General features: G+C 45.5%; 2 protein-coding genes across 3 annotated transcripts; one reads left to right on the top strand and one right to left on the bottom strand.

Annotated features, from left to right (window-relative positions):
- Window positions 1–32,032: 32,032 nt before the first annotated feature.
- Window positions 32,033–38,188, top strand: CBX2 (chromobox 2). 2 transcript variants are annotated; one of them, XM_060252371.1, is made up of 5 exons: window positions 32,033–32,310; window positions 32,407–32,450; window positions 33,553–33,618; window positions 34,783–34,849; window positions 35,548–38,188. In XM_060252371.1, the coding sequence occupies exons 1-5, from the start codon at window positions 32,239–32,241 to the stop codon at window positions 36,901–36,903; spliced, it is 1,605 nt and encodes a 534-aa protein (XP_060108354.1). In that variant the 5' UTR covers window positions 32,033–32,238; the 3' UTR covers window positions 36,904–38,188. The 2 variants fall into 2 exon arrangements, with proteins under 2 accessions (XP_060108354.1, XP_060108353.1); XM_060252370.1 differs by having other exon boundaries at window positions 32,034–32,310; window positions 34,783–34,852.
- Window positions 38,189–54,892: 16,704 nt separating this feature from the next.
- Window positions 54,893–59,563, bottom strand: CBX8 (chromobox 8). The gene is made up of 5 exons (XM_060252448.1): window positions 59,389–59,563; window positions 58,795–58,838; window positions 58,498–58,563; window positions 58,309–58,375; window positions 54,893–58,127 (listed from the first exon to the last, which is right to left on the bottom strand). Exons 1-5 carry the CDS (start codon window positions 59,455–59,457, stop codon window positions 57,279–57,281), a joined length of 1,095 nt encoding a protein of 364 aa, XP_060108431.1. The 5' UTR covers window positions 59,458–59,563; the 3' UTR covers window positions 54,893–57,278.
- Window positions 59,564–71,058: the final 11,495 nt, after the last annotated feature.

Below are 71,058 nucleotides of genomic sequence, written 5' to 3'. Positions count from 1 at the left end.
TTCAAAATGACCCCTGGGGATATCCCATACCAATAGAATGCGAGGAGACCATTTCTGCTTATATGTAAGCCACTCTAACCTCCCATTGTTGACCTGTACAGGATCTGTCACAAGCAGAGCTTTTTTTGAGCTGGAACACAGTTCCAGCTGGCTTGGCCAGGGCTCCGGCTCAAAAAATGGTCTCTGGCAGATGGAAGGCAATAGGTAGCCACACACTCCCAGACCATGTGCTCCGTCCTCTCTGCTGCCTCCAGTGGGCTTGCAAAGAGAGGGAGAGATGTGGAGCCCTCCATAAGTGCCCCCTCCTGGGAGAAGCTGGGTCTTTGCAATGGCAGCCAAGAGTCATTTTGTTTTTATATTGCCTGTGCTGCAGACAACACTTCTCCTTTTGGGGGTTGTTGTTTTTTTTTGTAACACTTCCCTCAATGTTTTAAATGTGTAAGGTTTTTCTGCCACCCTGGGTGTCCTCCCAAGTTTGCAGAAATATTTCTTATCTTTTTACATTGTCAGGTTCTGTGAATTTATCAGTCTGCATCTAGGGTCATATTCAGAATCACATATACACTGCATAATCCAGCTTGCGTCCCAGGGAGAAAGGCAGACTATAAATAAAGTAAGAATAAAGTAATGATATTATGTGGGGACTGCATCTCCCAGTCTGCTGTGTGAAAACTCATTAAAATGAACTAACTTGGTAACATGAACTAAAACGAACACCAAATGTTAATACTTCTTAAAAACACATTATTTATAAATGACTGATTGGTTTGCTTACTTGAGAGAACTGGTTGTGGAGCAATATGCAGAGATGACAGGTCAGTGTTTGGGGAGGGGACAAAACAAGGTCTCTCATCGGGCTGTGTGAGAACACACATCCATGAAATGCAGCTGATGGCGCTGTACTGTGTCGATATGAAGAAAGTAATCTACTGAATGAGTGTCGTCACTTCTGGTGACATCAGGGGGTGTGGCCTAATATGTAAGTGAGTTCCTGGTGGGCTTTTTCTACAAAAAAGTCCCAGTCATAAGTCATTTCTACAACCACTGTGCAATATACTAAAGTCTTCGTTTTTAATTATTGTTGTATTCTGATTGAGTTCTGCAAATTCATCTGAAACTTCAGAATTCATTAGGAATGAGGTTGCCAGACTTTTTCTCTTTGCCATTAAATGAGATGGCAATATTGTAACTACTGAGACCATGGAAGAAAGTCCTTTTATTTTCTCAGTTCCCATTATAGCCATATTGTCATGCACTGGAATCTAGCTGAATTTTTACTGAACTCTGTGGGTTTGAGCCATGGAGGAAATAGCTACTTTGGAGGGTGGAGTCTATGGCATTATATCTTTAAGAACATAAGAGAAGCCATGTTAGATCAGGCCAATGGCCCATTCAGTCCAACACTCTGTGTCACACAGTGGCCAAAAAAAATATTTATATATATACACACACACACACATACACACACTGTGGCTAATAGCCACTGATGGACCTCTGCTCCATATTTTTATCTAACCCCCTCTTGAAGGTGGCTATGCTTGTGGCCGCCACCACCTCCTGTGGCAGTGAGTTCCACATGTTAATCACCCTTTGGGTGAAGAAGTACTTCCTTTTATCTGTTTTAACCTGTCTGCTCAGCAATTTAATCGAATGCCCACAAGTTCTTGTATTGTGAGAAAGGAAGAAAAGTACTTCTTTCTCTACTTTCTCCATCCCATGCATTATCTTGTAAACCTCTATTATGTCACCCCGCAGTCAACGTTTCTCCAAGCTAAAGAGCCCCAAGCGTTTCAACCTTTCATCATAGGGAAAGTGTTCCAGCCCTTTAATCATTCTAGTTGCCTTTTTCTGGACTTTCTCCAATGCTATAATATCCTTTTTGAGGTACAGCGACCAGAACTGCACACAGTACTCCAAATGAGACTGCACCATCGATTTATACAGGGGCATTATGATACTGGCTGATTTGTTTTCAGTTTCCTTCCTAATAATTCTGAGATCCCTTCCCTTCTCAGGTTCCAAATCTCCAGGAATTTCCCAGCCTATATATCTTTCCCACCCAACAGTCAACCTACGTTTACCTGCCTTTTTCTTAAGTTGTCCCTTCCCCCCCTCCCAGCCTCTACTGAGAAAACCATGGCCCTGTTGACTGGTGCCAGCCACTGGTCCAGCCTCCCATTTGGTAGAGAACCCTCAAGGACTTGTAGGGTAGCACCTCACTTTCCCTTGTATCCTCCCTCCTCACACTATTTATCTTACCCTCCCCTCAGCAACTCTCATATCTTCTCCCCTTTACCTGTCTCATTCTCTCCTCAGCCATTCACCACCCTACCTTTTATTAGCCTCACAACTTCAGCTTCATTTTTTATGTATTTCATTTATACTGCACCTTTCTCCACAGTGAGGACCAAAGCAACTTACATTATTGCCCTTTCCTCCTTTTTATCTGCATAACAGCCCTGTGAGGTAGATTAGGCTAAAAGTATGTGACTAGTCCAAAAATAACTTAGTGAGCTTCCACAGCTAGATTGGGATTCAAACCTGGGTCTCCCAGACCCTGCTCTGAAGGTCTAAATTCTACACAACACTAGCTTGCTTGAAGGTCTAAATGCTACACAACACTAGCACTAGGGTGGCAAGCAACGAGGCCTACTTGAATCATGCAAGTTAGGTGGTATCATGTTAACCAGAGGTTTCACAATGGGGCAAGACTGCCAATCTCCAACTGGGACCCGTAGATATCCCAGAATTACTGGGATAACAGAGTAACAGAGATAACAGAGAACTGTTCCCTTGGAAAAAATGCCTGCCTTGGAGGGTGGACTCTGTGGCATTATATCCAGCTGAAGCCTCTCCCCTTCCCAAACCCTGTCCTCCTTGGACTCCCACACAAAATCTCCAGAAATTCCCCAACCTGGAGCTGGGCCCAACCCTAGCCAGGCCCAAGGAATCCTTCTTCAAAGGCCAAAATAGGCCTGGAAAGGGCTCTGCCCCCTACCCCTGCCTTTTATTGACAGATTGTCTAGCAACAGCCACAGGCACTCCTTTTATGCTTTTTGTATTAAAACCCCCATTAAAAAAATATTTCATATTTTTCTGCAAACCTGGAGCCCTTTTCAGATTTGGCGAAAAATCTGTCTTGTCGACTTACAGCTCCAGTCACCAAATTTAGCTATCCAAATAGCTCACCAACTTAACTATTAGTATATAGATATTTGGAAGCACACACGCATTTTCACAATGGGGCAAGAACCACTCCCCAAAGTCATTTTAGACTGAGAAGATGGATTGGGTGAATTTTCAAATCACCATATTGTCATGGTCCCAGCCTTAATTGGGACCAGTGTTCCCTCTAAGCTGAGTTAGTGTGAGCTAGCTCACACATTTTTGTCTTAGCTCAGGAAAAATGGCCCCAGAGCACAATAATTAATGCAGTAGCTTACAACTTCAATACCAGTAGCTCACAAAGCAGAATTTTTGCAGCTTAGAGGGAACATTGATTGGGACCCCCGCATAATAGGTGGTAAGCAGTTTTTTAAAAATGCTGAGAATGTCATACATAGAAGTTCCAAAATATTGTGTTGTTAGGTCATAAGTGGTGGCAGCAGTAAAGAAGCAGACCCAGATGGTCTTAAAGGGTCAGCAAAGTGTCCTACCTGGCAGCACTAACTAAGCAGGACAGACAGTGACGGAGTGAGATGTTAATGGACTGATCAGGCATATTAACTGAAGCAGAGCTGGTGCTCTTCAACGCACCCCTCATAAATTGTACTGAAATGTGACTTGCCTTCTTTAATCTTTCTGCACACCATTTCAGCTACTTCGGCTGGGCGAATAGCTTCACTGTATTCAGAAGCATGTATAAGAGCACAGCTTACATCTTTTCTGAAAGCAAAAAGCACACCTCTTGTCATCTCTTAGGACTTCTGGCCACAAGTGTAACTCATTTTTTTCATCTGTGTTGAGTTTATATGCTACTGTTCTATACCTACTGCTCCAACTATTCCTGATAACCTGAATACCATCAAGACACTAAAGAAGTAGTCAAGAATTTAAAAATAGTTATGCATGGGAGATGTTCAGAAAAAAGACTGGTGATTACACTTCTTTACCATGCTTCCCGCTGAGCATTGTCTGCATGTTCTATGACATCCAAATGGAATTGCTGTCTCTTGCCAAGCCAGTGGAATACCCCTTCTTCTGACTCTGTTCCACATCTTCTATGCAAAGTTTTGAGGTGGAAACACCATCACTAAAAGCATGCACCTTTAACCTGCCATTCGGTTTCACAACATTACTTTGCCTCAAAGCAGATGGGTGATCCTCTCTCTTCCATAAAAAGAAAATATGGGGATGGCTTTGGCTATTGATTACAGCTTCTTTTACTCTTGCTTAGGTCCTTCTGGGACTTCTCCTAGGCTTATTTATTTCGTATCATTCAACAGGAGTCTATAGTTTTGATATTTTGCATTCTCCTTAATGTCACTTCCATAGCTATTGTATTCATCTAGTCTTCTTGGATTGTCTTACGGGCAACACATTGAACATGTGAAATAGGATGGCGCTTGCTGCAATGTTCTTATAGCCATCTGCTTGTAAATTTTAGGATACATGTGACAAGACTTAATTTCTCTCATTATCATATTAACATAGATGACATGTTCTCGTCAGTATGTCATGTGGAAATTCCTGGTGTGGACATTGTATACATGCTGGTTTACCTAATCAGTTGTTTAAACCAAAATGAAAAAAGGACAAAAACACATAAATACATTGCACAATCAAATAAGGCTGTTCCCAGCATTAATGGCCAGGCCATAATATTATGATGATGATTGCTGTGACTGGAGAACTAGGAATGGTACTAAGGAGTTTATAGGCACCACCTTGGATATTTTTAAGTAGCTAACTTTATTTTCAAAACCCACATCAAAATGATAATATCCAAGCCAATCGTAACACCTTGTATCAGAATCCAAATGGTTCTTGTGAATTCTTGTATTCCTCTGCCCCACTCTCTGTGTTATAAATGCCCACAACCCTCAGGAGTGTTTGGCTGGTGCTTCTTTCCACAAGAAATGTTTGGCAAGACAATTATTGTCTTCCCCTTCCCAGAATGATTGGTTCCCCATCTGTCTGTCCTGCCTTCCAGGCTAAGAGGAATCACACAGCACAGCAGGGAGAGGCCTGTGTTATACGGCATCCCAATTTGCTACGCATTTCCACACCATTTGCTTCCCTTTCTCTCTCCTATGCAGAAAAGACATTTGCTGCCCAGGGGGTCTTCACTGACCAAGGAGTTGGATGCTAAATCCAGAAAAGCTGCCTGTCAGGGGACCAGCTTGAGGGTTTCTCCAGGTGTTCCTATGGTTACCCAAAGGCCACAGGAACGAAGGGAGACTCTGGCCACCTGATTCATGGATATTCCAAAGCCATACATCCATAGTTTTTTTATAGCATTGTGAACTCTGATAGGCTATTGTACAGGGGGCTGAAGCCATCAACAGGGACATGACAGCCCTGTTTTCATACTTAGGAAACAGAGAATACTACAAACACATTAGGAATTGCACTACTCTCATTTAAAATATTTACTCATTATAACTGACTGGCAAAGGACACGAGTCAGTGTTCAATGGTATGATGCTGAACACACTTGATCAAGAGTCAGTCTCAGTGTCTGGAGGAGTTTCTCTCAATAACATAGGCATGAGATTCTAGCTTGTTTTGTTTAAACACAAAGAGAAGCCTTGTGGACTCCAATCTACACAATTTTATGCCACAATAATTTTGCAATCCTAAAAACACTTCCCTCGTGTAAGCCCCATTAAAGAGACTTGAGTAAGATTCTGAATAGACCTGTTAAGGATTGCACTATGAATCTCTTTAATCTTTAAAGGGCCACAAGACCCTCATTTGGATTTTGCTGACAGATGCGAATAGGGCTGCATTTTTTTCATGAGTTCCAATCTGGAGCATCCAAATTACTAAGGCAAATAGCCACAATTAAATGGAGAGGATTTTGTGGTTTTCACTATATACTTATTTAACAAAATAATAAATCTTGGCAGTTCTTTATTAATAGCTCTTTCTCCTCTCCTCTGCAGATATTGTCACTTTCCCTGCACCCTAGAAACAATCCGTTCTTGCTTCTACATCTCCTACTGTGCGTTTCATTATCGGCAAAGGCTAGAAAAGCTTAAGTAGTTTGAAAAGAAAAACTGGACCTGAACTTCCTGTTTGGCTGGAAGACAGTCTGCAGCTCCCTAACAGAGGGGGATTTTATTGTCACTGTTCAGGGTATTAAAGACCCCTGATAAGGTCTATGCTCATTAACCCTAGGCAAGGGTTAACCCAAGACGACTTATCTTCCTTTAATGCTGTTGATATCGAACTGGAGCAGTCAGGGAGCTGACTCCTTCATTTCTTGATGTCCGGCAATGGAATGTCAACCATCGTCTGCAGTGACTCTAAAGTGACTTCGGTCACTTAAGGCTGTCGGAATCCAAGCACGCTAGAAGGACTGATTTTAATTGCAAGAAAATAGCAGCCGGGGGAGTTGAGAACATCTAAAAGGTAGACTCATCATTCTTATCTTCACTCTGAGAGACTTTGAATATAGTTTAAACACTGAGTGGATTAATAACAGACGAAGGCAAAGCATAATTGAATGGAAAAAAAACTTTTACCTTGTTAAGCTGAGCTCTGTGGCTTTGGATGTGAACAACAGCAAAAAAAAAAAAAAAACCTTTCAAGATAAGAGTGAAAGTTGGCAATGGGAGGCTGGTGACGCAGAAGAAAGAAAAGAGAGTTGCCGTGTATATATGCCCATAAACTGCAGAACCTAGAATGAACTGAGCTGAGTGGGGGCACAGCAGGAAAAGAATTCAGCTTGGGAAAACTGAACGCCGTAAAAACAATTGCCTTCAAAGATATTTTGGAGAAAGGACATATTGTTGTGAATTTTTGTGGTTGCGGTTTCTTCATGCAGCTCAAAAAACTGCGAGATTAGACACGAGATCAGTCTAAGCTGTGACAGGAAGTGAAACTAAAAGGGGCTGGACAATAAATCAGAGCCTATAAGGACAACAAGAGCTGTGACATCCGACCTTTGAACTAGGAAGGAATTGAGTCCAAGACCCAGATCAAGAAAGACGAAGAGAGACCTCTCTAGGCTGGAACTGTACCATAGAGAAATAACGATTGCCATTTTAAAAGGGAGAAAAACTGTCAAAATTGTTAAAATTCAATATCTTTGCTCAGGAAGAAGGGAGAAAAACGAAACTAGTCTCATCTGAAAGAACTGGCTCTAAGCTATTGGATTGGATGCTAAATTTTATGTGGGGATTTTTTTAAGGTTTGGTGATTTTTTATATGTCAGTAGAAAGAACAACACGTGCAAGAGCCCAATCATTTGACAAGATGCAGGCTCAATTTGACGCTCTGGAGGCAAAAATGTTAAAAGCTATGGACAAATTGCATTTGGCAATAAAAAAAGATATTAAAAAAGAAGTTGGAGACCTTAAGAAGGAGATAGAGAATTTTAAGGAAGAGACTCAAAATAAAGTGAAAGAGGTAGAGATGAAAGTGGATACACAGGCCTCTGCCTTGCTAAAAATTCAAGAAAAGGTCATAATACACGACTGTAAGTTGCTGGAGTCACAAGTGCGTCTAAGAGGGGTACCTGAAAAAGAAGACACAGACTTAAAAGGCTATATGGTGGATATCATCACTGAGTACATAGAAGAAGACCCTGACAGATTTAAGAGTATGTTGGAGGGTGCCTACAGAGTCAACTCAGTTTATGCGAAAAATAAAGGTCTGCCAAGAGACATCGTCATAAGATTAAGATCAAAAGAAGTGGCAGAGAAAATTTTGAGGAAAGGGTACCAAAAAGCCTGGGCAATAGAAGGGAGCAGAGTTAAAATAATGAAAGAGCTACCAAGAGAAGTGATCAGCGATAGGAAAAAGTACAAGAAGCTAACCGATCAGTTGCGTGCAGAGGGCACAAGATATAGATGGATAATACCAGAGGGTCTTGGATTTGAACAAAATGGCAAAAGGATTACAATAAGAAGCGAACAAGAGATGCATAGCTTTTTTGAAGAAAATAAAGAACCAACATCATAATGGAGTACAAATTACTATCTTGGAATATAAATGGACTAAATTCACCACAGAAAAGAAGGAGAACATTTCATTGGATTAAAAAGCAAAAATGTAATATAATTTGTTTACAGGAAGTTCATATACAACGCAAGGACAGTAAATTTTTGTGGAATAGAAATTTGGGGTTGGAATTTTTTTCACTAGCAGAGCAAAAGAAAAGAGGGGTGGTTTTTTACATTAAAGAACAACTTGACCCAAAATTAATCTTTAAAGACAAAGAAGGAAGATACATTGCTGTTGAGGTGACGATAGAGGCGAAAAAAACGTTACTACTAGGACTTTATGCACCCAATGGAGCGAAAGACAAATTCTTTAAAGACATAAATAGACAAATGGACGAAGAGACTTATGACCAGGTATTGATGATGGGCGATTTTAATGGGACAATACAAAATAACCTTGACAGATCAAGTCCAAAGAAGAATGATAAAGAAGGGAAGCTGCCCAATTCTTTCTTTGAGTTGATTAAACAGGAAAATCTAGAAGACATTTGGAGAAAGTTCAACCCTGAGGTAAGAGACTATACATTTTTCTCAGCAAGGCATAATTCTTTTTCCAGAATTGACATGTTGTGGGGTTCCCAAGGCTTGGGCCTCATAACAAAAAAAATTGAGATTCTTCCAAAGGTTTGGGCGGACCATAATCCAATATGCTGGTCAACAAAATTGCAAAGAAAATCAAGAAGATGGAGAATTAATGAGGATTTACTACAAAATAAAGACACTGTATCATTCTTAGAAAAGGAGACTGCAGCATTCTTCCAAATAAATGAAACGGATGATATGGAATATCCAACAGTATGGGACACTTATAAAGCAGTAATGAGGGGTATATTAATTACATTGAATAATAAAGACAAAAGAGCAAGAGAAGAAAGGCTGTCAGCACTGCAAAATGAAATAGATAAAAAAGAAAAGGACTTAAAAAAAAGACCAGGGAAGAAAAAATTAATAAAAGAAATTACGATATTACAATCCCAAGTTAAACATTTGCTGAATAAAGAATTAGAATGGAATTTAAAAAATTTGAAACAGAAATCGTTTGAAAGTGCAAACAAACCTGGTAAATACCTGGCCTGGCAATTAAAAAAAAGGAAAGAAAATAAGACTATAAATAAAATCATGGCAAATGGGAAAACAGTAGTGGATCAAGAAGGAATTAAAAGAGAATTCTTTAAATACTATGCAAATTTATTCAAGGGTGTGAATGTAAGTAAAGAAAAAGTGGAAGAGTATCTACGAAACATTCAGGTGGCACCTTTGACGGAACATATGAAAAAGATATTAAATGACCCAATAGAGAAAATTGAAATAGAAGCAGCAATAAAAGCAATGCAAGAGGGTAAAGCTCCAGGGCCAGATGGATTCACATCAAAATTTTACAAATCTCTCAAGGATGAATTAACACCCAAACTGTTGAAGTTGTTAAACACGATAAGAGAAGAAGGGAAAATCCCAAAGACCTGGAGGGAAGCTGTAATCTCTCTGATTCCTAAGGAAGATAAAGATAGCACAAACGTAAAAAATTATAGACCAATCTCATTGTTGAATAATGACTATAAGATCTATACAAGAATTTTAGCAGAGCGACTGAAACAATACCTGACCAACTTTATAAACAAAGACCAAGCGGGATTTCTTCCTAAAAGACAAATAAGGGACAATGTAAGAGCTGTTATTAATGTTGTGGAATACTATGAAAAGCACCCGGAAAAAGAAGTGGCCTTATTTTTTGTTGACGCAGAGAAAGCCTTCGACAACTTAAATTGGGACTTTATGTTTGCGGTAATGGAAAAAATTAATTTAGGGGAACAATTTATAAAAATGACAAGAGCAATATATACAGATCAGCATGCAAAATTGTGTATAAATGCAGACCTTACCAAAGAATTGAAAGTGAGTAAAGGAACAAGGCAAGGATGCCCGCTATCACCATTGTTGTTTATAATGACTCTTGAAATTTTGTTACAACAAATTCAAAAAGATGAAAAAATAGAAGGTCTAAAAATTAGAAGATTCTCTTATAAATATAAAGCTTTTGCAGATGATATAGTGTTCATAATGGAGAATCCGGTTCAAGTGTCACCACTGCTGTTAGCTAAGATAAAAGAATACGGAGAACTAGCAGGATTATACATAAATAAGGAGAAATCGAAATTCCTCTGTAAAAACATGCAACCAAATAAAACAAACGAACTACAAAAGGTGACAGGTTGTGAAGTCACAACCAAAGTTAGGTACCTTGGAATAGAGATAACAATGAAGAACATTGATTTATACAAAAACAATTATGAAAAACTGTGGTGTAAGATGGACAAAGATTTGATGAAATGGAATAAACTCAACTTGTCCTTACTGGGCAGGATAGCTGCAATCAAAATGAATATTTTGCCAAGGATAATGTATTTGTTTCAAACCATCCCGATTGTAAAAGAAGCAAAACAATTCAACAAATGGCAAAGGAAAATCTCTGATTTCATTTGGGCCGGAAAGAAACCAAGGATAAAGATGAAGATCTTAACGGATGCCAAAGAGAGAGGAGGTTTTCAACTTCCCGATCTAAGACTATACCACGATGCAGTTTGTTTGACATGGATAAAAGATTGGATAATGCTGTTAGATAAAAAACCTTTGTGGTTAGAAGCTCACGGAAATAGATTCGGCTGGCATGCATACATGTACTATGGGAAGAATAAAATGGATGGTTTTTTCTCTCACCACTATGTCAGAAATACATTACTAAATACTTGGATAAAATACAAGAAATACGGGGACGAGAGAAAACCATTATGGATAGTGCCAGCAGAAGTAATAAAAATAACAGCTGATTCTGAAGAAAAAAGAGAAATGTCATATAACCAACTGCTTAAGATTCAAGGAGACAAAATTGAATTAAAAACCTCAGAAGAGCTAAATAACAATTATGATTGGTTTCAAATGCAACAAATTAAAAGTTTGATGGAAAATGACATAAAATCAGAGGGGATTAGACGAGAACAAACAGAACTGGAAAGAGTCCTGTTAGGTGACAATGAAAAATTGATATCAAAAGTATATAAGTTATTATTGAAATGGTCTACAGAAGAAGAAGTAGTAAAGTCTCAAATGGTCAAATGGGCAATTAATGTGAATAGAGAAATACAAATGGAAACATGGGAGCACCTCTGGAAGAACTCAATGAAGATATCAACTTGTCAAAGCATTAAGGAGAACTGTTTTAAAATGATGTATAGGTGGTATATGACTCCGAAAAAATTGGCTAAGATAAGTAAGAAAATGTCGGATAGATGTTGGAAATGTAAAAAACATGAAGGTTCTTTCTTCCATATGTGGTGGACATGTGAAAGAGCGAAAGAATTCTGGAAGATGATACAACAAGAAATCACCAAAATTTTGGGCTATGATTTTAAGAAAATTGCAGAGACGTTTTTACTTGGATTACAATTAGAAAAATACCCAAAAGAAGACAGGACTTTAATTTGGTACCTGTTATCAGCTGCTAGGACTTTGTACGCGCAGCTTTGGAAGCAAGAAAAAATACCAGAGAAATGGGAATGGACCATGAAAGTTTTATCGTGGTGTGAAATGGACAAATTAACCAGAACACTAAGAGACTATGATTTAGAGATATTCAAAAGGGAGTGGAGAAAATTTAAAGGATATATGGAGAAAACTTGGAAAGTAAAGAAATATTGGACATTTTTTTAGTTGTAAGAATATATATACGGAACTTTGAGCAATCAGAAGTGCCTTTAGTATGGATTTGAACTTATAACCTCGGGGAAGTCAACATTGGAGGGAGGGGGGATGGAAATGTCATATGGGTTAATGTGGAAAAAAAAAGAAAAAATTAAGAAATAGATAAGCTTTGTAACCATATGCTACCAATAAATTGTTTAAAACGAAAAGAAAAACTGGACCTTTCCTCTTATTCAGCATACCAGCTAGCCCATTGTGTGTGTTTAAAGTGCCACCAAGTTGCAGCTGAGTTGTGGTGACCCCGTAGGGTTTTCAAGACAAGTGATTAAGCAGAGGTGGTTTGCCACTTCCTTTCTGGGCAAAGTCTTCCTTGGTGGTCTCCCATCCAAGTACTGACCCAGATTAGGTTCCAGGATCAGGCTGTACTATACCATTCATTCCACATCCCTGCTAGCCCACTATCCAGCTGAAAATAAAGGACAATTAAGGAATTGCCCCCTGCTTTCATATCCCCCACTTTTCACCAGCTGGGTGGAGGTGTAAAAAGTATCCAGCTTCAAAGTCACTGAAAGGTCTTCCTTTCTATCATTCAACAGATTGCATCAACACTGATTTCTTCCAACCTACAAAGGCAATATAAAAAAGACTGAGGTCAGATGCCCTCCCCCTAAAATGACAGAAGTCGTAAGAGTCAGAATATTGGAATGGATAGAGAGTTGGACTTGGACAGTTTCAAATTCCTGCTCAGCCATACAGCTTGCTAGGTGTCCTTCTACACTCCCTTGGTTTACTTCATTTCACATCAGTGTTGTGCAAGGACAAAAGGAGAAAATCACGTGTATAGAAGAAGAAGAAGAAGAAGATATTGGATTTATATCCCGCCCTCCACTCCGAAGAGTCTCAGAGCGGCTCCCAATCTCCTTTACCTTCCTCCCCCACAACAGACACCCTGTGAGGTGGGTGGGGCTGGAGAGGGCTCTCACAGCAGCTGCCCTTTCAAGGACAACCTCTGCCAGAGCTATGGCTGACCCAAGGCCATGCTAGCAGGTGCAAGTGGAGGAGTGGGGAATCAAACCCGGTTTTCCCAGATAAGAGTCTGCACACTTAACCACTACACCAAACTGGCTCTAGCACCCCAAGTTACTTGAAGAACCAACACAATATAGATATCTGATCATGATTGCCTCCTATTGGAATAGTTCTACTTAAGGGCCCATTTTGACAATGCCTTGAGGTGCAGAGGAGATGCTGAAATATAATTTCTTCCAGTACCACTTAATAACACTGGAAGACCTAAACCCAATGGGACAAGCCTATACTGCAGCTGTTCTCACAGCAGCATTAATCTGGATTTTGCTGGAACAACTGACCCTGGCATTAACTACAGCAATACATCCTTTAACACTGTGGTCACTTTCCTGAAACCAAAACATTGAGTTACACAGTTCTGTGAGGTACTGATAACGCTGGTTCTAGGGATGCATTTTCAGTAGTGTCATTTTCTTACATATGAATGATATATGAGGCAGAAACTGGAAGAGATGGCAACTACCAACTGCCTCCTTCTGTTACACCCCTTTGCTGGAATGTTCAGGGAAACCTTCTGCTTTGTAGCTTCCTCCCAGGAGAACGGCAACCATCTTCTTCACCAGTCCCACAGCTCCTTCTAAGACACCATTTCTCAGCCTTTAAGTCCTTTATATATCTCCATCACAGTTGGGAGTTGGCCATCATGCCCACAGCGCTGCCACATCACCTTCAGCTTTGTCATATTTACTTCTAGAAGAAGAAGATGATGATGATATTGGATTTATATCCCGCCCTCCACTCCGAAGAGTCTCAGAGCGGCTCACAATCTCCTTTACCTTCCTCCCCCACAACAGACACCCTGTGAGGTGGGTGGGGCTGGAGAGGGCTCTCACAGCAGCTGCCCTTTCAAGGACAACCTCTGCCAGAGCTATGGCTGACCCAAGGCCATGCTAGCAGGTGCAAGTGGAGGAGTGGGGAATCAAACCCGGTTCTCCCAGATAAGAGTCCGCACACTTAACCACTACACCAAACCGGCTCTCTCTCTTCTAGTTGAGCCAATCATGCCACAGAACCACTGATCAACTGCCCCCACCCCATTTTCTTATGTTATTTTTAAACACACCTAAGACAAACAGCACTGGTATGCAACAGCTTTGCAGGAAGCATGACTTTATCTGACATAGCTTTAGATGTTACACTGCAGCACCTCCTCCTCCCACTGCAAGCTTTAAAGCTTCTTCTCCTTCCCCACCCACAAAAGGACAAGCTTGCGCATGTAGGCTTCCCAGGTATGGACTGTTACAGTTCTTCTGTATTCCTCTTTGGAAACATGGTAGAACAAGCCTTGATTAGGGATATGTTCTTCAGAACCCCAAGGTGAAGCTGTTACGGGAGAGGGGAATCCCCATTCACCTTTGGTCCACAGAATTCCTGCTCTTGGCAGGCCAAGAGTGACAAACTAGCTGCTTTTCTGCATCTTAACTTCTGACATCTTGCAAAAGATGCAAGTACTGCAATACAGCCAGTGTGGTGTAGTAAGTTAGAGTGTTGGATCAGGACCACCTGTCTGTACCGGTTTGGTGTAGTGGTTAAGTGCGCGGACTCTTATCTGGGAGAACCGGGTTTGATTCCCCACTCCTCCACTTGCACCTGCTGGCATGGCCTTGGGTCAGCCATAGCTCTGGCAGAGGTTGTCCTTGAAAGGGCAGCTGCTGTGAGAGCCCTCTCCAGCCCCACCCACCTCACAGGGTGTCTGTTGTTGGGGAGGAAGGGAAAGGAGATTGTGAGCCGCTCTGAGACTCTTCGGAGTGGAGGGCGGGATATAAATCCAATATCTCTCTTCTTACCCTCCTGGCTGCTTAAATCTGCTGGGGTGTGAGTTGGATTGGGTCCAGGAGACAATAAATGTCTTCCTGAGATGATGTGGTCATTCCCGCCTTGAAGCAGGTAGTGCTCTGTGCACTGTGAAAGAAATACACCCTGGACCAAGGAGAATTGAATAACTACCATCCAGTCACATATGTACCATTCTTGAGCAAGGTGACTGCAAAAAGTGGTGGCTAGCCAGCTTCAAAGATTCCTGAATGAAATGGATTGTTCAGATCTGTTCCATTCTGGTTTCAAGCCTGGTTATGGGACAGAAACAGCCTTGTGTCACCCTGGTAGATTACATGCACCAGAAGATGAACAGAGAGAACAAAGTCCTATTAAATTCTCCTGGACTTCTTGGTGACTTTTGATACCATTGATCATGGTGTCCTTCTAGATTGCCTTTTGGGACAAGGAGGCACTGTTCTACAGTGATTCCAGGCCTATCTGAAGGGTAGATTTCATAGAGTGGTGCTGGCAGACAGCTGCTCAGCCTCCTGGCCTTTGGCCTATGGGGTTCTCCAAGGTTCCACCTTGCTCTCAATGCTCTTCAACATCTATGTAAATACGCTGGAAGAGATCATCTGGAGATTTGGGCTGAGCTGCTACCAATATGCAGACGACACTCAGCTCTACCTTGTGGTACCAGCAGATCCCAGGAAGGCTATGGAAAACATGAACTAGTGCCTGAAAGCAGCTTTGGAATGGAGGAGTGCTACAAAGCTGAATCCCAATTAAACGGGTGAGCTCATGGGCGGGCGGAAGGTCTGACCTGGGAAATGAGTTAACCTCTGTTCAGGATTGGATTGCAATTCCCTCTAAAGGACCAGGTTTGTAGCTTGCACGTGCTCCTGGACTTGGGCCTCCTGTTGGATAAAGAGGTGGCAGTGGTGGCAGGGCTACAGTCCTTCCTGGTCAGAAAAGATCTTGCCACTGTGGCACATGTTCTGGTAACATCTAGATTAGATTACTGCAATGTGCTATACATGGAGCTACCCTTGAAGGCTGTCTGGAAGCTACAGTTGATACCGAATGCTGTGACTAGAAAGTTGACTGGACTGATTCATAGGGACCATATTACTTTCCACCTGCACTGCCAGTTTGTTTCCAAGCTAAATTCAGAGTGATAGCATCAACCTTAAAGCTCTGTATGGCCTGGGACCAACATACCTTAAGGACCACCTCCTCCTGCATAAATCTACCTACCCGCTCTCTCCAGTAACCCTCAAAGTCCCTACTTTGGTTGCCACCAGCATCTCAGACTAGACTGGCAGCAACCTAAAAAAGGGCTTTCTGTATCATGGCACCAAAATTTTGGAATGCACTCCCCAAAGCGATTCATTTCTCTCTTTCACCAGCAGGCGAAAACTTCATTACATCTGGCATACTCCTAATAACAGTTATTGGTCCTCCTTCCAACATTATGTATTTTAATAGAATTTTATCATTGTAATTTGAATTGTTTAAATTTTTAATGTTTGCTGCCCTGTAGACTCTGGTTGATTAAGAGCGCAATGTCACCCAAGAGTTGGAAACAACTGGTGCTTGCACAGGGGACAACCTTTACCTTTTTAGACTCTGATTGGGTGGAAAGGCAGCACAAAAATGTTCACAATAAATAAATCTCATAACAGATGCATAAGTATCTCTCAATCCCACACAAAACACCCTATGCCTGGCTACTTAAAAATATCACTTGCATCATGTTGCATAATGCAAACTGTGATGCATAATGCAAACTTCTCAAGACTTTCTGGAATAGTTGGGTAGGAGTGAAAATTTATGCACCTCCAGATGTCAGGATCTCATTTTAAAAATGCTAAAGGCTCTTTTGGTAGTTGCTAAACAAGAAGGTCATCTGGAATTCTCCCTGCAGTGCCCAGAGAATTCCAAATGAGCACTCTCATTCTTCCCCAGCTGTGGAGGCCCAGTAGCCAGAAGGTAAGCTAGGGGTTCAAGTCGAAGCATCAGGCTGCCTCTTCAAAAATCTCTAGCTAGCTCAGCAAAGCACAGCAGGCCAATCTATTCCCACATTTAAAGGGAGAAAGTTGAACAAGGCCAACCCGGTCAGAAGCAGGATCAGTCAACAGAGGGTCTCATTGTTCTAGTCACATGTCAGGACGATAGGACAAATTTGTATCCAGAAGCACTTACTCTGCTCAGACACAGAAATTTCATGCATTTTTAAATCTCCCACCCTTCCACAACAATCTGCTGTCACCTGTGCCATGCATCTGCCCTGCTTTTCAGCAGTACCCAATATCTGACCACCTATCTGGATTGCTAGGCCAGCTGTTGTGCCTAAGTCTTTTAAAACATCCTTATTACCCGATTTGCTATCCTTGAGCTTCATCCCTGCTATCATTGAGCATCCCATGACCCAAGCCTTGAATTCAGCAGCAGCTCACAGGAGCACAGCTGCTGAGCCTTTCTGGTGCCCCCTCCTCCTCCCCACCTACCTACCTTGTCCATTGAATAGTAGGTGCAGCTGCATAACAATCCTTGGATTAGGAGAGCGGCAGCCAACCAGCCACCAGGAGTGTTGCCGCGCCCCCAGCAGTCTTCATTAACCCCTGGAGAAGCCCCCACCACCCTTTTCCCACTTCTGATGTGATTTTGGGCGGCAGGTGGCTTGCTGGCCTTTTGGCTGTGGGGGAGGGGCGGCCAAGGAGAGCCCCTGGCAAGTGAGGCCTGCTTGGGCTGGATGGATCTCTAGCTAGCCCAAGCAGACCTTGCTCTCCTGCGGTTCTCCTTTCTTAGGTTGGGTTGCTTTTGGCTGGCGGGGGGCGGCGGCATATGCTAATAAGTTATGCCAATGAGCTCCACCACCTATTTATTTTACAAAACAACCCCTACCAGGACCCCTTTACTACTGAGCTGATGACATCTGAACTCATCAAAATCCTCCCTTATTCCAATGCTTGATTCAAAGTTGATAGCAATTAAAAACCATCACTTTTTGGTTTCCTAGAAACAATGCAGTCCATTGCAAATGTAACAGGTTGCATTTAATTTAATTCCAAAATAATAGTTTGCCAGGGGGTGGGAATGCTGGTGGTGGGAATAGCTCCATGGCGTAGTCTTTTTAACACCACAAGAAAAAATAGAGTTGGAAGCTATGACAAAAGCTGGCAACTCTCAAATATGCCTTACCAAAGAGAGCAAATTAATACTTATTTGGAAATAAGCTTACACAGGCAGGGTCAATCAAAGGCCCCCAGAAATGCCCCACACAGGCTACATTGCTGCTTGCAACTATATTTTCAGAAGGAATTGGCAATGGAGTTTTAAGTGTGCAGCCCTATGCACACTTGCAAGTAAGCCCCATAGTCCTCAGTGGGATTTAAGAACATGAGAATCAGGCCAATGACTCAACCACTGCAACACTGTCACACACTGGCCAAAACCCAAGTACCATTAGGAGGTCCACAACCAGGGCCAGAACTCCAGGGGCGTTTTCGCACTGACCTTAATCGGCAGCGGCGCCCCTCTTCACCGCGCAGGATCTGCGTGGATTTCGCACCAATTGCCGCGGAGCACCTGGAAGAGCCGCAAAGTCCCACGGCTTTTGCAGCGCAAATGGAAACCGCCAAAAACCAGTTTCCATTTGCGCCGCAAAAGCCGCGGGACTTTCCGGCTCTTCCGGGTGCTCCGCGGCAATTGGTGCGAAATCCGCGCAGATCCTGCGCGGTGAAGAGGGGCGTCGCTGCCAATTAAGGTCAGTGCGAAAACGCCCCAGAAGACTTTCTGCTGTGGCCTTCCAAGCAGCAATAATACAGATCATCATTGCCCCAGACAATGTTCCATCTGTACCTTGCGGTTAATATCCACTGTTGAACCTCTGCTCCAGATGTTTATCTAGTCCCTTCTTGGAGCTGTCTATGCTTGCAGCTGCTCCCACTTCCTGTAGCAGTGTTAATTACTCTTTGGGTGAATTATTACTTCCTTTTATCTGTTCTAGGCCATTTGCCCATTAATTTCATTGAGTGCCCACGAGCTTTTCTATTGTGAGAAAGGCGGGGGGAGGGGGAAGTACCCATGCATCCCATACATAATTTTGTAAACCTCTATTATGTTACCCCTCAGTCATCATTTTTCCAAGCTAAAGAACCCTAATGTCTTTCATAGGGATGAAGGAAAGTGTTCCATCCCCTTAATCATTTTAGTTGCTCTGTTCTGCAATTTTTTCCAGTGCTGTTTTTTTTGAAGTGCAGAGACCAAAAGTGTATGCAGTATTCCAAATGAGGCTGCATCATTTATTTATACAGAGGCATTATTATACTACTTGATTTGTTTTCAATTTCTTTCCTAATAATCCCCAGCATAGTGTTTGCCTTTTTTATTGCAGTCACACACTGTCAACATTTTTGGTGAGTTATCTACCAGGACTCCAAGATCTCTCTCCTGGTCAGTTATTGCCAGTTTATACACCATCAATATGTATTTATAGTTAGGATTTTTGGCTCCAATATATTATTATTATTATTATTAATTGTTTATTTATATTCCACCCGTTCCCCCATTGGGGGCTCAGAGCAGAGTACATCAAATAAAATAAAATCACAATAAAATCATAATAAAACTAATTACAACATTCAGCAAGTACAGCAAAATAATTCAGCAAGATGGTATAGCACATGTAGTACCACAATACAGTACCAATAGAGCAGCAAAGCAGTAGGGCAGTAGGAAAGGAAAGGTCCCCTGTGCAAACACCAGTCATGTCCGACTCTGGGGGGATGTTGCTTTCATAACGTTTTTGCGGCAGACTTTTTACGGGTTGGCAGTAGGGGGAGGCCAACTGATTGATGGATAGATGCCCGTTGCCTCATCCAAAGACCTGGTGGAACAGCTCCATTTTGCAGGCCCTACAAAAGGCCAATAGGTCAGGTAGGGCCCAGATCTCCAAAGGAAGCCGATTCCACCAGGTCAGGGCCAGGACCGAAAAAGTCCTGGCTCTGGTGGAGGCAAGACAGACATCTCTTGGGCTGGGAACTATCAGAAGAACTTGGGAGGCCGAACAAAGCAACCTCCAGGGCGTATATGGGAGGAGATGGTCCTGCAGGTATGTTGGTCCCCGGCCACGCAAGGCCTTGAAAGTTAAGACTAACACCTTGAAGTGGAACCGGTACTCTATAGGCAGCCAGTGCAGGTTGTGGAGCGCCAGCCGTATGCTCACCCGTATAGGTGATGCAATCAGCAAGTGAGCTGCCGCATTCTGCACCCGCTGCAGTTTCTGGATCAGTTTCAGGGGTAGGCCAGCATACAGCGAGTTACAGTAGTCCAAGCCTAGAAGTCACCATTGCATGGGTCACTGTAGTCAGGTCTTGGGGGGATAGGTATGATGCTAGCTGCCTGATCTGCCGTAGATGGAAAAAGGCAGACCCAGCAGCCGCTGTGATCTGGGCCTCCATGGAGAGGGAGGCATCCAGAATCACCCCCCAGACTCTTCACCTGTTGGGCCGGCACCAGAGCGGCGCCGCCCAAGGTGGGGAGCTGGGGGAATGGACACCCCCCCCCCCTCAACTCAGGTACAGGACCGCCGTCTTAGTTGGATTTAACTTCAGTTGACTAAACATTACTTTGCACTTGCCCACAATGAACCTTATTTGCTAAGTTGAGGTCCACTTGCCCAGCCTCAACAGATCTCTGGAGCGCCTCAGAATCCTCCCTGGTTTTCACCACCCTGAACAATTTAGTGTCATCTGCAAACTTAGCCACTTTACTCCTTACTCCCAGTCCCAAATCATTAATGAACAAGTTAAAAATCACCAGATCCCTACAGTGATTCCTGGATATAAATTCATTTACATCTGAACAAACACACCTAGAATTAGGGCAACAGAGGGCAATAAATCCTAGCACTGTCAGCTGCTTTAAGAAACACCCTTACCAACTATTTACACACCTATCCCTACCTTACACATACCTTCCCTTCCTCTATTTTATTTTGGTATAAAATGCTGTGATCCTGCCTTTCTCCAAACCCATGCTCTTTTCTGTACCACTGTGTTATCAGACATAAAAACTATACTTAGTACTTTTCGGGACTTATTAAGAGATTCTTTTTGCTTTAGGAACACATAAATTCTGGTTTAGGCCTTCAGCTATTTAGTACTATACTTTTTTAGATCATTATTGATTGGGAGAATAGAAATCAAGTTTAAAAGCCTCTGTTGTGGTGAGGAAGGGATGCTCAGACTTCATGTCGTTCACTGAGACTGACTCCTGATTAAGTATTTCTTTCTCTACCTTCCCTATCCCACGTATAATTTTGTAAACCTCTGGCATGTCACCTCTCAGTTGTCATTTCTCCAAGATAAAGAGCTTTAACCTCTTTTCTTCATAGAGAAAGTGTTCCATCCCTTTGATCATTTTAGTTGCCCTTTTTTTGCACCTTTCCCAATGCTATAATCAGGGCTGGCGTTTGGAAGTTGGCAAGGTAGGTCATTGCCTACAGCGCCATCTGGCCACGTGGTGGGCTCCTGTATGCCCCCAGCCCTGGCTGCATCCTGTCCACCGCCCGCCCACCAGCCCCACCACCCGCCAGCCCCGTTAGTCCTTCAGTTCTTTGCGTGCCCTCAGCACAGTTTCCCCAGGGTAGCCTTCAAAGCATAAAGCTGTCGGGTTGCAATGCACCTGGGAGTAAGCCACACTGACCACAATGGTGCCTCTCCAAGTAAACGTGGTTAGAATCAGGCTTTTAGGTGGAACGCCTCAAAAATCTGGAATCAAACTGTCAATATATGCCTCTCTTTTCATTTTTACCTTGCCCCAAAGGGACATGGATTCACCAATGATGGCCTTCCTACACATGATTTGTGACCCATGCCTGCCTTGCCAGGCAGAGATAAGCCAAAGCTGGACTACAGCTCCAAGAAGAAGAAGAATTGCAGATTTATATCCCGCCCTTCTCCCTGAATCAGAGACTCAGAGCGGCTTACAATCTCCTATGTCTTCTCCCCTCACAACAGACACCCTGTGAGGTGGGTGGGGCTGGAGAGGGCTCTCACAGCAGCTGCCCTTTTAAGGACAACCTCTGCCAGAGCTATGGCTGACCCAAGGCCATTCCAGCAGGTGCAAGTGGAGGAGCGGGGAATCAAACCCGGTTCTCCCAGATAAGAGTCCGCACACTTAACCACACCACCAAACTGGCTCATGAAGTTTGCTTACTAACAAGCAAAGCTGAAGTTTGTTTTTCAATGAAACATCTTTGTGCTGGGGGCAAATTACTGAGCCTTTGCCACCAGCAAGGCACCTCCTCTGTCCGACAAAGAGGCGAAGCCCTGACCCCAAAGGAGGAGTGTTTCGCTTGGTGTCCCCTTCCCCCACAAAATCTGACAAATGGTTGTGGCACGTGGTGAAGAAAGGGGGTGTTCAGCAGGGAGGGAAAGATGGCTTGGTGACTCACTGGTGCTCATATTAAAATAAATGTTAGTCTTTAAGGTGCCACTGGACTTTTGTTGTTCTTGGCTGGAGAAAACCACCTTCAACTCTCTTCAGAAGGAATGGCTGGCTTCAGCTGGAGAGGTCTTTGTGTTTAGTGTGTGAGGGAGGGAGGGAGTCCATGTGTGACCTCTTGCTGCCCCCTCCCTTCTATATCAAATGACAGTGGCAGAGGAAGTAGGCAAGTATCTTTCTTGTTTAAGAGAAAACAAACAAAAATGGAGCAGGAAGCCATAGTCAGAAAAGAAAGGGATTTCTTCTGCCATCCTGGAAAAGACCAAACTGTTTTTCCATGTCACCCAAAGAGGTTTGTGTAATCAATAAAACAGTTCAGAGTGTGTGTGTGTGTGTGTATGTAAAGGGCTATCAAGTCACAGCTGATTTATGGCAACCCCACAGGGTTTTCAAGGCAAGTGATTAAGCAGAGTTTGCCATTGCCTTCCTCTGTAGAGTATTCCTTGGTGGTCTCCCATTTAAGTACCGACCCTGTTTAGCTTCTGAAATCTAATGAGACCAGGCTATACCATACCATTCCACATTCCTAAAAATAAAACATATATTGTACATTTCAATAAGTAACCAAATATGTATTGAATCACTCAACAGCCTTTTAAAAATTTCTTGCTCTTTCTCTTAAATGATGACAGAGATGTCACAGCCTTTGCTTCCACAGGACTGGAGTCACCTTGGGGGAAAAAAGCCCTTGTTTGCCCTGATACAGTATTGATGTCTGTTGTCAGTGGAATAGAGAGCAATCCCTGCAGTAGAGTTGAATGCCCTTTTAGGCGCCCAACCTTGAGAACATCCTCTCCCAGGTATGGGAGTCTGCCTGGTTAAGTCCCTGTGTGAAGGCTGGGTGCGTGGAGGGGAGAAGACCAGGGAAAAGCCCTGTAGGCCAGGGTGAGAGCACTTTCCTGGGAGTAAGCTGTATTGAGTAGATCTAGGAGTCAGAGGAGAAATGCTTAGGATTGTTCTCTTTGCAAACTTCTTGCAGTCATGTTCCTATGCAAGTTTCTTGCATCCAGTTTTTATCAAAAGGGGCTTGCTTGCTCCCAGAAGATAGATCCAGGTGGGCAGCTGTATTGTGTTGGTCTCTGAAGCAACAGAACAAATGTTGGTGTCCAGTAGCATCTTTAAGACCAACAAAGTTTTATTCAGGATGTAAGCTTTCGTCTTTCATCCTTTTGTCTGATGAAGTATGCTTTTAGCACATGAAAGCTTACATCCTGATAATCAGGATGTTAGCTTTCATATGCTAAAAACAGGTTCACTGAGGTGCACTTCCTGGCTGTGCTAACCACCCTCTTCCCTTCCTTTCCCTCTAGTACCAGCTGGTATGGGGCTCTGGATTGGCGCAGGTTACATTTCTTCTGGGGTTTTTTTTAATTGGTTAGGGAGACACAAGTAGGTAGCCTCTCCTAGGGCGCCAAAAAGTCTGGCACCCACCCTGGCTATAATATATTTCTGAGGTGTGGTAACTAGAATTGTACACAGTATGCCAAAAGAGGCCACACCATAGTTTTATACAGGGGCATTGTGATACTGGCTGATTTGTTTTCAGTTCCTTTCCTAATAATCTCCAGCATAGCATTTGCCTTTTTTTTTTTTATTGCAGTCACACTGAGTTGACATTTTCAGGGAGCTATCCCCCAAGACTCCAATATCTCTCTCCTTGTCAGTTACAGCCAGTTTGGATCCCATTAACATGTGATTTTTGGCTCCAATGTGCATTACTTTGCACTTACCAATGCTGAATCTCTTTTGCCACATTGATGCCCACTTGTCCAGCTTCAACAGATCCCTCTGGAGTGCCTCACAGTCCACCCTAGTTTCACTGCCCTGAACAATTTTGTGTCATCTGCAAATTTAGCCACTTTATTGCTTATTCCCAACTCCAAATTATTAATGAATGTTAAAAAGCACCCGATCTTGTACCAAGCCCTACGGTCTCCCACTGCTTACCACCTTTCACTGTGAAAACTGCCCATTTATACTCACTCTCTGTTTCCTGTTAATTAACCAATTTTTAATGCACAAGAGGGCTTGTTCTCTTATTCCATGACTGCTGAGTTTACATAGGAGCCTCTGATGAGGAACTTTATCAAAAGCTTTCTGGAAATCGAGGTAAGCAGCATCTATCTATTGGGTTACTCTAGTCCACATGCTTTTTCATCCCCTCAAAGAATTCTGAAAGGTTAGTGAGACAAGATCTTCCCTTACAGAATCCATACTGATTCTTCCTCAGTAATTTTTGTTCATCAATGTGCTTATTAAATTTAACATAACGGATTCCACCAACTTATCCATAAAAGATAATAGACTGGCCTGGATATCCTCTGAAACTTAAGGAATTCAGTCCCAATGGCTGTTCTCAGCTCCTTCCAGCAGCTTCACAACAACTGATTAGCTTACCAGTCTTCACACTCTTCAGTACTCAAGCTCCAACTCTAGACTGAGCTCCGAGGCGTTTTTTCCTTCTGCCAGCCCCTTCAATTTGCTACATTCTCGTTTCCATAGCTGCAGCCCAGCCAATCATTGCAAGGCTGTTCCCAGCTTCCAGGCTAACTTGTCTGAGCCCGTTACACCAGTCTTCTGGGGGCGCTGAATTGGGCACCCCCATGTGACTCAGTGACGCTATCCGGGGGGGCGCGGGAGGGCGCCAGATGTTAGCCTTGCCAAGGTGCTAGACAGTCTAGGGCTGGCCATGCTTTCTGTTGTGTTATGCGGTAGTTACAGTGTAGGACTAGGATCTGAAAGAGCCAAGTTACGATTCCCACTTTTTTGTGTAAACTTGCTGGGTGACATTAGGCAAGTCATACATTCTCAACCTCACCTCACCTCACATCATTATTGTGAAGATACAATGGAGGAAAGGAGAATGGGTTTCCATTGAGGAGAAAGTCAGGATATGAATGGAAACAAAAAAACCACAATAATTAAGAATGTACAGGTCTTCCAGGTAGCTGGGTCATGCACTGGGAGTATGCTAGAAAAGAAAGGTTTAAGCAGTTTAAGAAATGTAATCATCTTAAGCCAGCTATTAGGAGCTTGGACATGGTCCTAGATACCTTGATGGAGGCACAGTTTACGAACGTAATTAGGCTGGCATTCTTTCATTTACACCAGGCTAGATTACTGGCTCCCTACCTGTCATGCCAAAAACCTAGCCACAGTGATCCATGCAATGATCACCTCTAGGATGGATGATCTTGACCTTTAAAGCCTTATATGGCCGAGGACCAGCCTACCTAAGGGACCGTCTCTCCCCATATGAACCCCAGAGGGCACTGAGGTCAGTTGGAAAAAATAAAATGACTATCCCTGGGCCGAGAGAGGTCAAGCTCCAAAACACCAGAGCATGGGCCTTCTCAGCTGCGGCCCCTGCACTGTGGAACCAGCTTCCGGAGGAAGTGCGGGCCCTGCGGAACCTGGACCAGTTCCGCAGGGCCTGCAAGACCGTCCTTTTTAAACAAGCGTACACTGATACCGACTGCTGAATTGCTGTGAATAAAGGAACTGCCATCTATATTACTATGGAACTATTTAAACTGGCAGAACCAGCGCCAGAATATCCTTATTGCTGCCAGATATATTTAATTTAACTTAAATTATGTATTTTAACTCTATTAACTGGTTTTTATATGTTTTATTTAATTGTTAAATTTAAAGTTTTATTATCAATGTAAATGCATAAAATGTTGTTAGCCGCCCTGAGCCGCCTAGGCGGGGAGGGCGGGATACAAATAAAATCTATTATTATTATTATTATTATTATTATTATTATTATTATTATTATTATTATTATTATTATTATGACTGCAATTTGCTGTATACAGGGCTATGCTTAGGGCTGATCTGGAAGGTGCAGTTGGTTCAGAATGCAGCGACCTGGATCCTCATTGGTACACCATTGAGAGCACATATTCACCCAGTTCCACCAGCTGCACTGGCTCCAAATTAAGTACTGGATTAGGTTTAAGGTTCTGGTGCTGGCATTCAAAGTCCTAAATAGTCTGGGATGAGCATATTTGCAGGACCTCTCCCGGTATGTCCCTCAAAGAGCATTACACTGAGCTGACAACCAGCTAGTGAACCCGAAAAACATCTGGCTAGCCTTGTACCTCTCACAACTGAAAAGCCTCAAATGACCCTCAAGACAATCACAAGCTAAATATATAAGCCTTAGGAAAACTTCCTTTCTCAGTTTCTCTCCTGAAATATGTTAACTTTGTTTTAACTTTCCTTCCCCTTGAGCTTACATATTCCCCTCCTCCTTTTCTTCCCTGGTCCCAGTCTGGTGGAATTCTCTGTCTAGTAAGACCCAAGCCCTGTGGGATCTGAAACAATTTTGCAGGGCCTGTATGACAAAGATGCTCCATCAGGCATTATAGCAAGGGATAGCGATGGACTGAAGAGCACCAACCTCTCTTCCCTATAGTTTCTGTTCCCTCTGATTTGCCCCTTCCTGATTGTTATCACTGGCAATGCATTGGGTTTATATTAAGTGCCAGTTCTGATAAAAAATGTTTACTTTAATATTGTAAAGTTAAGCTTTTAAGTATTCATTGTGATGTAACCTGCCCTGAGCCAGTTTGGTGTAGTGGTTAAGTGTGCGGACTCTTATCTGGGAGAACCGGGTTTGATTCCCCACTCCTCCACTTGCACCTGCTAGCATGGCCTTGGGTCAGCCATAGCTCTTGAAAGGGCAGCTGCTGTGAAAACCCTCTCCAGCCCCACCCACCTCACAGGGTGACTGTTGTGGGGGAGGAAGATAAAGGAGATTGTGAGCCGCTCTGAGACTCTTCGGAGCGGAGGGCGGGATATAAATCCAATATCTTCATCTTCTTCTTCTTCTTGCTGTGCAGGGAAGGGTGGGCTAGAAATAGAACATATAAATAAATGAAAAAATGTCCACGATAGCCATCACAAAGAATCTGGTCTGAGAAAGCCACCATATCTTGCTATCTTCCCATCCTCCAAACCTACATTAGAGCCAAAACATGCATGCACACACTTCGGAATGTAGGTCTGTGCTCATTAGCACTTGGTGCCAGTGGTCAGTATGGAATGCTGAATCCTCTATAAGCTTGCCTCCTTATGTTCCAACACTAACCCTATAGATGAATGCTAACAGAAGGCTCAAACAATGACTGTGTGCCAGATGCTCTTCTCCACATGTTCCCAGATCAGAGTCAGCAATTACGAGGTCAGTATTAGGAGGCAGAAAGAGCGATCTGAGAATCCCATGAGTCAGCAATTTTTTTTCCTCCTTCCTCAGCAGTACTACAATGTTAACCTGTTATCTTTTATTAACATGCTCATTTATTATAAGCTTAAAATTGTCTTCTTGAATCAGAACAAGATCAATGGAATGGTGGACTACAACAGGAAAGCCAGATAGCTCTGGGTTCACAACAGTAAATGGCTGCCCCTTGCACCTCTCACAACTGAAAAGCCTCAAATGACCCTCAAGACAATCAAAAGCTAAATATATAAGCCTTAGGAAAAATTCCTTTCTCAGTTTTTCTCCTGAAATATGTTAACTTTGTTTTAACTTTCCTTCCCTTGAGCTTACATTTTCCCCTCCTCCATTTAAGCCTCACAAGAAGCTAACCTGGTTGTTCATTTACACCTTAAAAACACAGACATTCAAAACAAATTATTAAACAAAATCACATAATTCAGTGTATAGAAATGAACAGATGTGCAAATATGTTTGAGTTCAGTAGCACCTTTAACATCAAGAAAGTGGTGTTTACAGCCCCTTCTCAGTGCCTTGCTGTCTTTTGATATTTTTCAGACATTGGAGTTTCTGGGGATATATATATATATATATATATATATATATATATATATATATATATATATATATATATATATATATATATATATATATGAATGACATGAGGCATGGGGTTTTTTTGCTATTAACTGTTGATCCTATTTTGCTGTTTTATCTTGTTGGTTTATGATGTACGCCACCCTGAGCCCATTTTGGGGGCAGGGTAAAATATAAATAGAATAAATGAAATGAAAGTCTGATTTCTGTGTATAAGTGAAAACTGAGTGAATTAACATGTGTGGTGAGATAAGAAGGCAATATCTCTGTTAAATCCTGGGAGGTTCATTGTTTTGAGAGTTGTTATAACTTGTAATTTAGCAATCTCCCATTCCCATCTGTTTGCAATAAAACAGCTACCTACTTTGAGGTCACCCACTGAGTGTCCTGGAAGGCTGAAGTGTTCACCTACAGGTTCTCAGTCTTGTGATTCTTGATGTCAGATTTGTGTCCATTGTGTCTGGGACCTGGAAGACTTTTTCTGCCATCTATGCCTGAAGGAGTACTTCCAACGTATGCAAGAACAATTCAGCCTTCCGAGACACTCAGTGGTGGACCTCAAAGTAGCTGCTTTATTGCAAAGGAACTTCAGAAACAGATGAGAATGGCAGATTACAGAACTGCAATCTATTACAACACTCAAAACAATGGAACCCCCAGGATTTAACAGCGATATTAGCTTCTTCTCTTACTATACATGCTAAGTCAGTTTGGTGAGGAGAGCCAGTTTGGTGAAGTGGTTAAGTGCGCGGACTCTTATCTGGGAGAACCGGGTTTGATTCCCCACTCCTCCACTTGCACCTGCTGGAATGGCCTTGGGTCAGCCATAGCTCTGGCAGAGGTTGTCCTTGAAAGGGCAGCTGCTGTGAGAGCCCTCTCCAGCTCCACCCACCTCACAGGGTGTCTGTTGTGGGGGAGGAAGGTAAAGGAGATTGTGAGCCGCTCTGAGACTCTTCGGAGTGGAGAGCGGGATATAAATCCAATATCTTCATCTTCTAAGTCACTCAGTTCTCACTGATATCCAGAAATCAGACTTCATTGTTCTAAATGGAGCCACTGGACTCAAATTTAGTTTTCACATCCGTTGGTAACAGCTTTATTATCTGTATACCAATTTACTGCAATTTACACATCTTACCTAATGTGTGATTCCAATCTTAGCTACAAAAAACCCCAGCAGGAACTCATTTGCATATTAGGCCACACTCCTAATATCACCATTGTTTCACACTGGTCTTCTTTGTAGAAAAGGCCAGCAGGATCTAATTTGCATATTAGGCCACACTCCCTGACACAAAGGCAGCTGGAACTGTGTTCCTGTGCATTCCTGCTCAAAAAAGTCCTGCTTAGCTGTATTTACTGCTCAGTTACTTAGACATTTAGACCCCAAATTAGCTCTTCCTGGCAACTTACCCCCCACCTATGTGTAATATTTGAGGAAATCTGTTTCAGTGAATCTTAGGGTGTGAACATCAAGTTCTTGCTTGCACCCATAATGGAACTTTTTTGACTTGCAGGTACCACTGGACTCAACCATCATTCCCATATGTGCTTGTTAACGCTTGTATTTGCATGCTAATTTACTGCCATTCACAGATCTTTCTCACATTCAATTACAGCTATAATTACCCAGCGCTTATGCATCTTGACTCTAAATTCTGCTTCACTTGTATCTGACAAAGTGTGCTTACACATGAAAGCTTATACCTTGAATCAAACTTTGTTGGTCTTAAAAGTGCCACTGGACTCAAACTTGTTCTGTTGCTTCAGTCCAGCACAGCGACCCGTCTGGACCTAAATGAAACCGTGTGCATGCATGCAAAAGCTTATACCCAGAATAAAAACTTGGTTGGTCTTAAAAGTGCCACTGGATTCAAACTTTGTTCTGCTGCTTCATACAAACACGGGTACCCCACCTGAATCCATTACAAATTTTTTAAAAGCCTCTGATCTTCATGTCCCCCCCCATCTCACTTTCCCCCAAAATATAAATTGGAGCCAAGCAAGAATACTGAGTCCAACAGAGGCCTCACAGTCTGATTGTTGCTGCACTGAAAGTGGATGCAACCAGCAAGGGTTAAGGATACACATTCTTTTCCAACAGACACCAAACATTTATATGTGCTGGATATTTAAAAAAAAAAAGTTATTAATCTAGAGAATCTTAAAATACAAACAAAAACTTCTGCAGAGCACAATTACCTTTTACAATATCAAGCGTCCTTCAGCCCTCTAGGCTGGCTGGCTGGAGAAAATGGCCACCTTACCCAGATCTCAGGTGAGAGGTCTGTCTTCCGATTGATGCAGCTGCAAGAGACCTCCTCTTCCTATTGCCAGGAATGCTATCAAATCTCTTTCCCCACCCCCTTGACCCAGCTTTTCCTGTCTCCAGAGGTCTGTCTTCCTAAAGACTCTAGCATTTGATAGCTCCATCACAGATATGGTTCCTGCTTGGAGAAGAGAGAGAGAAGGAGGATGTTTATCTATCCACCTATCTATCCATTGTCTGTCCTGCTAGCTCAATTAGCATTTGTAAGAAGGTGAGTTCGGAAGATCATTACACCACTGACTTCCTTCTTTCCAGCCCAGAAGAAAAAAAAAACACAAAAGGAGGAGTTTTCCTGCCTCACAACATCCCAGGAGAAAAATGCATTTCTTCACAAGATCCATTACCTCATTCATCTGAAAATCATTCTCTCTCCTTCTCCCTCCACAATCAATCCAATTTTGTCTATCTGATATATGGAAAGGTATATCAAAGCAAACTAAGTTGCTCATTTCTAAAATGATAGCAGTGGGCCATTTAGTTATTGCATCATGCTGCAATAACTCGCCTCTTCAAACCCCACCTTCTCCAGGCTCCACCAGCAAAAATCTCCATGTATTTCCCAACCCAGAGCTGGCAATCCTAACCATACTGGAGAGGTCTAGAGGTCCAACAACATTAAAGTGGCAAGGGAAAATATATGAAATTTAGTTAATGGATAAAATAGTCCAAAATCCATTTTTTGTTGTGCTGGTCTACCCTTTAGGTAAGAAGTCATTTGAGGAAGTGTTGAATCCTGTTGTAGATGATCTGAGTGAAAATAAATTTTTGCCTAGAAACAATGAATATAGATAGTGGCTTATGTTGTAAGGTGTGATTCTCCTTCTCATTAGGTTCATTTATACTGTTGATATTTTATAAGATGTGCTCATTTTGAGTCATGATGTACCCTGATAAGTTAGGTCAAGTTTTTCTTTTTTACATAAGATGTTACTGTTTGTAGATTTTCTTTTTAGTTTTTGGATGTTTTTTCTTTCTCTTTTGTATCTGTAATTGAAAATTTATCCCTTAATAAAAATTATAAATATTTTTAAAATATTTATTATCTCTCCTTCTTAAAAATCTAAAATGGACTGGAAAACATTTCCATACATTTAAAGGAGTTTGTCACGATTGCCCGAGCCCCCAAGTCCTGCACTGGTAGCCTGCGGGGAGGCTCAGACCCCCCACCCCGTAGTTTACGCCTATGCTTACAGGCACCTCCCCCCGGAATGTTTCCAAGCTTCACGCACCAAATTTAAGTGGAATACTTTTCGTTTAGGTCTACGACGCTCATCCCATGTTTGAAAGGAAAACATTACCTTTAAACCCGCAGACCACAAATGAATTTCAACTTTTGCCCAACTTCGCATGAAATCAATAATATCGGTACTTATTCAGGAATGAGTTTCCATTAGAGATTGTTTGGGATCTACAGAGAAGGAATATCATAGCGTTTTCTTAAGGATTAAACCCCAGAACTCAATAACCTTCCTAACCCAACTTCCTCGAACAGAGCGAGGTCTACTAACATACACAATAGCAGCTGCTCTCTCTCTCTCTCTCTCCCCCGCCCACCCCCAGTCCGCTCCCAGTCTCCGCCTTCTCATTTCTCATTGGCTCCGTGGGAATTTGGGGAGCCCCTGAGCTGGGCGTGGGAAGGCGGAGTCTGCTGCGCGCGCGTTGCATTGTGTGCGCCAGAAGCAAAGCAAAGGGTTGGCGAAGCGCGCGCTTGCTCCTGGCTGAAGGCACACGGTAGCGGGCTAGGAGCAGCGCGCGCTCCCGGAGCCTCCCGCCTGGTGTAGGCACAACGCTGGCTCCGCTACAGGCAAGTCAGAGGCGGCGGCGGAGGAGGAAAAGGCGGAGGGAACCTAGCCGGCGCCATGGAGGAGCTGAGCAGCGTGGGAGAGCAGGTCTTCGCCGCCGAGTGCATCCTCAGCAAGCGACTTCGCAAGGTGGGCAGGCAGCCGGCCCGGACTAGCCTGCCCTTGGCTGGGCAGCCTACTCGCCTCTCGCTAACGCGCCTCTTTCTTTTTTTTTTTCCCCTGCAGGGCAAGCTGGAATATTTGGTGAAGTGGAGAGGCTGGTCTTCCAAGTGAGTCCGGACAATGAACCCAGCAGCTGAGCGCCCGCCAGCCGTTAGGCTGAAGAAGCAAAGCAGCGGCGGCGGCAGGGGGGGCCCATGGGCGTGGCTTTGGGACTTGGGGATGCTGGGCCCAGGCAAGCGTAGAGTTTGGGAAAACAAGACGGAGAGGGCGGCTGGGAAAAGGCGCTTGGGGCTGGAGGCTTTGTCGAAATGGTCTCTCACTTGGGGGATGCTGCAAGTTACTTTCGAGCTTGTGTTGATGGTTTTCGTTAGGGAAGGAGGCCACCGCTTCCATCCGCATGACTTTCTTTTGTTTAGCAGTAGTTTGTTGTTGTGTTCCTCCCCTCCCCTCTCCCAGCTCGCTCTTCCCTTTGTAGTTTGCCTCTTTTTCTCATGTGTTGCATGTTTGCGTTTCTCCTGCTAAGCAGAAAGCCATGTCCTGGCTGCTTTTATGCTCTTTATAGTGGGAGTAGTAGCTAAGAGTGTGTGCTGAAGCTTCAGCGCAGAAGTGCAAACCGCTGCCCTTGTTGTCTGTGGAGTCCCTTCTGAAACCTGAGATCAGTTGATGTGGGATGGGGAGGTTGTAAGCCTAAAAAGGGAGCCTTCTCTGTTTACTCCTTTTGCCAGCTGCTCTTGCAAACCAATGGCCTGTGCTTTTCTTCATTGAGTTCTCACCTTAGGCCCCCAAACACACATTTTGTGAGGTACCAGTAATCGAGCCAAAGCTTTGTGTCTATCAAGTAAATAGTCTTATGGCTTCCCCAGTCCATTAAGCACATTTAACCTGCCCTGTCACAGGCCATTAAATTCTCTATTTAAAGGTCTAGAGTTCTAAAATTCCATTTTCCTAATCTCTTTTAATTTGCTCTAAGAATGAATCTAGTAGTCTTCTACTATAACTGCTCTGTACAACCTGTGGCAGTAGTGTTCAAGATCTATCAAGAAAATGAAACTACCGCTAGCCATTGAAACACAGTTGAAAAAAAGAGGTATTCAAGGCCTCAACATGAGGCATTTACAGTAGTAGCTATGTAGTTCTTACTGCAGTTTAACTTACCAACTACTTAACGAAATTACACTTGCAGTTAGTTACCTGTTACTTTTTTTGCAGGCACAACAGCTGGGAACCTGAAGAGAACATTCTTGATCCCAGACTTCTGCTGGCCTTTCAGAAGAAGTGAGTAAGCTTAAGTAAGCTATAATTGCTGATGGGAAATTCCTTTAGGTTGGCCAGCTGGAAGTATGGAGACAAAATGTCTTATTGTATATTCCTTGTCTCTTCTCCCCCCCCCCCCCAGACCTTTCCTTAGTTCTTAATCTTGCTGGGTTTTAATGGCATGTAGTAGGTATGATAGAGCATGATAGTTGTTTACACCTGATTCTTTCTCAGTTTTCCCAATTTGGTACTGTACATTTTAGCTACAATTAATTTATCTTGGCCAGTTTCTGCCTTGCATTAGTTGTATTCTCAGGAGTAAGTGAGCAAGAAGCGATACGTAAAAATCCCTTCAAATATTGCTAATGCATAGTCAACTCCTGTCTCTCCCAGCTTGGTGTTCATGGTCCCTGCATGGCCCCTTCATCTCTGCATAGTACCTTTTTGTAGTGGGCTGCCACCCGTGGTGACTCTTATTTTTGCTCCTGGTTTCTCATAGCCATCAGATTTCTTTCCCACATTGAGAGGAAGAAGATAGTGAAGGCTGCCGTAGCATCTATAAATACTACTACCGCCATCCCATCTGTGTGTAGTTACCAGATTTAAAGGTTCAGCTTTCTGCCTGTCTTCTGTTGAGGGCCTGATCCTGCTTTTTGTGCTTTGGCCAGGCATCTTCCCATAGCCCTTGCATCCCTGTGAAATGTTTAGGTGATTGCATTCAAGAATACTATATGCAGCTCTAGCTCAGAATACAGAAAGTAAAGTGATTAAAATTATTACAGAATTTAATCATCCTTGTGAAAGCTATGTTTTTTAGTGTCTTAATTCTTAGAAGAAAGATAATGGTGGCATAATAGAGATGTACAAGTCGCGCTTGGTATGACGAGAGTGAATGGCAAGACATTATTCTTCCTCAGAATTGTTCTTGAAATTGATAACTATCTGGTGTCTGAAGATAGAATCCTGAGCTTAAGTTGTCTAGTTCTCCAAGCCCAGTGCATTTCCTGGATGTTGATAGAGATGAACTTAGGTATAAGAATTTACAGATGTTGGAAACAATAACAAAGGACACAGTAAAAACAAAGGTAGAAGACTAATCAGATGCTTTGTTTAGAGTGGAAATACGGCATCTGTTGATGAGGGACAAAGATGATTGACTCTTGTGTTGTTGACTTGTGTTTTCAGAGAACATGAAAAAGAGGTCCAAAATCGGAAGAAAGGCAAAAGACCAAGAGGCAGGCCCAGGAAAAATGTTGTGAGTAAAGGGACTGCTAAGAGGCAGAGGGATGTGGAAGTATAATGCAGGCTTGGGGAGCAGGGAGAAGTGTTTGTTTGTACATAAACTTCCTGCACCGTAAACTCCCTCTTGAAGCAAACAGGTAGGTTAGAGAAAAGAATAGTGTAGTGTCCACCTGCATGTGTTGCAGGCGATTAATTTGGGCATACTTGGCTAATATTTGTGCTGCAGTAAAGTTTTTTCTTCACAGGCAAGCAAGTAAGTAATCATAACTGCAACTGGAAACTTCATTATTAAAGAACATGGAAGTGGTTTATGACATTTGAAGAATAAGTGGTTGTCCAGATAGAACATACTCCTGTTACAAAATTAGTATAATGTAGCCTTTCATTAACTCTTTAATAGCAGAAAGCTAGTGGCGTACTATAAAGCAGTTCTGTTAACTGAGCTGTTTTAGTTTACTTTGGATTACATCACTAACAGTATAATCCTAAAGTTATATCCTTCTAAGTTCTTTATTGATTTATTTACTTCATAGTCCACCTTTCTTGCAGAAACTCATGAAGGATTACAGAAATTTATTTAATTGGACTTAGAGGTGGGTAATTCTGCTTAGGACTGCATTGTAACTGTTTTCCAAAATCCTTCACTACTACTGAAGAATCAGATCCTGTTAGAGTTGCCTCACTTTTCATTTAACTTTGCTTTCAAAGGAACCTGAGGTGCCACCAAAGAGCAAATCCAGCAGCTCCTCTTCATCAACCACCTCTTCATCTTCCTCTTCTGATGAAGAGGATGAAAGTGACATTGATACCAAGAGAGGTCAACGGAGTAGAGAGAGTCACCCAGTGCCACAAAAGAAAGCTCAGATTCTGGTTGCCAAGCCTGACAACAAGGATGCTCTTAGGAAGAAGCGAGGGCGGAAACCAATACCTCCAGAGCAGAAGGCTGCAAAGAGGACCATCAACCTAACGAAAGTCCTGAAAACTGATCGGAAAGAGATGGGGGGAGGAGGTCCCAAGCTGATGAGCAAGATACAACCACAGCATAGTGCTCAGAGTTCTGGCATTGCCATGCTTAAATCCCACATGAAGGAAGCTCAGGGTGCATTTGGTGGGTTTTGTTCTGGAGCATCTTCTGCTGACAGCCTTTCTAATATTGTGAAAGCTAACTCACCTGGAAGCCCAAACTGTAGTATCAGTTGGCAGAGCTCCATTGTACATTATATGAGCAGGATGTCACAGAACCAGAGTTCAACAGATGCTTCAGCTGTGGGAAGACTGATGCTCAAGTCAGCTGTGTCCTGCAAGAGTGGCTCAGGACTGGATTTAAAACTGAAAAACCAGAAAAGTGCTGGAGATCTGGAGTTAACTGGTCAAGGGTCTAAAGTGACCAAAAGACCTAGTGGCAATGCATTTGGGGAACAGAAAACAGGGTTTGGTGCTGGTGCTCAGAATTTGCACAATGGTAGCAAGATTCCTGCCAGCTCTCCCAGCAGCCAGCTAGCTTCCAATCAGGAGCTCAGTCTCCAAGCTTTAAATCTACAGAGTGTGAAAAACGGACCAAATTCCACTGGCGGGAGCATCCTTCCTCGGCATGCTTGTGGGTCAGTGGCCAAAAGTGCTGGCAGCACCACAGCTATGAGCACTGCAGCGTCCAAAGGCAGTGGGCCAACCATTGGACTGAACACTGCAAATTCAGATGCAGATGCTCACAAAAGTGAGAAGCCAGCACAAAGAACAGCTGCCAGTGAGAAAGATTTGACTACAAAAAGCACTGCCACAGGTGCACAGGAGGGCTGTACCGCAGCAGAAAACCACAAAACATCAACCCCATCAGAAATGAGCACTGGAGAAGAGGAAACTACCTCTGATTCAGACAGAGATTCTGCTTCTTTCCCTGGAGCAGGCCAGAATATGTCTGTCTCCATCCAGACTAGCCAGGATTGGAAGCCCACTCGCAGTCTCATTGAACATGTCTTTGTCACAGATGTGACAGCTAATTTGATCACAGTGACAGTTAAGGAATCCCCAACCAGTGTTGGCTTTTTTAATCTTCGTCATTACTGAAACATGTAGGGGTCCGGTTTTTCTCCTTCCACCTTTTTCACTGACTGACTGTTGCGTTGGATGCCAGAAGGGGAGACTTAACTTGGCTATGCTTACCCTTAATAAGCTGTGTTCTAGTAAGTGGTGAACCTGCATTGAGACAATGTACATTTGTTGATTCTGAGAGCTTGTGGGTTCTGCTAATTTGTGGAAACTCCTTGAAGACTAGAGAGTTCTTCTTGGGAGACAACTAGTTATGCAGCTGCCAAAAGAAAAAAAAGCAGGGCTGAGGATTCTTTTTCACAAGGACGGGCTTTAGTTGAAATCAGCCAATATAGAGGAGGCTTACTAGCCCAGGTATTACTGTACTTGGATTTCTTAGCTTTATGGTTTGAAATGGCAAAAAAACTCCATCTACCTGGTAAGTTTGTAGAGAAGGATTCTAAAGACAAACTTCTACTATTGCAGTGTTTTATTCACAAAAACTAATTCTTCCATTAAATAATATCTGAACCTGTTGAGCTTGGGACAGTGAAACTCAGTCTAAACTTGAACAAGAATCTGAACATTTAGGCGACTACAAAAGGACTGTGTGAAATGGGAATATTGTTTACATTTCCTCAAGTCTGCTTTGCTTTGGAAGCTAAAAGGAAAGAGGACATTGCCCTCAGCTTTGGGGGGCTGGGCCTAGAAACTTTAGGTGCTATTGGCTATAAAGTGAAACTGTCTATTTGCAGTTTCCAATGTCTCAGATTGATCATTTGCCGCTTTTAGCATCAGTGCTATCTGTTAACCCTTGTACTGGAGCATGCAAGAAATTGTTTGAAAAAACAAAGTCTTGGAATGCTCCCAGAACAAAGTCCACCCATGACACAGCAACCTTTTTCACCTACCAGGTGCCAGCATACACTCTCTGCCTTCCTCCCCATTATCACCGTTGTGAATACACATGTTATAGTTATAGATCTGTAACTAAGAGATGTCAAATGGAAAGTACTTCTGCTTAAAATTGTATACAATCACTTATAACAATGCTGCATACAGGGGTTTTCCATGCACTGGGAAACTATGACCCATGGTGCCTTCCCAGGATGCATTTAAGTAAACAAAAACCTTACACACATGCTAACACTTTATATGTAGGCTGCATGCTATATCTTACACTGAAATGGTATCCCTGTTGAAATTTTGCATGTGAAGCTGCCCTGAGGTTTTAATACAGAGGAGGCTATACAAACATGCCCTCTTTCTGTTTAGTGTGGAGCTGCTATAGCTGCCTGATTTGTAATAAAAGATAGTAACCTAATCTTGGGAGCAGAGGTGGGTCTGATATGAATCCAACTTAGGAGGTGCAAGTTAGTAAACAGAATGCTGTTGTTGTATGCTGACCAAACTAAGTTGAAGACTGTCATCATTTAGAGAACGGAATCTCTATCATACTGACTTCATCACACACATTCCAACATAACCACAAAACATTCCACACCGATATTCTGATAGGAAACTTATTTTTCTTCTCTACTGAAGTGTGCAACTGTAATAGATATTTCCAGATGGGCGGTAGTGTTGGTCTGAAGCAGTAGAACAAAGCAGGTGTCCAACTGTACCTTTAAGACCAACAAGGTTTTATTCAGAACGTAAGCTTTCGTGTGCTAGAAGCGCATTTCATCAGACAATATGATGGAATGGCAAGCAGTCCTAAATATAGAGAAAATGGGCAGTGAGTTAGTATGCGAAATCATGCAAATGTTTTTTAGCAGATTAAAAGAATCTCAAGTTGGGGTCTGGTAATTGTCAGTTTGTGTTGGCTGGGCTGAAACAACAACGAAGGCAATATAAGTCAGAATAGCAGATTGAGGTCTATGTCATTAGGTATCCTGGGTACTCACTGCCCACTTTATAGTTAGGACTGCTTGCCATTCCATCATATGGTCTGATGAAGTGTGCTTCTAACACATGAAAGCTTATGTTCTGAATAAAACTTTGTTGGTCTTAAAGGTGCAGCTGGACTCCTGCTTTGTAATAGGTATTGTTACACTAAACTCAAGACCAAGGCATACATCAGTTTTACCTTGGTGGCAGTGCATAAAGTTAGAAACCTAGGTTGTGACTCGGTTTGAGTTTATATTTTTCTCATTCACACGTCTCACTGGGGCCAACTATTATATTCCAGGTTTGGGCTAGCATTGAGCAGAAAGTCTAGCTCTGTCAGTCTTGACTGTTTTATATGACTCCAGATGGATCCTTTCTTGCTAACTTACCAGGACTCCGGTATGCTTCTTGCATGGGTTTCCAAACTGCAGTGTTCTCACAGGGCAGCTCTGTGCAGCCTCATAAACATCTTGAAACATCCATTGGTGGGCTCTGAAAGTAGTATATCGGTTACACTGACAACTTCCTCTAAAGTAGAGTGTCAGTCAAAAAAGTAGTGGAGGACTGGAGTGATGCAGGTTCTGGCATCAGGAGTCCAGAGTTCTGCGATAATGCTGTTGAATAGATTTCCTTGAGCTCTTGCAGATGGCTTGTTTATTTATATTGGTACATGGCGCTGTATTACACGCTGCAGCATTGCTTGGGAACAGACCTGAATGAGTGGGGAACATATGGCCAAGTTTCAGTATAGTTGCATGGCTTTTGCAGTCAAGGATGTGTTGTCCTGGAGTAACTTCCACAAACAAGATTGCCAAGAGATATTGTGTTTGGTCTGTCTGTCCTGAACACATTTAGTGCATGTCATGCTACCCAAAGAGTGCAGCTTGCTGATTCTGGGTCCATTCTCTTTGAATCCTGTTAGAAATCCAGCTGAGCTTGTTGGTTTCTTGCTGTCATTGTCAATTCATGTGTCCTTTGGAGTTCATGGGGATAAACAAAGATGAGAAAAGGGGAGGCTGGAGCATAAGGATAAGATATTGCTGTCTTTGTCCATGTGTCCTTTGGAGTTCATGTGGCAGTAATAAACAAAGATGAGAAAAACCAAGACTGCAATACAAAGACAAGACATTGCTTCCATATGTGTTAGTCGAGTATCTTTGCTACTTAAATTTTCACCTCAGCCTGTGATCCTGAGTTTGCTTACTTAGAAGTAAACTTCATTGAAACTAATGGGATTTGCTTCTAAGTAGTTATGTTTACAGTTGAGGTACAGGTTTCTGATGATGCACTGAGCATCTACGAGCAGCTTAGATAAAAACTCTGGTGATGCTTTCTCATGGCCCCTTTGCTCTGTAGGATTGTGGAGTAAGGTGGTGGAAGTGGATGATAGTTTTGGTTGATGCATTGGCCCCTGTTTGTAAGAGTCGAAAAGACAGATTCAGCATTGTTAAGAGAACAGGTTACAACACCACACCCAAGCGCTGCTTAGCACATTGCTGATGACATGCCTCCGTCTGGCAGCATAACAATAGCATAAAGGAATCTTGGCCAGCCTCAACAAACAGCTCTTTTGCTAGTGTGTTAGAAGGACAAGTCACTTGTTCCTATGTGCTCTCCAGATGTAACAGTTATGTCCGCTTATTAAAGGCATCCTTGTAAATAAGACTCAAATGGAGCAGAACATTTAATTTTGAATGCAGGTATACTTTACAAGGATCTGTGTTCCCTCCCATTCATTGTTCTTCAATCAGGTGTCCATATTCTGTGTCTAACCTCCCCTTTAGTTCTGGCTACACTCTTGCCCCGTGGGGTAGAATGTCTGTTTCAGAGGACATGAATTTCTGTTGCAAAGTTTACATTGGGTGAACTGTTATTCTGCCTGAGGTTCAAATCCTCTGAGGTTATGTAGTCTAGATTTTTTCCTTCTTCTAAGCAAAGGATCAATCCTTTTCTCTCTCTGAGTACTAAAAAGAAAATGTTTTGTTGATACTTCTTTCTACCTGTTTAACTCGGGCAATTAATTCTACATTTGGGATACTGGATAAAGCTCTCTGGCTCAGTTCAGGCTTGGGAGTTCCAAGAGGCAGTAAAAATTGGCTCTTTTTTTGTGGGGGGGATGTAAATTTGGCAAGTCTTACTTTTGTGGTAAACTGAGGAACTTGGATGACTGCTATCTCATTGTCATTGCTGTCCATCCGATATTTATTGTGTATTTGGCCTTTATTAATCTCAATCCCTTTTAACTCTTCAGTGTGCCTTTTGGATGGGACAGTGTGTTTGCTAGCAGCAGTTGTGTTTTGAGTATTAAGGTTGTAAAGAGACAGGATTCTGAAGCAGAGTAAGAGGAGAGGCTTCATAATATGCTAGTGCTTATGCTAAATTGGCCTGCTTGGCTAATAGAGCTGACAGCTGTCTATTAGAGACATGCAACTCTCCTGCTTTGTTGAAGCCAGCATCTTTTCACAAGGAAAAGTCTTGTGCTGATGGACTGGCTTCTAATGAATTAAAGGGATTTGCTGATGGTTAAGAGGTGAGAGGTTTGTTCATACAACTGAGAATGCAAGAGTGAGTACTAGCTTTTTTTACACAGAAACCCCACAGTCATGAATAAAATATCTTGGGCCCTAACCTTTTTTGTGTGCGTACCTTGTTAAAATGAGCTTTGCGGTGTTTCACTAATATATGTAATTTTTGCTCTGGTATATTCTTTCTGACCAGGCCTCTGTGTAGCTGTTGAATTTCTAAATACATTATTTTTCCACCTTTAATTTTAATGTGTAGCAGCTTCCCATTATTCAGGGATGCTCCTACCCTTTTCAGACTTCTGCACAAGTTGTTTGGGATTCTCAGCTATGCTCTTTAGTGAGCATTATTAGCTATAGACTTCTTGATATTTCCCTGTTCCCTTGGAAAACTGAAGTCTGATGCTCTTTCCCCTAGAAGTTCTAATACTGTGCCTTTCTACTTAACCAGCTATTTCAATTCCAAAGTCTATAATCTTGAAAATACCTTACTAACCAGTAAGGTGAACCACTTTCTGACAACTGAAGACATTGGTGCTTCGTGCTTGGTGTAGAAAACTGAGTGGAAGATTAAAAGTAGGGGGTAGGAAATGAAGCCTAACCATGTATGTGAATTCACAATTGAAATTTAAAAATCTGTTCAGGCCAGATGGTTCAAATGGATGCTAACCATATTTACCAATTAATAAAATTAGTATTCAGAGTTTACCTTTATATATTTTTCTTCTGTTTGCTGCTATGTGTCTGAGTATTCTAGTTATATAGCAAACAGCTGGCTACAGTTCTGTTGATACTCTGCTCAGTTATTGAAGGGTTTTTTTGGAGGGGGGGAGTGTTTTGTAACTAAATAGTGCTGCAGTATTTGCATATCAAATGGGGTTTTTTTTGGTCATGGAATAATTTAGTGGCTCTTTTACGTTGACTGGAAGAAATGCTAAATACAGTCCACTTCCTTAGAATTAAATACGTACAGTATCAAAAAACACAAACCAGATTTTACTTTATCTTGTGTTTTGTTCTGATACACTAATAATATTCCATGTACTCAGTTTTCAGCAAGAGAAATGGCTTTCGCAAGAAGGAAACTTGTGCAAATTGATTCAGTGCTTCTTGTAATATATGTCAATCACTGTGTGTTTAATTTTTTAAAAGCCAAATAGTTCCTGTATGACATTTTCTAATTGCTTTAACTAGAGCTGTTTCTTTGCTTTTATGCTAAGAGAACAAAAGTTGGAGATGTTATTACCCTGGGAAAGCTTAGGTTCTTTGTTAGAGTGGGACAGCCTTTCCAACCAGAATATTAAATAAGACTGAAAGCAATGTCTGCCCATTGATCTCGCTGTGGGTTCACTGCTGCGTTTGGGGTTTGTTTGTTTGACCCTGGCTGGCTGGCTGGCTTGCTTCAGTTGTATGATGTCTATCTTCTATTGCTTCTGGGCCATTAACACTAACTTAAACTTAAGCTTTCTAGGCTGTTTAATTTATTTTGCAGGTTTGAAAGAAAAAAAATCTCCTAGAAGATGGTATGCTGGACAACTTTTGTATAACTTTCTATTCATGATTTTAGTATTCAATAAATATTTTTTTAAATTTTCATTTCACTGTGTGGCCTGTTCTACTGTACTCCAGTTCTTAACACTGTCAGTTTCATCCTACAGCATTAGAACAGTGGTCATAAGAGCAGAGCACAACAGCCAACCCAATAGCCTGTTTCAGAAAGCATTTAATATCTCACACATCTGTTAGAAGTACCTGGGGGGGGGTGGGAAATGTGGGAGTCCTTCGATCTACCAGGGAAATCCTGAGCATAAAGATCATCCATGTGGACATTGTCTTGTTCATGATGGCTCACAACTGTTGATGGGTTTTATCCATTAATTTATTTAATACTATTTTCTGTTGTCACAATATTTTTTGCAGTTCATTCTACCAGTTAACTTGCACAAGTAATAGAACTGGGGTGATCTTCGTACACTGGCTGCTTAATTCCCAGTTTCATGTGTCTGTTGAACAGAGGTGAGGGGTACTAAGCAGTTGTGTTTGAGACTGAAAAATCATCAGGGCATTACTTGGATGGGTAATAGCTTAATAAATACTGGCAGGCTCTAACAGTAAGAAAGCCTTATTGGAGTTAATATCTCGAAGAAGAAGGGAGGGGCTGCTGCATTGGTTTAAATAAATTGCTACAACTTGGGTCAAAAAGTAAGCTAATTGAGGTTATCTAGAAGGCCTTCCCACTGATTAAAAAAACACCCTGATTTTAATCTTGAAACGATGATTATTTATTACTTACAAAATTTGTATGCCATCTTTTTGCCCATAAGAACATAAGAGAAGCCATGTTAGATCAGGCCAATGGCCCATCCAGTCCAACACTCCGTCACACAGTGGGCAAAAAAACCAGGTGCCCATTAGTGGGGCCAAGATACTAGAAGCCCTCCCACTGTTCCCTGCCCTCCAAGCACCAAGAATATAGAACATCATTGCCACCAGACAGAGAGCAGATGTCAAAAAAACGAGGCTGTGTGCAGAAGATTGCACTCGAAGCCAAAAGGCACAATCCACAAACTGCTGCATATACTTAAACAATAAATTAAAGGACAACTTGATATTTATTGCACATGCTGACTCACTAAGATGCCTTCAAACAAGTACACAGTATTACATGTGGAACATCAGTTCCATTCGTTGTTTTCTTGAATGAAGATGTCCAATTCCAAAGGCTCAATAGTTTCAAAAAGTCCAAATAAAGTCAAAAGGAAGTTTGAAACGAGTCCAAAAAAATCCCAAGATCCCACTGGGACATACCAGTGCAACAGTACACCGGTTAGTATCTGTTTCTCTGTTCGCTTCGTCAGGCGCATGCGTGCTCCAGGGACTTCTAAACTACAAATTCCTAATGATACAATCACAAATACTCCAGAGTCAAGCACAAATGGCTGGTGTTCCAAAACGCCAAGCTAAAGAGTTCCAAGCGTTTTAACCTTTCTTCATAGGGAAAGCGTTCCAATCCTTTAATAATACTAGTTGCCCAATGAGGACTTTTGTTGACTGATAGTTTAAAAAATCATAAAACGATTTGTAAGAACAAAACTAAAATATAAATCACATAAAGGTAAAGGTAGTCCCCTGTGTAAGCACAGTCATTACTGACCCATGGGGTGACATCACATCACAATGTTTTCTTGGCAGACTTTTTATGGGGTGGTTTGCCATTGCCTTGCCCAGTAACCTATGCTTTACCCCCAGAAAGCTGGGTACTCATTATGCCGACCTCAGAAGGATGGCAGAGTGAGTCAACCTTAAGCTGGTTACCTGTACCCGGCTTCCACTGGGACCGAACTCAGGTCATGAGCAGAGCTTGGATTGCTGTACTGCAGCTTACCACTCTGTGCCATGGGCACCTTACATACACATACAACAGTAATTAAAACATGGCAGGAATGAAGAATCACCAATGGAATGCCAGATGAAAGAAAAAAATCACCCATTGGCAGAAGACAATGACAGTAGGGAACCTACAGTAGGTTACCTGCCCAATATCAGAAGGTAGAGGCACCTAAAGCAGAAAGATGTCCTTAGAGGTTGAGTAGGTTCGTACAGGAGAAGGTGATCGTTAGGTATGCCGGTCCCAAGCTGTGTGAGGATTCATTTTTGCTGTCTAGCGTGTAATTTGTGCATTTAGAGTAAGCAGTGGAGGGGCTGGGGGCGGGGGAGAGAATCAATAACAAGGTGGGATGGGAATTCTGATCTGGCTTGAGAAAGGAAGTACAGCAAGCAAGTTAAAAAGCTTTCTATTTAAAAATTCTTCTCACGATCGCATGTGTACTCCTTTTTGTAAAACTTAAATGGCCATGTACTCATCAAGGTCACTAAGCCTATGTGGTGTAGCAGACAAAGTATTGGTCTAGGTCTGAGGAGACTTGAGTTCAAATCCCAGTTTGCCATGAAACCCATTTAGTGGTACTGGGCCAGTCACACCTCACAAGATTGTAATTGTGAGGATAAAATGGGGGAGGGAAGAGCCATGTATGCCACCCTGAGCTTCTTGGGGAAACATTAGGAATGTACTAAAATAATATTCTTCAAATTGTAAAGCTTATATCATGTTGTAGGCAGCAAAATTGTGTCTATATTACCAGAGCCGGCAGATGCCTTGCAGGACTGTGCTCCATGTAGTGACAACTGCTGGCTCAGGAAAGGGTTTTTGTTGTTGTTTTGTGACAAAAGTGCAGTTTGAGTGCTGGGAAATATTTCCACTTGAAAGAAAGCTGTAAGGATCCAGGGCAACAAATGAGTAGCAAACTGTGCAATTACTATGCTAAACAATCATGAACTTGGTTCAGAGGCAGAATGATTTTACCATGCAGAGACTTTTCCAAGAGGATATATACATTGATTCTTGAAAACCGCTATAGACTAGTCCAGGTTAGAGCACCTTGCTCTCTAGTACAGTAAGCATTGATACAGGTAAGACTAGCATTGTTGCAGTACAGCATGCAGCTGAGCACTCCCCCCCCCTTCCCATTAAACTCTGGTAAGCACAGGGTGTGGTTGCTTCTCTTCCAAAGCAACCATATACATTATATCCCAGCAAAAACATAAGGGGCAGGGGCACATGATGGCTAAGGGGATCTGCTGCAGACACACACAAAATATCAAAGATTTCAGGTTTTCACGGCTGGTAACATCATTAGGGTTTGTAGAATCTTTCGGGCTCAAGTGCCGTGTTCTACTGGAGAAAGTTCTTCGAGAACGAAACGTCTGGAAGAAAAACTTTCTCCAGTAGAACACGGCACTTGAGCCCGAAAGATTCTACAAACCCTAACACCCAAAATACTGAAGAAGTCGTCAGTTTTCCCTGGAGAAGTCTGACTGCCTGGCTCTGCTATGGTTACTATATGGCCGAATAATAAAATGAGACCTATGGAATGATTAACAACACTTTGGCCAGTAAGGACCACAGGTTTTTCATCAGATCTGGAGCAGCAGAATTCTCTCCATAAGTAATGGATGCCCTTCTGTCGGCACATGCACATTTCCAAGTTTGGGAAAATACTCTTAAATACTATGTCTGAATTAAATTCTGTACATTTGAGAACAATATTATTGCCGCACTTTCATAGATTTACTGCTTCAATTAACAATAATAAATGGAGGGGAGGGTTTACTGCAGGGCAAGTCTCCTTTCACTTGGCAAGAGAAAAAGCATCATGCTGTGCAGAAGTGGAATAGACCTGAAGGGAAAGGGTATAGTGAAGGCCTGTCCCTAAAGCATTCAAGTTGTGTGAATTGACAAAGCTGAATTTTCTAAATTTTCAAAAGACTTTTAAGCTATAGATATTTATAGAATTGGAAGCGGAGAAATGGGAACAAGGGAACTTAATCTAGTCTTTGGTTAATTGGAATTGTTTAGGTCATAGTAGTTTCCACTCAATGTTGTGGTCAAGAAGTGCTGCTGGACACAGCAGCCATCTTAGAAACCAAGGTAGCTGCAGTGGTTTGGAGTGCCTCTGCTCAGCTTCAGCTGGTGCACCAGCCCATTCCTGTCTCAGCCTAATGTAGCCACGGTGATTCTTTCCTTAGTTATATCTAGGCTGCTCTATTGCAAGGCAGTCTACTTAGGGCTACACTTGAAAAGTGTTCAGAAGCTGCAGCTAGGCAGAATGTTCCCACTAGACTGCTATTCAGGGCCATCTGCTGGGAGCATATGACCCCAATACTACAGCAATTATACTACTTATCAATCCACTCCTAAACCCAATTCAAGCTGTTGATTTTATTTTTTAAGGCTCTGCTTGGTTTAGGGCTGAGGTATCTGAAGAACCATATGGTCCTGCATAGGAATTAAGATCATAAAGAAAGGCCCTCCTGAGGCTATCCCACCAATCAAAGAACCTTGCCTTGTGAGCACCCAAGAGAAGGTCTTTTTGGTGGCAGCCCCACAATTATAGGACAATCTCTTCAGGGAGGTGCACCTGCCCTTGTCACTGTTGATCTTCAGGAGGCAACTGGAAAGAAACAGGGTTTTTTTAAAAATTTGTTAGATTTTTTAGTAGGCTTAGTTGCCACTCACCCAAATGGTATTGTGGTAACTTACAACATTAAAACCAATGAGATAAAAAAAAACATAAAAGCAAATATAAAATATCAATATTGAAATATTATTAAAATATGCGGCTATCACCATACCACTAATAAAAACTGTTCAAACATATGGTTGTCTTCCAAAGTCCAGCCTAAACAATTCAGCCTTGCATGCCTTGTGGAAATGAAACAAGACTGGCAGAGCACAGATATCATCCAATAGTATCCAGGGGTGGCCAATGGTAGCTCTCCAGATGTTTTTGCCTACAACTCCCATCAGCCCCAGCCAGCATGGCCAATGGCTGGGGCTGATGGGAGTTGTAGGCAAACAAAAACAACCATCAGGAGAGCTACCGTTGGGCACCCCTGGATATTCCACAGGGTAGGGGTCACAACTGAGAAGGTCCTTTCCAGGGCTCACTTTGTAGCTGGAGCTCCTTTGCATATTAGGCCACACACCCCTGATGTAGCCAATCCTCCAAGAGCTTACAGTAGGCCCTGTACGAAGAGTCCTGTAAGTCTTGGAGGACTGGCTACATCAGGGGTGTGTGGCCTAATATGTAAAGGAGCTCCTGCTGCAAAGTGAGCCCTGGTCCTTCCCCTGATGACAGCTAATGGATCAATCCCGGGGACAGGCACCTGCAAGTAGCCCCTGGATGATGTCCGAAGGGGGCACCAGGAGTTGTAACAGGAGAGGTGGTCCTGTGGATATGAGGCTCCCAGACTGTTAAGGGTTTAAAGGTTAACACCAATACTTAAATTGGATTTGGAGACTAATTGGTAGTTAGTGCAACTGCCACAGAAGTGGGATAATATGAGCTGGCCATGATGTTATCCAATTATTTAGGACTGCATTTGACTGATTTAGTTCTTATTTATTGGCAGTCCTAATTGGGGTTTTAAAATGGTGACCTTTAATGTGTTTTTATAAATGGGTTTATGGATAACATAAGCTGCCTTGAGTTCCGCAAGGGAGAAAGGCAGCTAATAAATGCTTTGAATAAATGAATTTAAAAAGCAGATGGAGAAGCAATTTTGCTCTTTCATCTAATCTTCAGCGATTTCAGTGCAGCTCCCCCACTTTTATTGGGGAGGCTACTGTCCTGGCACCGCAGGCTTTTGCTTAGCCCCCTGGGGAGACTGCAAGCCAGCAGAAAACGTTTGACTAAAGCGCCCCTGGTGGCCAAAGTGAGCCCTGCTGTTGAATCCCAACATCTTGAAAAAGTCGATGCATGCAGTCATTCTACCTCTGGCCCATATTCATGCCAAGGGTGTGCCTGAATCCCGCGAGGAACCGGGTAGTCTTGTCAACAGGTATAAACTTTCTTTGTCCGAAGACTCTTTTCAGCTGGACCATAGACTGGAAACCATTAGCCAGTTACTATGAGGCAACACAGTTGGGGGGGGGGGGTGTTTTTGTTTCCTTAGGTGAAAAGAAGATGATATTGGATTTCTATCCCGCCCTCCACTCCGAAGAGTCTCAGAGCGGCTCACAATCTCCTTTACCTCCCTCCCCCACAACAGACACCCTGCGAGGTGGGTGGGGCTGAGAGAGCTCTCCCATAAGCTGTCCTTTCAAGGACAACCTCTGCCAGAGCTATGGCTGACCCAAGGCCATTCCAGCAGGTGCAAGTGGAGGAGTGGGGAATCAAACCCGGTTCTCCCAGATAAGAGTCCGCACACTTCACCACTACACCAAACTGGTTCTCGGGAACCAAAAGAAAATACACCTAGTGAAAAGGTGTATTTTAGAACTACCTCCATCGTCTTCTCTGGGTAGGGTACATTAAGAAGTCAATGTTCGAGGAGCCGCGGTTATCGCCCTTCTTTGGAAGCCAAAGGGATAGCTGGAGACAACAACTGCAGAATCCCTGTCTACGGAGAAAACGAAAAGAAGCTTGGACTTGAAGCCTTTTTTTCTTTCTCACTTAGGCAAGAAATGCTTAGCAAGGGATGTCTGCATCTGCCTCATAAGGAAGGGAGGGGTGGAGAGAGTAAGGCGACTTCCTTCTTTGCCAGATCTGCCTCGTGGCATGTCGTGGTCTCAGGACAATGAGCTTGACTCTTAAGTGTCCCCAGGAGCATGGATCTGCCAAAAAACGCGTCCCAAGTGAAATGCTGGCTAAAAGCCAATGGATGTCAATGAGCCCAGGGTTCGAGTGAGGCTCTCTGAACATCCTGAACCGCAAGCAAGGCCACATCGAGAAAAGCTGCTTGGGGTTTCTGATGTTCTGTGCAAAGTTGCAGAAGTGCCCAGCTAGACAGCTAAGCTTTTGGGAGGGGGCCTGGCTCAGTGGAACGAGCTGTGTTTTCATGTAGAAGGCCCCAGGTTCATTCGCTGGCATCTCCAGCTAAAAGTAGGTGGTTAGAAAGACCTCCGCCTGAGACTCTGGAGAGCCACCACCTGTTTGAGCAGGCCATACTGGCCTTGATGGACCAAGGTCTGATTTAATCTAAGGCAGCTTTGCGCGTTCACGTGGATGAGGGACTTCAAGTTAGATCTAAAGGGCACAGCACCGTGCCTTATAAAAGAAGACTGGGGGAATAAAAGTGCCCATCATTTATTTTGGCGCAAGCCTCATGGAGCCGATTGTACATCTCCAAGTCCAAGGGAAAGGTAAATGATCTGAATTTTTTTTTTGGGGGGGGGGTGGGTGGGCGGGCCGGCTACCATAGATGGATTTGGCCTTACAGATGACCGTTTGCATTTTTTAGACCGGAGTCAATTTAGCTGCAGTCATCAAAAGTTTTTTTTTTTTAAGGAATCACTGCGCCTGTAGATAAGCTCAGATCTGAACTCTCACTCTGAAAAACACCTGCTGTGCTTGGCAAGAATTTCCAACCCGGACTGGCCGCCTAATCCGAAGTAGTCTGCCCACGCGAAATACGGAGTAAGGCGCCTCAGTGGAGTCTTAACTGAAACGCAAATCTGCCACAGGAAGTTTCGCCACTTGGTTAAATGCGGACAAACTTTCCCCTGCTTAATTACATGAGCTCAAGCCCTCCTGGCACAGTCGCTTCCGACGTTTCCCTGGTTTCATCCCGGGAGGGGGGCACATTTACTCGGGAAAAACGCGTGGAGAGGAACGTGGGTATGTTCACCTCCAACTGCTTTCTTTGTCCCGTCTGGGGAAAGGGCTGCGTTTCCTCAAGGTTTTATTCCACCCACTCGTTCTGCCTCCTGCCATCTCTCCCCAAAGTTTTGAACAAGGACAAAACCTCCTTTCTCTCTCCTATGTCCCGACGTTACTTGCCCTCTTGGTAAATGTCACAGCAGACATTGGCTGGAAGAGCGGATTTGGTCCAGGCAACCCAGAAGAACCCTAACCCACTGATATATCCGAAACCTCTTGGGTTTTCTTTTAAATATACGGAGATGTTTAAATCCTCAACCTATCATTCGATGGTTTTGATGGATTGGGATTGGTTTTTGAGTTTTCACCCAGCAGTGATGGGAAACCGGGATGAGAGGCTTGTGCAGTAATAGCTCTGTTTGGGAGATTATACAAATTTAAGGCGCTGAATATTTAGACTGGTCATGATTCCTATTCTCTCTCCCTCCCTCGGTCCCCCACCCATTCCTCTTGTGCCCGAACTGAAGAGGAGACAGCTACAATTCTGGACAAGCAAAAAAAGTGGTTTGCCCTGCCGCTTCGTTCCATCCTTTCTGGAGCCTTGAACTGGGGAACTGGGGAGAACAAGGAAAAGCTGAACTTCAGCTCCTCCCCCTGCAGCATTTATTTATTTACAACGCACTTTTCCAAATGTTCAAGGCGTTTTACAAGAGTTCGAAATGCAGTACATAAAGCTAATTTCAGCCACTGCAACTAAACTCACCGGGACAGTCCATTGAAAAAAAAAATCTCACCACACCAGCATAGCAAGCTCTTCGACCGGAAACCCACGGACGTAAATAAGGGCTGCGTTCCCTCCCCCTCTAGATTCCGGGGGAGTATTTTTCCAGAGTCTCCAAGCCACAGCTGCAGCTCCCAACCCTGCTTTTGGTAGCGGTGGGTCTACCTCCCCCATTGAAGGAATAGGGAGCCAGGCTGGACTGCAGACTGTAACAGACGCCGTTCTGAGAGGCTTCTTGCAGGTGAGGAAGTAAGCGGGGACAGACCGTCATATTACACAACTCGATGGGGTCCCCCGGTTAAGGCTCGTCGTCAAGCTTTGAGAGAGGCAAGACTATCAATGGAAGCCTAAATCAGAGCTTCTAAACTCATTGATTCCAGGGAAATCCTAACCCCCTTGTATGTAGGTCGCTGGTGGTGCAATCTTGGAGAGAGTGACGCCATTCATGGTCTAAGAAGAATCTAACTCTGTTTAGGATTGCGCTGCAAGTGTAGAGTAGCGGCATCAGCTTATGCCTCCGGGCACAAGAGAACCGTCTCCGTTCCTGGCTGTTCATAGCCCAAGACGACCCAGTGGAAATGGTCTAAAGCAGTTAGTTGCTCCTCCCCCCCCCCCGCCCCGTCCCATTCATTCTCCAAAAGAGAAGCGCGAGAAGGCTTTCAAGGCAACCTTGATGCCCTCTAAGAATTAGATGCTGCCCGGAGGCTACAACCCATCTGACCAAAGCGGGCGATGGGGAGGGAAAGGAGTCGGCAGGAATTCTGCTCTTCGGAGTTTGATGGAAGGAAGCCAGAGACGGCCTGACACACATCCTCCTGCCCGACCAACTTCTGCAGATCTTACGAGGCATGTGATCGATTCCGAAAGGAGAGCAGAACTCTCCGCTTTTTCTGGAGCGACGCTTAAACCTCGGGACTTGTTTTCAGTGTTGCGCCTCCGTTTTGAACGACCCGTAAATGAACAAACAGGGAGCGTCTTGAGAAGAGAGATGCGCGCAACGGAGGAGTCCAGGCTGCTGGCCCAACCCCACCGTTGAAAAGGGACCCCTTGAGAGCCCAGGACACGGTTTTTTAGGCTGGCCTTTGGTTCTGCCGCCTCCGCCCCACCCACCGCCCACCTCTTAGAAAGCAGCCGTCTGGCTTCCTGCTTGAGAAAGGGAAAGAACATTTTTAAGATCCGAATCTCAGCCCTAACCCCAGGAGCAAGATCTCTGACTCTGGACGCTTCCCATAAGCCTTCGCGACTGGTCTTGCCAAGGGCCTGGGTGGCTGTGAGACTTTCACCGCGGGAGGCGCGACATGGTGCGTGCTGGTTTCTCACGTGTGCTGGATGTTTCCACCCAAGACCACGCAGCCCGACCAGTGTTTCTGGCCCGGCTAATCGCTGGCCTGATGACACCCAACAGAAGGGAAACACGCCATAACAACCAGGCGCAGTGTCTAGAGAAGGGAGAAGTCTCCAGCCAAAACATCTTTCTTCCGAGACAAAACGGTCTCCTTTTTCACCTCCTTCGCAGGCAACATCAAAACAAAAAACACAAACAAAACCCTGCAGAGATTAGCCGTGTTGGGCTGCAGTAGAAACTCTAGATTCCAGTAGACCGACAAGATTTCCGGAGTATGAGCTTGTTGCTCTCTAAAGGTCCTACTGGACTCGTACCTAACATCAAGGGAAAAAGTCAGAGATGTGGCCTGCCAAGTGACCGAAAAGAACTGGGAAGTGCTTCTGGATTGGGAAAGAGTGCTTGGGGGGGGGGGGGGGGGAGATGGCGGGATAAATGGGTTATTAGTCCGACCAGCCCCCCCCCTCTCCTTTAAAAAAGAAAAAGGGCAGTTGCTGAAGATGCCCCGGTTTTCCGTGGTCTCCCTCGCAGCTGTTCAGTCAGGAGTCCCTTCCAGGAACGCGACCTCGCCTCACCCTGCGGCTACGCAAGCTGGCTAACTGTTGTTAACCGTTTTAGAGGTTTTCCCTGTTTGGTAACACGGCTGCTAATTGCATTAAATTTTTTTTACCCAGAGCATAATAACCGCGGTTGGATGCGGTTTATTCCAAATTGTCCCCCCTCCCCCGCCCCACCCCCCCGAGTAAGAGAGGATTGCTGCAATGAAGCCTGTTCTGTGTCCCCTGCGACTTCACCCTTCGGGTTCAGCCCTCAGTTATCCTTTATGGTGACCAAGATTCACATTGGGCAGACCGTGAGATTTTTTGAGATCTCTTACTCTCCCGCCCTCCCCAATCTGTTCATGAAAACTCTCCGCTGACAGTAGGCTGGGCTACTTCCGTTTCCATTTGCTGTGCCTAGAAATTAGAAGCTAGAGGGAAGAGAAGAGGCTGGAACAGAGCAGAACACATTTTCAATAAAAGACTTTTCTTTCACCTCAGAGGCAAGAAACGCAGGCTTATGTATGGGGCTAGCAGAGAAGAGTACTAAAGGTTTACTTGGATCCTATACCAAAGAATGAAAAGGAACGCGGCTTACCTTGGGCTTCTAGTATTTGTAGATTTCAGTCCCGAACAAAAACGCAGCCAGTCTTAGGGGGAAGATGTGGAAAGGGGGAGGGACAAGGGGACAACAGACTGTGCTCTAGTTTGGTTTGAGTGGGAGGTCACTGGCATGTTTCTTCGGGAGTGGTCGTTTTGCTTTTTCTGCCTTTTTGTTCCTTTAATCTTAGACGCCACAGTTTTTTCTAGGGAGGACAAGACTCTGAGCAGGAGGCAGTCAAAGGCTTCTTTCCCATAGCAGCTTACCCTAGTATTTGCATGCTACACCCATCCATTTGGTCCCCAATGAGGTCAGTGAGATCCATTTTATTGCATTTCCCCTTGACTGCACGGATGGGTGGGCCAGAAGTCACTAATTTCAGTAGAAATTAGGTTGAATTTACCAAAAGAAGAAATCCTAAGAGTGATTCTTCCTGTAGTTCAACATTCACTGAATGTTTTGGAGGATGTCACTAGGCTGCTTTGGAGGATATACACCGGCAAAGGCCCTTCCCATTTATTCAGGCCCTTATGTGTTCCAGAACCTTATAGGCAGGCCTTGGATTCAGTGGAAGCTCACAGGAGTGCAGCTCCTTAACCTTTCTGAGAGTGCCACCTCCTCCTTCTGAGAGTTCCTCCTCCTCCTTCTGAGAGTTCCACCTCCTTGTCCATTGAATAGTATTTGCAGCTGCATAACAATCCTTGGATGAGCGCCACCACCTATTTTTCTACAAAATGACCCCTGTTTATAGGTGAGAGGGACTCTGCCTGGAAAAAGTGTGGCACAAGAAAAACAGGCCAAGAATGATGGCAATTACAAAGCCACCAACAGAAATCTGCAGCACAGATGCCAATTTACCTAAAGGTCTGGGAAGAGACACAGGTCTCCAGTGGGGCTACCCAGATTTGACCCATTTTAGTTCCCTTAATTTCAATGAGACTTAAAATGGCTTTGATACCAGTAATTGCTCTGAATTGATCACAGTTGCACTAGAAGATATTAGATTTCTTCCAGCAAGGCAGTCATTGCAACTCCTTTGTCTAGGGAGGAAACACCTCACTCAGCCAACACACCCCACACAGGCCCCGCCCTCTAACACACCATTAGGAGCTGCTCAGATAGTAAAGGGGAATTCATAATTTCTTTTTCTTCGCCCCTCTGATAGCAACAAACACAAAACAAAAGCCAGATCTCTATTTACAAAGGAATATATATATATTTCAATTCACATAAAAAGCAGGTATTGCAATAGACATTCAACATTGGCAGAAGACACCTACTTAAGCTTCACTTTTGAGACTGTTAGGCCAAATGATTATAAGGTTTGTTTTCTTTACAAATCTTAAAGAGAATTAAATAACTCACACACACACATACATTCAATATATGTAACTATGTACATACACATATACACCCACATGTATGTCTAGGATTTATACACCCATTGGTGTGTCTAGAAACACACATCATAGGTGGCATATACCACGCTTGACACCTGAGGAGGGAAGGACACCATTGAGGACTTGTTTCAACCAAAGGAGTGCTTCTCTTGGCCTATAGCTCTCCTCAGCCCCCATCCTCTTGCAAAGGGCTATGGAACCTTTGTGAACATACATATGCTGACATACACCTCCCCACACCCTTGTAAGTTTAATATGAAAGGAACTGAGCACATTTGCAGTTTCTTTACTTAATTCTCTGAACGGACTGAAGTCTTGACATTTTTAGATGGGAAATAAGAACTTAACTTCATACAGTCTAAATCAACAAACAAAAACATATTTAGTTAGTTGGATAAGGGGGGGGGGGAGGAGTCTCAAAAAGAATATGTGAGAGAAAGAAAGGGAAACTTCTGTTTGATCCCGAGAAGAGCGAAAGCTTTGTACACCCACTCGTCGCCTCCTCCCTCCCTCCCTCACTTTCTAATGCTTCCACCCCTGTGCAGTCCTCACATGAGAAAATGATATAGAAAGCTCCAGTGAGTGAGCAGGCCATTCACAGGAAGACAGAGAAGGCTACTCATCCCCTTGCTAGGCCCTTAGGGGCCGCTAGGCAGATTTGTGCTTTTTGAACCAACAAGAGATCCTTCAATCAATATCTGTTGGGACACCACAGCACCTGCTAAACAGAAATGAAAACAACCCCAACCCCCATCCTGCACATCCCCTCCTAATGCAGGAGGTTAATGCAAGTCTAGGGGAGAAAGGCGTATTACCTTTTAGTGGAACAGAGACAAAAAAATAAAGGAGGCTCCAAAATCCATCAGATGTCAAATTGCTTTCTGAAAGGAAGTAGGAAGGGGGGGGGCTGTTATAGTTTACATGATATTGGTGGGAAAGAACTGCTTCACTTTTAACAAGCTGCAGAATCCTTTTGGGGGAGGAGATCCTTGGAGAACAAGGGGAAAAAAGAAAGAAAGCAACAGTCTGCTTTGACACTGGTCTTGCCTCACTGATTAACGGGCTTCTTAAAAGGAGTTGTTTGTTTTCCCTGCATCTCTGACTGGAGACTTCCATTTATGAGGAAAATACATTATGCAACACTTTATAAAAGATCTGCCCAGAGACCTGGAAGAGAACTATAATCACTGGGAAGAGGACTCTACTTGCATTAGAACAGCAGGAGCACCTAAAATATGAGCAGTGAAAACATTCTCCTCCCCAACTTTTCTGGCATGTAAGGAATGTAAACAGATTATCTTTTTGGAACAAGCAGGGATGGACTTATGGGAGAAAAATCTCAGAGAAAGTTAAACTAAGTGATCAGTTCAGTTCCCCCCCCCCCTCCCGCTTTGACAATTGTATTAAAGTGCATGACAGCAGCTACTCCTTTTCGGAATCTTAAAATGTACAATTTCCCTTCTCCCTTGCAAGAAAAGGTCATTCAAGTTAATACTTCTTTGCTAAAACATCTTTCAGCTGTTTTTAATGGACATTTTAAGCCAACAACTTTTTTTTTTTCCTTGAACTGGAGCAACACAAAAGAAAGACAATACTGTGAAGTCAAGTGCTTATTTCAGCTGTCCAGCTAGAACAGTTGGGTATACAGCACACTTGATTGTACAAAGCAATACCTTATAATATAACAATCAAGAAACTGGAGACTATTTTGGTCCCCAGATGAATACAATATCCCCTATTTGCCATCAACATCACCTTTGGGGGAAGGGAAGAGAAAAAAATTGAATAAAAAAAATTAAATCAAAACACTATAATTAGCTAATAGGGTCATTTGCTATCTACACCTGCTCTTGCCACTGAGGCAAGAGAGACACCAGTTCTTTACTTGTTCGTCCTTCTCCAAGAGCCTTAAATTAAAACAACAACTTAGAGTTGAAATATATATATATGTATATAGATATATATATATATGTATTTTTCTTTAAATAACATATTTACATCTAATAGAAAATATAACTCTAGAGATAATCTTTTCAACCAAAATTGAAATCGGTGGTGAAAGGGAAGGAATAAAAGAATAATTAAGGACAGATTTTTTCAATCCTGTCCAAGAAAAAAAATCCAAAACCAACCAAGCTCTACCAAACCCTTTAAATGCCTCCTCTTCTCCAAGTAGATTCATCGCTTTTCCTTAAAGAACCCTTGGTCTGTGCTGCTCTCTTTAATGGTAACTGTCAAGAAATTTGATGTCACATCAGTTACAACCACTTTCTCCAAGTTGTTGAGAGATGGGCTCCAAGCTTCTTCTTCAGGGTCTCCGAGGATCCTGGAGACAGGGATGCGAGCGATGAGGGAAGGCCTACCAGCCTGGGTCCCCAGTCCATCTCTGTATAAACTGCCTTGGTTTGCAGAGCTGTGTAATATCTTAGGGGCACCCAAGTCCAAACCACTTTGCCCCTTTGGATCCAGGAAATCAGCCCTGTGCTTGGTAAGCCTCGGAGGGTAAGTTTCAGACGCTCCCAGTTTTATGCCAGCTTCTGCTCGGGGGCTGGAAAGAGTATTGGGTAATTCAGGCTCCCGTCTCCGGGCTAACTGGATCACACTGTGTCCTGAACTGAACTTGGCAGCACCAGGGTTTGCAGCCTCTTCCAACTTCCTGGCTTTGAGGTAATCTGCCACCACCTTGTCCCCTGGTTCCACTGTTTTCCTCTTGGAGGCCACATCAGCAGGCTCAGGCAGGTCTTTGTAAAGCTCTTTCCTGGGCTTTGGGCCTCGCTTCTTTAAGGCTCCTTCTGATCGGTCATCCTCTGCCCCAACCCTGCTCTCCTGGATTGTTTCCACTCGGGAGGTGTTGGTGGTCACAGTGGTGGAGCTGCTTTGAGGGGGCAGGGGGATTTGTCTCAGTCCTTCTCTAGCCCTGGAAGTAGAACCCAGTTCCTGGGGGGACCTTCCTGGGTAAGGCATCCGGATTCCCCTAGTGGAGTCACTGCGGAATTCATAGGTTTTAGCTTTGGCTTTTGCCTGGGCCTGAAAAACAGATAAAGTTACCAGAGAAATCTAATAACTTGCCACAGGCATTCCACAATTGCAATTTACAAGTCAGTCCTAGTGTCTGTTTCTCAGGCACATACGGACACAGCGCACACACAAAATGTTTCATCTTTATCAATGCATGGTTTTCCCAACACAGACACTTCTCTTCTCTTACCTTTAACAAGAAGGTTTTCGGTTTGGGACCTCGTTTCTTGGGACCATAAAGTTCCATTTCTCTTTCCCTAAATGCGTATGTTATTTTTTTAAGGGGAAAAAGTTTAAAAGGAACATCAGTTTAGTATTGCTCCAAGATAGGGTGGTATGACTATACTAAATATGATATATATGTTTCCCAGTAACATACCTTTCCTCAAAAGCTGCAAGCAGGCGAGCATCTAGAATGTTTTCTTCAGGTTCCCAAGTGCTGTACCTAACAAATGGGGGAGGCGGAGAACAAAGCTGTATAATTTATGTTTTCCTATTTTTCCAGAGCACATCGACTGCTGGATTCTTTTAAAGATCATCTAGTCTACCCAGGAAAGCAGAAAAGATCATCTAGTCCATCCCTCTACCTAGGAAAGCACAATGGCTAATTATACTGTAAATAAAACAAGACCACAATATCGACTGAACTGCAAGCCTAGCATCGACCGTTACTTACTTCTGGGACCAGCCCTTCCATTTCACCAAATATTCCATACGACCCTGCAGAGGCCAAAAAAAAAAAAAGAGAGAAGTGAGCATGCTTTTTTTTTAGGGGAGGGGAGAACTGCAGGCAAACAATGATTTGCCTCCTACAACATGCATTAAATCAAAACAAAGGTGTGTTCAAAGTCACGAGTCAAAATTTATGCCGCACAATGCATACGTAAGGTGCAAGGGAGGAGAAGAGAAACCCATGCCTGAAAAAGGGGGGCGGTGCTGCAAGATACGCTAAAAGGTGCATGCAGTGGGAGGCAAATGCGTGCAGCGAAATATGCAAGGCAGCCCAAACGTGCATGCATTCTCTCCCCCCCCCCCCCCGCGAAAGCCAGCAGCAGCAGCCTCCGATGGTGGCGATCTGCGCAGTGCAAGAGAAAGGGGGAGCGGCTGGCGACGACGGGCTGCTGCAGAAAGGGGGGAGCCAGGCAGGAGCCGAGCACCAGCGAAGAGCCGCTCGCTCGCTCGCCCGCGGGGCCTGGCGCGGGCCTGGCGGCTCGGGGTGTCCAGCGCACAAAGCCGAGGCTGCGCTGCCGGGCGAGACGGAGGCACCTACTTTGCGGATGCGTCTCTTCAGCAAGGCCTCGGCCGCGAACACCCTCTCCCCCACGGCGGAGAGCTCCATGTTTACTCGGCCGCTGGCAGCAGAAGAGCGGCGGCAGCAGCCAGCGCAGCCCAGACCATAATACTCAGCTCGCTGACGTCAGCCCTCCCTCCCTCCCTCCGCCTCCTCCTCCTGTGCTCCTCGCGCCGCCTGCCTCCGCACTTGTTGCTGGCCCGGGCGGCCTGCGCGGCGAGCTGGCTCGTTCGGAGCGAGGGAGGGAGGGCAGGAGGGAGCGAGGGCAGGCGGGCAGCCGAGGCTCGGGGTCCGGCTGGGCCCGGCTCTTCCCCAGCCCTCCTCTCCAGCGGCACCCGCCTCCTCCTCGCGACGTGACCCGCGTTTCAATCACAACGAGGCGGAGCCAAAGCGAGCAGCGAGAGCGGAGGGGGGCGGGGAGGGAGGGAAGGAGGGAGGGAGCTGGGAAGCCAGGCCGGGGGGGGGGGCGGGGAGATCCTCAGCTGTCTGGTTATGCAAAACGAGGGAGGGAGGGGGGGGAGGGAAGGGCGCCCAGCTCGGCAGTCCTCCCCAGGCAGGCAGCTCTCCTCTCCCTCCTCGCCCCTCTCCACTCCTCTGCCCCCAGCCCCTCGCCCCCGCCCCCTTCCAGGCTGCACCTCTGAAAATGCAAGGAGAAGAAAGAAAGAGGGGGGGGCCTTTCGAGAAGCCCGACGTTGTCGGGGCTCGCTCCCCCCCATCACCCCCCCGCCCCCCCCCCCCGAATTCGACTTCCTTGCTCTTGGAAAATACACATCATATCTGCCCCCCCGCACACGCACCCCATCTCCTCCCTCTCGAAATGATGCACGGGGGTGGGGTGGGGTGGGGGGGATAATAAGTGGTTTGGGGGAAAGAGGCGTCCCGCTCAGCGAATGAGGCCTCCGAGTTCTCTACATTCTTGGGGCCATCGCCGCCGCCGCCGCCGCTGGGATTCTGCTTTCTAGAAGGATGCAGAAACGTCCGCTCTTGCAGGGTTTCTGGCCAGCTCGCGCGCGCGCAACGAGACAGCCCGCGCCGGGGCTCGCCCCCAGGGAGTGCGGGTTAATAGCGCGAGGGGGGCGGGGCGGGACGGGCGGGGGTTCTGCTCCGCCACCCCGGAGCCCCCTCCCGCCCGCCGGCTTCAGGAGCCCAGCTACAGCGCACGCTGCAGTTCCTGAAAAGCTGCCGCGACGCTGATGCGCACAAACGGGGTGTGTGTGTGTGTGTGTGTGTGTGTGTGTGTTTAAAGCCGGCGCGCACAATGGGCTGGGGAAGCCTCCGGCAGTCGGGGTCTCCGCGGCTCTGCGGGAGAAGGTGGTCCCGCTCTCCTCCCAGGGCTGGGTGGACGCCCGCCCCCTGCCGAAGATCCGGAGGCAGCCGGGCCTTGGAAGACGCGGGCTGGGGCTGCGCAAATGCCTCGGGAAGAGCCGCGCTGTAGCCCCGCCGTTTGGCTATGCCGAGGGAACGCAGCAGCCCGCGCCCTTTCGCGAGCCCTTCCACAAACTTAACGCGCAGCAGCGCTCTTTCGGTTTTATTGCAACGCAGGGAGCGAAACTCAGTGAACTTTGACTTCGGCATATTTTTTGCGTGAGACACTCGCGCGCGCACACACACACACACACCCCGAGTACATTTATTATGAATGGCTATATGGGCACTCATAACAAACGTTCACTTGGCGGGGGGGGGAGGGGTGGTGGTGGTGGTGAGGAGCAAACGTTTCTGTTACTTATTACCGATCTTTATTGACTTTGCTGTTCTGTAAGTCGAAAGATATCTGAACCATGATAAAACCACCCGTGAGATGCTAGCCTCGAAGTCCCGCTAGTAGGAGTCGCTTCCGTGACCATCAGCGCTTCTAAATATGTGCCGGGCGGGCTCCGGGCGGGGAGGGTTCCGACCCAGCCCAGATTGCAAGCACGCTTCGCTGGAACCAAGCTCCCTTGAACTCAATTGGGGACTGGAGGGAGGGGGGGAGCGTTTTGAACTCCACTATGAGGCATGGAAATGCTAGACATGGTGAAAAGCTGCATTACTGTGATGACGATGATCCTGACCGATCCACAACACGCTTAAGCCCAATACTTGCAATCCCCAAAACAGTCATTTCTGACCAAGTGGAGAGGGAAGATCCCTTTCTAGAAAGATAGACGAACCGACAGTCTGATCGACTGACTTTCATTTCACTCTGACTTAAGTCTTCCTGTGGATCCGTGACTGTCCTGTTGCGCTCAGTTGGGATGAAGGTCTACCTATAAACTCATCAATAGACTAGCTAGACAAAAGTTTTATTAAAACATTCAGAGACTTTTCAAAGTATACTTACCTCTCTCGGAAGACACATAGGCAAACCCGCCCACCAGAGAGTCCTGTTCCAGTTTTATAAGACTACAGACAGGAGGGGGAGGTTTTCTATAGATTAGGTGGGAAATCACCTCGCGGGACAAGGGCCGACGATTTCTTCCCTTTTCGAAGCCGCTTCATCCTGCGCTATAAAGTCATTCTCCGCAGCAACAGAGACCAGTGCCAGCAATACAGCTGTTTCTGCTTAAGTTTAAATACTTTCCAACAGTTTGAGTCGTGAAAATAAAGTCAACCTCAAGAGCCTATAACAGAGGCTCCGGTTTCCTAGTTCCAAGGACCCCTGGGCTTAACTTTTCGCAAGTTTGGTCAAGCAGGGGACGGCGGGGCTTGTCTCATTCCCAGGGCTTCCAGTGACTCTGGGATCTAGTAATCTAGCAAGGCGACCTGTAAGCAAAGCGAGCCTGCCAGTGCGGCAGTATGTGCGTGCGTGTCAAGATCGTCTGCAACCCAGAAGTTTTCATCCAATGAGGCACGTGCCCCACCGCGTATTTGGATGCCGGGTTACCGAATCCTCCTGCACGCTCTCTCCGACTCCCCCACTCACCCCTTTAAATCACTGGTGGCTCTTTAAGAGTTCAGCTATTCACTTGAACGTGGCATTTCTCCGTCTTTCACCCCTCAGTGACTTTACTGCCTCTTTACTCCAGTTAACTATGTTTACTTTTTCGACGCTGAGAAGACTCCGAGGTTTAGGCTCAGCGGGAAGAGGGAATCGCGAGAGGAAGGAAGCATTCTGCTGATCCACTAATGTAAACGGGCACGCACCGGTCTCGTCCACATAAAGGATTGCGTCGAAATGAAAATTCGAATGGATTTGGAGTGATTCACGGCAGCGTCGCAGTTCGTTTTTGCGGTCAGGATCAAGGACAGAGTTATTAACATGATAAAGTTAGAGACAGTCACTTTGAAATAACCAAGTCAGACACAGTGCTCGGGTGAAGTGTAATGGTGGTAGCAGTCGCAAATGGAAGAACCCACTCTACCACCTGTTAGACAGCCTTGGTGGGAGGGGTCTCCTTCGATCTCCTGCGGGAAAGGTGCCCAGGAAAGTCAATTGTTTCCCGCAAGATCCTACGACGTCTACACGCCAGCCTCAGCGAAGATATCCCGGTGAATCTGAGCAGCTCCTATCGGAATGGCCGGCGGCAACTGGAAGGCGAGTATAAGCAGAAAGTAAATAAGTAAATCTTACTTACTTACTTCTAGCTCTCGGAAGCTGACGCTGGGATAAAACGTTGCCTTTAAGCTGCCACAAGACTCCTGTTTGTTTGTTTTTAGTAGGAGTAAAGACCAGTAAAGTGCCCCCAAAACAATACGGGGGCGCGGTTGGTTTCCTATATTTTTCCTTAACTGTAAAGAAACATGTTAAGACCGGAGAGCAGATCTCCAGTACAAAACCTGAACTTACAGTACAGAATTCATCCCCCCGCCCCCTCTAGAGCTTTGCCTCTCATACGACTCTGCCCCCTCCCCTTTTTAGCAACCGGGCGCGCTGCCTCTTGGGGAACTTCGAAGCAATTCCAGGCGCCTGGCCTCAGAGTCTAAAGCACGCTTTTCTCCCCGCCAGCCCGGGACAGAGTCTAGAACGCGCGGTCCCCTGGCTGCTCCGTTTCAGTCGTTTTAAGACCGAAGGGTTTTCCAGAACTGCAGTCCTCCAATGTAACTGCGCCTCCGCTCGGAGAAATAAGGTAAGCGCGTTCTCTTCTACCTAGGCTGTCTCCATCTGGCTGCAATTTCGACTGCCTCGGAGTGAGTGCGTGCGCCAGTGTGAAAGTGGAAATAAAACGGGCTCGAATTGCCATTTTATGGCGGAAAAAAAAAATGCCAGCAGTTCCATTTTAAGATCGTTAGCAGCGTGATAAATGAGCTTTCTCGCTGGATCTCCTTCCCCTCCATCCCTTTGTCTCTTTGTGCGCGTGTGTTTATTGCATGAAATACGGGCTGCGAAACACCTGTTTCTTACTAGGGCTCGAGTTTCTCTTTCTCTCTGGTTTCTTTGAGGTGAAATCCAGGATTGGAAAGACTCCCTTTGGGGAGCTCTGAGCCATGGAACTTCCTGGAACGAAGAGGCATGGCCTCCTTCAATTGGGGAGGGGAGATACTTGCCTAGGGACGCCGCTGCCTGGCCAAATACTAGAAGGACTAAAGAAAAGAACCAGCTTTTGTTCTTGATCCCATACTGGAATCGCTCATCACCGTGCTGGTGCCTTCCAACCAATAGCGCGCCTCTGCGCCTGGCGGCGTGGCGACCTAGCGTCGCTGCAGTATCAGGAAGAGCCCGGCAAGAGGCGGGAGGAAACCATCTAACGCAGGGCTCGGGAGAGGGGGCGGAGCGATCCTGCTTGTCTGCTTTTATTTATTTATTTGGTGGCAGCCGCTCGGCCGTGCCTGTTCTGTGCGCCTGCGCGTACAGAGCGGATGGAGGGAATGAGTCTCAGCGGGCAGTCTTGTGCGTGGCCGCGATCAGTCGGTGCCGTGGCTGGCCAGGCCGCAGGGTGGGGACAGTCGGCCGCCTGCTCGGACTGAGCGCCGCTAATCCGCAGCGTGAACTAATTTTTGTAAAACTAAAGCGACGTCTTTAAACAACAACAACAACAAACCTCCGTCTACTGCCTTGAAACGAACGACTCTCGGCCAATATTTTCTTTTAACCAGGCTGATGAAGAGTGCTGTGTAAACCGGTTTACTCACAAGACAGCGATAGAAATTGATTTAAGACCAAAAAAACAAAAAAAGAAGGGTGCTTCATTTGGCAGCTCGCTTCGAGGTCTTGCCGGACAGACTGAATCATAAAAACACTGGTGGTGGGAATGGGAACGTCGGCCATGAAATCTCCCAGGGGCTCCTGCCTTCTTTCCTGACTGACAACTGGGTCGTTCCCATGTGCTTGATTCCCGATCCTTCATTATGCCAGCAAAGTCCTTTGGAATTGCACCAAAATTCCGTGGGGTTAAGTTTCTGTATTTTTCTGCCAGTCGATGAATTGGAGGGGTGCGAGCCTCGGAAAGATGCTTACACAAGCCATGGGGAGGCGGTGGGCGCTTGTCTGCACAGGGCTGGACTTCCACCGGGGAGCGCAACTGTGCTTAGAACGCAGAGTGGGACAGAACATATCCTCAGCGTGCATTCATGAACTAGGAAAGGTGCGACCAACGTGATGGGGTTCTGAGCGCCTCCTCTATGAGTCAAGGCGGGTCCTTTTCAGTGCAGAGGTTTTAGTTTGGAAACGTCGGAAACCTTGTCGTTTATGGGGAAAAAGGCAACTGAGCGGGTGACATGAGAGAGATCTACACAAAATGCATGGTGTAGATAAAGGGAGATTTTTTTTCTCTGTCTGCCAGCAACAGCAGAACTCCCGAGTCAACCTATGAACTGGCTGGCAGCGGGCTTAAACAGCCACAAGAAGATACTCCTTCATACAGGGGAGGACTGGCCTGTGGAACGCACTGCCACAAGAATGGTGGTGGTCGCTAATAACTTTCAAAGAGTGCTGGACCCACTCGCCGATTATAGCTACTAGCCCTGATAGCCGAATGCAGCTTCCGGCGCTTTCAGCCTCTGACAACGAAATGCTACCTGGGCGGTGAGCGCGATTGTCAGGTGAGTTTTTCTGGGGCAAGCGGTGCTCAAGTAAATGGACCAAAGGACCGATCCAGCACGGCTGTTCGTGTTCTTTTGAAACCTGGAGTTCTGGCGTGAATTGATTCAAACTGCAGCCCTACCCTAAACACGTTTACTCAGAAGTAAGCCTCGCTGATCTGAGCGGGGCTTATTGCCGAACAAGCGTGCCTATGATTGCAGCGGTAGGCAGGCGTCCCGCTCAGTGTACTCTGTATATAGGGGCGCAAGTATCCAACCGTGTGGCCGGCTGGGCAAAGCTGAATGATATGATGAATGTGTTGATGGAAGGTCGGTTGAATCCTGAATCCGCCAAGCATCAAAGCTCCAGTTTCGTTTACCAGAACTGGTTATCCCAGCAGTCCATCTTTCTCATTTCACCCTCAGGTAGTGAAAAGGTGGCTCACCCAGCCCTCACTCCCTTGCATGCTCACGGCTCCAGCGAGACCATCCAACCTGTTAGTGATGTGGGCGGACGCTGAGGTCGTTATTTACTCCGACCGAATTGTCTCTTGATGTAGCTGGGCTTTCTAGCCCGATCGGTCTCTCCTTGGCACTGCGGCATGTCTTGTTGACGGGCAATGCTGCAGAGTTACGATGCTCGCCAGGGGATTCTAAGTGCCTTCGGTGAAGGCTCCTTCGCGAGTGTGGTGGGAGCGACTAAACCAATAAATACGGCGGGGGTCTCCTGCCTTTCAGCCGCTCTGCGGAAGCCAGTGCTCCAGGGTGGGGATGGGCGACATTGCGCAAGTGAAGGGGGGTGGGGGAGGGCAGGCGGCACGTGGACAGGCAGCCGCGGCTTCCTGCCTGGGGCAAAGGTGGCCCGCACGTGTCTCCTTGGCCTGTGTCACCTTTCCCATGTTCGCGTGCAGAGAAGAGAAGCTCTGGCCGCGGCGGCGCCGGGGAAGGGGGGGGGGGGTTTGACGCCGTTTCCTGTTACTGGAAGCCTTCCGGGGACCCCTCCTCTTCCCCTCCGAATTCCTGCCTCCTCCTTTGCCCCCGCTATTCCAGCCACCCGTCAAGCAACCCAGCCTAGCCCCATCTCTTCAGATCTCGGGAGCCAAGCAGGGACAGCCCTAGTCCGGGTTTGCCTGGGAGACGCCCAAGGAATACCCGGGCAATGGCAACCCACCTCCGAATGTCTTTTGCCTTGAAAACCCCAGGGGGTAAAAAAGCAAACCATCAACCAGACTTTCCTGGTTAGCTCCAGTCCAGATGAAAGCTGGTTGGAGTGAGTGCAAAGGGCTAGGACCTGCGAGATCCAGGTTCGAATCCCCGCTCTACCATAGAAGGTGGCTGTGGGCTCCTTATTTCCCCATCCTAACTTTTTAAGCTGAATGTGAGCGCCCCCGCCCCCGCCTTGAGTGTCTCGAGTTCCCCGTCGCTGAAACGCCTCTTCCTCCGCTTGCTAAGGGCCGGGGGAGGGGAAGGGAGGGGAGGGGAGGGGAGGGGAGGGGGTTCCAGCTCAATACTTTTTAAAAAGAGGTCGCAAATCCTGATCACGAGCCAGCACAGCAGGCCTTCATCTGGGGACCAGCAAATCCCTGCCTGCGACAGAAATCGGATATGCTGGCCAAAGTCTCCCTCCCCCCCTTCAGTTTCTGAGCCCGAACCGGAGAATTAGGCTTCTCTGGACTCTAACTGGAAGCAAGGGATCTTTACAGTTTATGAAATATTCGCTCCACGGAACGCTCTTCGGAAGTATCTCAATACCTTCGCCTTGTGGTTTGCCTTCGTTGGGGGTCTAAATGTTCACCGAGAAGGGGGGGGGGGAGGGGAGGCGGGTGCTGATTGGGACTTTATGGCCAGGAGAGCCTCTAGGGGCAGCCTCTTGCCAGCGCCTGCTACAGCGCTCAGCCCCCCGGGCCCTTCTGTTGAAATGGCCTTCCACCTGCCGGCAGTTTCTGGGGAGCAGTCTGCCCTCCTGCAAAACCTCTGGGCAGAGCCGAAAGCCTCACAGAAGGCGGCCTCCAAGTTGGCCGCTCCTTCAGCCAGGGGGCGCCGGGGTGGGGGGGGGGCGATGCACTCTGACCCCGGGGCAGCCTCCGCTGTTGTCTCGCCGGGTGGGAGACTGCCTGGTGGTGGCCCCTTCAGTCCGAGGTCCCTCCCTTCAGACCTGCGGGGCTTCGAGTGGCAGCTCTTCATGCTTCAGCCGCCGGGGACTGTGGGCTGTTCCTTGGCCTGCCCGCAGCAGCGCCGGCTTCGGCAGGTGGCGACTTGGTGCTTCTGGCCTGGCGCCGCGCCCAGGAGAGCTGAGGGCTCCCTCGCCTTGCTGCCGGTCCAGGCAAGAGCCAGCGGGGGCTGCTCAATCCCATCATCGCGCTTGGCTGCCCCCGAGGGGGAAAGGAAGGCGGGAGAGACCCGCGCAGGCCACGCGGGGGGACCTGGGGGGGCTGGAGGACGAGGGGGCGGAGGTCAAGGAGAGCTGACCCCCGGGCGGGGGGGGGCGGGGGCGGGAAGCCTTTTAAAACCCAGCCGGCTCCTCCGAGGGACAAGCAGGCGGGTGTGGAGAGAGGTCCGGGCAGGGCGCTTTCCAAAGAGACCACAGGGATGAGAGAGCCGGGATCTGGGGAGGAAAGCCGATCCCAATAGTCTTTCGCTAGGAACCAGGGCGCCAGTTCCGCACAACTGTTTATCACGGGTTAGTTATTCCGGCAACCGTGTTAACCTCCATCGTGGGACCGAAGGAAAGAAGAAGATATTGAAGAAGATGTTGGATTTATATCCCGCCCTCCACTCCGAAGAGTCTCAGAGCGGCTCACAATCTCCTTTCCCTTCCTCCCCACAACAGACACCCTGTGAGGTAGATGAAGATATTGGATTTATATCCCACCCTCCACTCCGAAGAGTATCAGAGCTGCTCACAATCTCCTTTCCCTTCCCCCCCCCCACAACAGACACCCTGTGAGGTAGATGAAGACATCGGATTTATATCCTGCCCTCCACTCCGAAGAGTCTCAGAGCGGCTCACAATCTCCTTTCCCTTCCTCCCCCACAACAGACACCCTGTGAGGTGGGTGGGGCTGGAGAGGGCTCTCACAGCAGCTGCCCTTTCAAGGACAACCCCTGCCAGAGCTATGGCTAACCCAAGGCCATTCCAGCAGGTGCAAGTGAGGGAGTGGGGAATCAAACCCGGTTCTCCCAGATAAGAGTCAGCACACTTCACCACTACACCAAACTGGCTGGATCCTTTCATTATTGATGAGTTCACCTGGGATTGTAATCTTCATTCTAGGCAAAAAGGCGGGTGTGATGTGGCGGTTAAAAGACTTGGAGCCAAACAAACGGATTCCGACCGCCGTGTTATGCGCACTGATCTGGAAGCAAGAGCCCTTTGAACACGGGGGGGGCGGGGCTTGTGTTATATCGGGCTGCAAGTCAATATTTATAATGCGGGTCCATGGCTTGTGGTTTGTGTGCCTTTGTCGTGCCATCGCGATCGCTGCCTCTGCTCTATTAATCAGCAAAAGGGCGGCCATAAATTACCTGGCACATTAACCAGCGTAATATCTGTTGGCCTCATCTATTAAATGGAAATAGCCATGTCATATCACGTCCACGTGACGGGAGGAATCAGGTGCTAGGCCTCTTGAACTTGCTGTAATGCAAAACAAGTGCTATATTACAGAACCGAGTCCAACCAGTGGATTCTGTTTGGAGGATTTTCTTCACACAAGCATATAATGTTGCACCAGACGCCTTTCGAACCAATAACTAATCATTTCTATTTAAAAAAAACACCGTAGTGGAGTGGATGTGAAATCATATGGAAGCCTCACAGCTATCATGGCGGTGAGTCATCCTTGGATCGCGCCCTCATCCAGTCATGACTGCGCGCGCTGCGGAGGCGGCCTTCAGTATTCTACACCCGGAGCCTAAACACATTGAGGAAGAGGTGAATCTCACAGATTCCAATTAAATGTTCACCCTTGCAAATTGCCCGGGATCTCAGTTGTATGACAGAGAAGGGAGGTCAGGTGTAAGGTGTAGGAGCTGCCGTTCCAAGGATCGCCTTGAAAAATGACGGGTTATTTCCGAAGAGAAAAAAGCTCACACGACAGCAGTTGGGAGGTGGCTGAAATATTGTCTATGCACTGTTTTCTTTGTCTCCTAATTCTTCCAGGAAGTTTGTGGAGGCTGATAGCCTATAAACTTAATGGATGAGCACCGATTGGAACCCTGGGTTTATATTCAGTCACTGCACCGCGCCACACCGACAGGTCGATTGTTCAATCCCCCCTGTGCCCTCCCCCCCTTGCTAAAAGAGTGAAATAACAGCTATAAGGCGCAGGCCAAGCCTGTTCCTTTTATTTCGTCTTAGTTCTCATTACAGTCACACGCTCCTTCCTTGCGCCTCTAAAGAAGCTGCGGAGCTGTTGTTGTTGTAGCCGCTCAGTTGCCGTGCGGCTGCTAAACTGCACCCGCACCGCCGCCACCCCCACAGTATCTAGCTCTTGCAAAAGGCTTGCAATGGCCGAGCGGGGTAGGACGTGGGCACAAGAAAGCGAAGGGCAAGGAAACAGAAGAGAAGCTGCACTGATTCTGCGCGAGCCAGGCGCTGGGCCAATAGGCAGGAGCTGCCTGGTCATTGGTTGGCTGAGGACAGGCGACCGGGGCTGGATGTTTCTGTTGCTACTGCCCGCCCTCCGTGTCTCTCTCTCTCCCTCTCTCTCTTCCACGCAGCTAACCAGATCGCGCTCTTGTCGCCTATGCTGGCTGTTTCTGGTTATAATAAACACCGCCCCTCGTTCAGTTTTCATCACCCCGAATGCAGCAGCCCCCTCCAGCCGCCCCCTCCAGCCGCGTTCGAGACCAGAACACGTTTGCTGTCTTGTATCTGTTTGCTACCCAGAATAGGCCCGAGCCGCTCATCGATTCAATGTCGGACGAGAAAAGGCTGCGTGTTTCGGTCCCTGTTGTGTGCGCTGCCTTGTTGCTCGTCAGCGCTGTCGCTCCGTGGGGAAGAACAACGTTTTCTCATCCCGACGTGAAGGAGAGAGCCTGTACTCCTGCCAAGGCAGTGCGAAGGGACACTGTTTGTGGCTGTAGGGACCTTTTGAATGTGTAGCATAGCTGTTAAATGGGGAGGTTACAGAGCCTCAACCCCCACCCCCACCCCCCCGCCCAGCTTTCGAGAGGATCCTGGCTGCGTGAAGAAAAGGTAGCGCTGCTGCGTGTTGAGCTGGCTCCAGGCGTGCAGTGCTTCCTTTTGTACCCAGCTGCTCGTTCAGCTGTCCCTCGCGCACAGGAATGGGCGGGGGCGAGGCGGGGAAGGACCCGGGCATTGGAAAGCTCAGGCCGCAGCACCCCTCGCCCCACACAGCCACCTACTTGCCGCCCAAGTGAAGGCCAGGCCACAGATACACACGCAGGCCAGGTCAGGCAATTCTCCTCCAGCAGTCGCTTCCTTAGCATAGAGCAAACCTCCGTTGCTGTTCATGGCGGCTCCGCTCGGCTAAGTCCCACGGGATTTGAAGTGTGCAAAGGATTTCAGAAATACTGAACCAATGACCGTAACAGCCTCCGCCATCATCTACTTGATCCAGCACAAGGCGACGCATCCCGCTGTATACCTGAGATTGTACCTGGCTGTACCTGTCCGTTGGAACGGCTTCCCTTTTGGCCAGGGGAAAGGGGGATCCCCGAGGGGAGGGATCAACTGGGTCGAGC

This window comes from Heteronotia binoei, chromosome 13 (genome assembly GCF_032191835.1).
Source record: "Heteronotia binoei isolate CCM8104 ecotype False Entrance Well chromosome 13, APGP_CSIRO_Hbin_v1, whole genome shotgun sequence".
Classification (NCBI taxonomy): domain Eukaryota; kingdom Metazoa; phylum Chordata; class Lepidosauria; order Squamata; family Gekkonidae; genus Heteronotia; species Heteronotia binoei.
This window is presented reverse-complemented; position numbering and strand designations above follow the sequence as displayed.

What these genes read in the sequence shown, in the direction of transcription:
- CBX8 (XM_060252448.1), bottom strand. Translation starts at nt 59,457, where the DNA reads ATGGAGCTCTCCGCCGTGGGGGAGAGGGTGTTCGCGGCCGAGGCCTTG. An exon ending in CTTGCAGCTTTTGAGGAAAG is followed by an intron (nt 58,376 to 58,497) that starts GTATGTTACTGG and finishes ATACGCATTTAG; the next exon opens with GGAAAGAGAAATGGAACTTT. An exon ending in CGAAAACCTTCTTGTTAAAG is followed by an intron (nt 58,128 to 58,308) that starts GTAAGAGAAGAG and finishes TCTGTTTTTCAG; the next exon opens with GCCCAGGCAAAAGCCAAAGC.
- CBX2 (XM_060252370.1), top strand. Translation starts at nt 32,239, where the DNA reads ATGGAGGAGCTGAGCAGCGTGGGAGAGCAGGTCTTCGCCGCCGAGTGC. An exon ending in TCAGCAAGCGACTTCGCAAG is followed by an intron (nt 32,311 to 32,406) that starts GTGGGCAGGCAG and finishes TTTCCCCTGCAG; the next exon opens with GGCAAGCTGGAATATTTGGT. An exon ending in GCAGGCCCAGGAAAAATGTT is followed by an intron (nt 34,853 to 35,547) that starts GTGAGTAAAGGG and finishes TTGCTTTCAAAG; the next exon opens with GAACCTGAGGTGCCACCAAA.